The sequence below is a fragment of the Cnephaeus nilssonii genome (genome assembly GCF_951640355.1).
Source record: "Cnephaeus nilssonii genome assembly, chromosome: 7".
Taxonomy (NCBI): Eukaryota; Metazoa; Chordata; class Mammalia; order Chiroptera; family Vespertilionidae; genus Cnephaeus; species Cnephaeus nilssonii.
The window spans coordinates 19,738,081-19,810,169 of record NC_137078.1 but is presented as its reverse complement, the minus strand read 5'-3'; the positions used below and the strand labels follow the sequence as shown (position 1 = coordinate 19,810,169).

The window sequence follows — 72,089 nt, the reverse complement described above, 5'->3', positions numbered from 1 at the left end:
TTTGATGTCAATCAAATATATCAATGACCATTTAGTAAAAAAATAATAATAGTACAATAGGCCTGGTTGCATATGCCAGTTACTTTATGTACAGCCAAGGAAGAGGAGAGGGGGAAGGACAGGGTGGAGAAAACTTTATGTGTAAGATGGAGGGTTGTGTAATCAACTCGTGCTTTTCTAACTGAGGATGGTTTTTGTCTGTGAGCTGGACGTGAAGCAGCACATTTGTGTTCTCATCCTTCATTTCCAACTGTGCATGTAGGTGCATCTGCTTCATTGATTATCTTTCCATCAAATTGGAATTTGATCTGCCTCAGTGACAAACTCTGTCATTCCCATGAGGTTTTTATTCATTCAGGAGTCCTGGATTTCTTTTCATCTTCAATGGAACAACCTGCCCTGCCTCCTTCAAATGAATCTGTTCATTGTCCCCTGGGTTTTGCGTCAGCCATGGCGTGCGCTGGAGAGCCCTCGGTTGTTGAGTCACAAAAGAAGCGCCAGGTCTGCACCCAACACAAGCTGCACAGGAGGGCAGAAGGAGATGGCAGGGGAGGAGAAGGGAGAATGTACGGAGGCTTTTGAGAAGTAATCTGGGGTACACAAGTATCCCTTCATAAAGACCCCCTGAGAAATTTCTCTTCAGTCTCAGACCTAGAAAAGCTAAGCGTTCCTAAACAGCTATTTTGGTTGTTGGAGGTCCCAGGGCTTGGTTCTAGGCCTCCTTCTCTTCTCCAAAGGGATCTTACACAGCACTATCCACCTAATGAGCTAAAGTGGTCGCTCTCCTCAGCAGAGCAAATACTCCCACACTGGCCTCGCTGCTTCCACACTGGCCCATGTACACTGTAATTACCACATAGCAGCCAGGATAACCTTTTAGAAACATAAATCACATTCTGGTACCCGCCCACTCAGTGTCCTCCAGTCCACTTTGCCCTTTGACTGGAACCTTGACTTTTAAAGTCCTTCATAGTCAATCCTGACCCCTGACCTCAGCTCAGACCATGCTCACCCTCCCCTCCCACTTTCCAACCACAGGAGCCTCTTTCCTGTTCTCAAATAAACCAGTCATTCCTCTGCACCGTCCCCTGAGCCTCCCCTCTCAGATGGTCAAGCTCAGGCTTTGTTTGTCACCCAGAGCTCAGCAGTTTTAACCTCTCAATCCAGTGTCACCTCTCACCTTCTAGCACATTCACTTCCCTTAATCGTCTCAGAACCCATATTGCTAGCTCTTATACTTCTTACCTTTATCTCTGTTTACTTCCACCTAAAATATGATCCCACAGGAGTAGAAATCCTCCCTGTCTTGCCCAGTGTTGTATTCTCAGAGCCAAATAGTGCCTGGAATACAACATACGCCAAGAATTTACAGACTTTGGAATCACGAGTGTTTTCTCACAGCTACGATCCCAGTACTTTCAGAGTCAAAGGCAAGGCTCATTTCTACTTGCAACAGATCTTGTGACATGCATTTTAGGGAAACATATGTTCTTATGGTTTTCTCCTTATTTTCCCCTTGCACTGATTTGCTCATCTTAAAAAGTAGTTACAAAGGGCTAAATGCTCTGCTAAGCTATTCTCAATGCTTAATAAAATGTGGTGGCATAAATAAATCACATAGGTGACTTTGCTAAATATTGCATGATAGAGTTCTATTGGTAACAAGAGGAATCAGTGCCCTGTGTCATTCACCTACCACTAGCTGGTAAAAGCAAAACCTGATGTCCACCCCCCTCCCGCCACACTTTCTGAGTCAGTGCTGGGAAAGCTATAGGAAAAGGCAAATCCACTGCAGGAGGCCGGTGTAAATCCTTACGTCATGGCCAAGGTCAGTTCTCAGGTGTCAGGCGAGCAGACACTGGGCTGAGCCGACCCCAGGACCAGCCAAGGTGAACAAGGTGAGAAGAAAGTGTGGGAGGACCTGCTCAGCAGGATCAGATGGGACATTTTTTTCTAAATTATAAATCAAGCTAAGCACCTCCGTTGCTTATAGTATGTCTTTTTTTTTTTTAATTGTGGTTTAAAAAACACATAACATAACATTTACCATCCTATTTTTAGTGATCTGATCAGCACTGTAACATCTCTTCACGTTGTTGTGTAATAGACCCCAGAACGCCTTTATCTTCCCATACTGAAGTTAAACAATTCTCTCTTTTCCCCCCTCCCAGCCCCTGGTAATTGCCATTCCACTTTCTGTTTTTAGTCATTTGACCAATTTTTTTTTTTCCCAGAGAGGAAGGGAGAGGGAGAAAGAGATAGAAACATCAATGATGAAAGAGAATCATTGATTGGCTGCCTCCTGCACAGACCCCCAAGCCCACAACCCAGACATGGGCCCCCACCAGGAATCGAACTGTGACCTCCTGGTTCATAGGTCAATACTCAACCACTGAGCCAAACCGTCTCGAGCATTTGACCACTTCAGATATCTCATATGAGTGGAATCATGTAGTATTTGTCCTTTTTTTGACCAGCTTATTTCACTTTGTATAATGTTCTCGTGGTTCATCCATGTTATAGCCTGTGACAAGATGTTCTTCCTTTTTAAGGCTGAATAATATTCCATTGCAGGTATATACCACTTCTTGTTTATCCATTCATCTGGTGGTGAACAGTTGGGTTACTCCCACCTCTGGCTATTGTCGGATGGGACATTTCTGCATCTATGTGCACTTGCTCTGGTCTAAGGGACACCTGACCAAGCCCAGGCATCAGTCAGCATGTGCCTCTCTCAACTGCTCGGGACAAACATCATATAACCATGCAGACTGTGCCAGTCATGGTCCCCACCTGCAGCTGAACCACACACTGCTTACCAGGCCTCTGCTCAGCTCTCTCACTCATTTTCCATGTGGCTGTCTCAGGCCTTCTCCACTTTCCTCACATCTTCCTGCATGCATTACCACTTGGCTCAAAGTTAGCAGACAACTTCTGTAGATGTGATCTATCTCAGTGAATACGAACATCTACCCAGTTGGTGAAGTTAGATATTCCTACAGGCTATATATTCTACCAGTGACCAAGAGTAATAAGAGTCTGCCTCTAATATGACAGAATCTGACCTCTTTATTTTTCCCATGGCTATTTCCTTAATGCCAGTTGCCATCATTGTCAGCTAGAACACTGCAAGGGCCTCCTAATTGATCGCCCTCTGTGCACCCTGCCCTTGCCCACCCATTCTCCATCCCGAATTTGGCTGACCTTCCTCTAGCTCCAATGTGCTACCCTTCAGGGATACTCTAATGCTTTCAATGGTATAGCATACAAGGCCCTCCTTGGCCAGAGCTTCACCCCTGCCTCCCATTCTACCCACACCTGCTTTAGCGATGCATGAAGCTCCTCTTCACACATGGGCCATTTCACACCTAACCTTGCTCACCGTATTTCTCCTGCTTGGCATACAATTACCATGTTTCTTCACTGAACTCATTCTTCATCATTCGGGAATCACCTCGCACCTCTGCCCATTCTAAGCATAGGCTCTTTCCTCCTGTGCATCCTCCTAATTACTGGAGTTCAAACTCTTCATTCAGTTTTGGAAAGAATTACTTCTTTCCCCAGACTCCCACAGTACATTCTGAGTTCCTTGAACATGTTCTGGGGCATAAGGTCATATTCTCCATCCCCTCATCGCCTTTTTTTCTATGCTAAGAAGATATTTCACACTGTAATAGTACATAGGAACTTCTCGAAAGTCCCAATGTTAAGCTTGAGTAACACACAAACAAATGCACTTGGAGGAATGTTTAAATTGTGAATTATAGGTACAAAAGAAACTATAAACAATTTAAACTAGTGAAGAACTGCCCCCCTGTGTGCCTCTCTTTTATGTAAGTATTCATTCATGCATGAGGACTGAGTCACAGAACAATAAAGAATGGAAGTTCAGTTCTATGGCAGGAACCAAACACACTAAGGTCATAGACAGACATCCATTCTGCGTCCTGTTTTCAGTAGTTCATGAAAAATTAGCCTTTCTGTCTGAGGCTTTCTTTGTGTAAGTTCAAATTTCATTTTGAAAATTCTGAACAAGTTCTCTTTAATTAAAATAAATCACTTTTCCCCATTATAAAAATTTTAAATGTTTCTAAACGAAGTTGATTGAACTTGTAGAACGGTTGGTCCAAAAGGAATGAGAGCTGTCAAATAATATTAATAATAAAAATTTTGTTTAAGTGGGTTGAGGTTTTTAAAGGAAAGATGTTTTAGGAAATGGGAATTTGGATAATCCTAGGCTCAAGTAGGAATAAGAATAAAAACATGGTAGTTCACATTTCTTAATGTTTTCCTAGAAAAATGTCTTTTTAATTTACAAAACTAACTACAACCTTCTTTTCTTGCAGGTCTAACTTCATATTTTCATTTTAACTCTCTCAGATTATCTCCTTGAATAGGATAACATAATTAACATAATGCCATAGTTGAAATTTGGAAATGTTTTTAGTTCTCATGAGAAAGTATCTATTCTCATTCATATTTAAATAAAAACAACATCCCAAAAAAGCAACTGAAAAATAAAGAACTAATTAAATAAACTAATTTTCACTCAAAAACAAGGGGGAAAATTAAAATGAACTGAAATGAATAGATAAAAAGGATTATAGCAATAAAAGCAAGAAGTAGTGAATTAGAAAACAAACAAAAGTAGAATTAATAAGTAAAATCAAGATTTTTGCTTTTAAAACCCCAATAAAAAGAGACGAATCCCTGGCAATTGTGTGCAGAGGGCAAAAAAGCATGAATCTGTAACATTAGAAATGAAAGGAGATACAGTCATAGCATAGAGGAAAGACTACTATATACAATTATGTTAATGTGTTTGAAAATCTGGGTGAATAGGACAGTTCTTAGAAATTTTAAATCATCAGGGAAAAATCAGGAAGAGACATAGACCTGAATGCAAAATAATTCCTAGGGGGAAAATATTGAAAAAGTTTCTAAGAACTACCCCAAAATAAGAAAATAGATTCCTATGGAGGTTAAAGAAAGTTCTATCAAAGTCTTGAGAAAGGTATAAATAATCCTTTCATGAGCTAAACAATTACAGAATACAGAAAAGGATCACATAATCTTGATACCAAAACAAGAAAGAAAAATAAACAAACACACACAGTAGTCCAAAACAGATGCAAAGATTCTAAACATAAAAGATATTAAATTAAATATATAATTTAGATAAAATGTAAATTAAATATGTGGACATGTAAATTAAAAGAATAATACACCTCAGTGCATTAAAAGAATAATGAGTTAGTTCAGTCCAGGCAAGTAAGGCTCATGTAACAGTAGTGAATCTGTCAGTGTAAATCATCACAAAAATAAACTGAGATAAACAAATCCATATGACCATCTCTAAAAATATTAAAAAAATATTCAATATAATTTCACATCCATTTCTAACATACAAAAACTCTTTATATATTAAAATAGAAAGATGCTTCTATAATAAAACCAAAAGCAAACAGCATACAGATTAATGAAACAATAATGCCATTTCCACAAAGGTCTAAAACAAAAGAATGACTTGTCTAACCAGTGTAATACAGTAATAAAGATATTTATTAAATCACTTTAAACACCCCGGGTCCGGGTGAGGCCGTGGGCCCCTGGATACGGGTGAGCCTGGCCCCGGGTCCGGGTGAGGCCGTGGGCCCCTGGATCCGGGTGAGCCTGGGTCCCGGGCCCAGGTGAGGCCGTGGGCCCCTGGATCCGGGTGAGCCTGGGTCCCGGGCCCGGGTGAGGCCGTGGGCCCCTGGATCCGGGTGAGCCTGGGTCCCGGGCCCGGGTGAGGCCGTGGGCCCCTGGACCCTGGTGAGCCTGGCCCCGGGCCCGGGTGAGGCCGTGGGCCCCTGGACCCGGGTGAGCCTGGGTCCCGGGCCCGGGTGAGGCCGTGGGCCCCTGGACCCGGGTGAGCCTGGGTCCCGGGCCCGGGTGAGGCCGTGGGCCCCTGGACCCGGGTGAGGCTGGGTCCCGGGCCCGGGTGAGGCCGTGGGCCCCTGGACCCGGGTGAGGCTGGGTCCCGGGCCCGGGTGAGGCCGTGGGCCCCTGGACCCGGGTGAGGCTGGGTCCCGGGCCCGGGTGAGGCCGTGGGCCCCTGGACCCGGGTGAGCCTGGGTCCCGGGTCCGGGTGAGGCCGTGGGCCCCTGGATCCGGGTGAGCCTGGGTCCCGGGTCCGGGTGAGGCCGTGGGCCCCTGGATCCGGGTGAGCCTGGGTCCCGGGTCCGGGTGAGGCCGTGGGCCCCTGGATCCGGGTGAAGCCGTGCCTCTGGGTCCGGCCGAGACCAAACCAGAGGGAGTCGGACCTGTATTACCACCATTTGTCCACCATCCAGAGCTGAGGGGTCAGTACTGACATGTACTCATAAGGAACTGGTGGACATTGATATTGGGTCTCAAAAGAACTGTTGGTCCAGAAAGAAACTCACTACAGACTGATTCATTTGCCTGTCAGCATAACTATTATTGCTCCTCGCACATTCAATTCCTATAAGTATATCTCTAGTGACACATGATTTCGCTCATCTAGGGGAAATGATGAACAACATAGACTGATGAACAAGAACAGAACCAGAAACAAGGAGGCATCGATCGGACTATCGGGCCTCAGAGGGAGGATAGGGGAGGGTGGGGGGAGGGGGGAGAGATCAACCAAAGGTCTTGTGTGCACGCATATGAGCCTAACCAATGGTTAAGTTCAACAGGGGGTTGGGGCATCCATGGGGAGGGGTGTGGGAGGGGAATGGGGGGATGAGGACAAATATGTGACACCTTAATCAATAAATAAATTTAAAAAAAAATAAATAAATCACTTTAAACAAAAAAAGCTTAATTCAAGGGGAATTTATTGTAAAAATTAAGGAAACCAAAGAATAGAAAACATAGTTGAACCTCACAAGAGACTGGACTTGGACCCAAAAAAAAATTCCAGAATACAGGGTAGCTAGCTATTGTCTTTAAGTCTCTACCTCTGTCTCCCGGGAAGCAGCATGATCCCAAATTTGATTCATTCTGTTTTCTCAGAATATCTACTAACTCACTTTTTTTCATATATGGTCCACCATGCTTCTCTAATGGCAGCCTCAGCCCCTAAGGCTATATGACCTTCCAGCCATTATCTTTTAAAATATTGCTATGGCCCTCACCAATTTGGCTCAGTGTATAGAGCATTGGTCCACAGACTGAAGATTCGTGGGTTCAATTCCAGTCAAGGACACATACCTTGGCTGCAGGCTCGATCCCTGGTGCTGGTCAGGGCTCATACAAGAGGCAACCAATCTACATGTCTCTCTCACATAGATATTTCTTCCTATTTGTCCCCCTCCCTTCTACTCTCTCTAAAAATCAATGGAAAAAATATCCTCAGGTGAGGATTAACAAAAAAATAATTAATTAAATAAATAAATAAATAAAATATTGCTATCACCCATTTTCTCTCTCCCCTCATTCTTGGGCATCAATTAAATGGATGTCAGATCATTCCACTTGATCATATTTGTCTCTTACACTTTGGTATATACTTCTCATCTTCTTGTCTCATCGTGCTTCATTCTTTTGACCTATTGTTCAGTTTGCTAATTCTCTCTTCAGCTGTATCTAAACTGCTATATTAAACTCTTAATTTTAGTGTTTTTATTTTTTTATTTTTCAGTTCTATAATTCCAAGGTGGTTTTCTTGTTAATCTAAACTATAGTTATTTTTTCAGTTCATTATTGAAATTCTTTCATGAGGGTTACAATTATGATTATTTTCTTATTTAAACTTTCCTTCTGTCTTTGTTAGTTATAATTCTCCCATAATGAATACTTTTTCTTCATAAACTATTTTGTTACCCTGAAATGAAATTTGAAAGGAAAAGCAAGACAAATGTTTGATTATTTTCAGAGTAATAGTTGATGCCCGAGCAATCTCCAATAGTAATCAGTCAATATTCACTTACATTTACCCATATATTTATCTTTTCTATTGTTCCTCATCCCTTCCTGCATTTCTATATTTGCATCTGGGACTGGTTTCCTTGTGCCTAACACATTCCCTTTAAAAAAATAATATTGACTTTTGGTTCCATGAATCTTAATGCATGTGTAAAATCATGTAACCACCACCACCATCATGATGCAAACCTTAAAAATTCCATTTAGCCCTAGCTGGTTTTTCTCAGTGGTTAGAAGAGTCTTGGGTTCAATTCTGGTCAAGGGCACATACCCTGGTTGCAGGCTTGATCCCCTGCCCCAGTTGGAGGAGGCAACCAATCAATGTATCTCTCTCACATCCACATTCTCTCTGTCACTCCCAATCCCTTCCACTCCAAAAAATCAATGGAAAAAATATCCTCAGCCCAGCTGACATGGCTCAGTGGTTGAGTGTTGACCTATAAACCAAGATGTCACAGTTTGATTCCCAGTCAGGGCACATGCCCGGGTTGCAGACTCGATCCCCGGTGTGGGGCATGCAGGAAGCAGCCGATTAATGATTCTCTCTCATCATTGATGTTTCTCAAAACAAACAAACAAAAAACACACCACTACATTTACTACTTCTTCTAATATATCTCCTGATGACATATGTGATATACACTCTGTTTTTATTTTTCTGAAAATATCTTTATTTAGCCTTCACTTTAGAAGGATATTTTCACGAGGTATAGAATTCTGGGCTGGTTGTTATTTCCTTGCAGCCTTTTAAAGGTGTTATTCCTTCATGTGGTTTCTATAGTTTGTACTGAGAACTTAGCTTTCAGTCTTATTGTTGCTTATTTGAAAGTAATATATCTTTTTTTCTCTGCTTTTGTAATTTTTTCTTTGTGTTTGATTTTTAGCAGTTTCATTATGATATGCCTATGTATAGTTTTGCTGCCTTAATCCTACTTAGGATTCTTAGTGATTTTTCATTCTGTAACTCAATGTTTTTATCCTTTTTGGAAAATTCTTGGTTATTATCTCTTCAAATACAGCTTCTGCCACATTCTCACTTTCCTCCCTTCTTAAACTCCAATTACATATTAGAATGCTTCCTATGATAGACCATATCTTGTATACCTCTTACACTATTTTCTTTATTTTTCATCCTTTTTCTTTCTGTATTATAGTCAAAATGTTTTCTACTGCCCTATCACCAGCTCACCAGTCTTCTCTTCAGCTGTGTCCAAATGCTGTTAAACCCAATTTATTGAGTCCTAATTTTGATTACTATATTTTTCAGATCTAGAATTTCTATTTGCTTTTTAAAAAAATATATAGATTCAGTTCTCTAGTAAAGTTATATTTTCATTTATTTTCTTGATCACATTAATTACTTTTATTTTAAAATCTCCGTTTGATAACTGCAATAATCTGGGACAGCATGAGTATATTTCTATTGTGTTTTTTTGCTTGGCCTTCTTTCTTGGATCCTAATAATTTTGTCCCTGAAAGAGTATAAAGGCTCTGGATGAAGTTAATTTCCTCCAGAAAGGATTTACTTTATGGCCTGGCAGACAGCTACATTAGGGACAATTTATCACAACCCTATCAGGGACTAAGATGACTCAAAATTGAGTTGTAGTAAGGCTTTATCTACTCTAATCAACCCCCTCTTAAGGGTCCCAACTGAAACCCTAGGACATTTAAGTGCTGTTTCCTAGTCAGTTCCTGATTTCCAATTTTTATCTCCACAACAACATAAGACTGCCAAAAATTCCACTGTGCTTTCCAACTGCTTTTCTTAGCTTCTTAGTCTTTCACTTTACATGACTAAGAATTACCAAAGACTTCAAAGACAAAACCATCAAATGTCAGGCTTACTCCTCTGCACTCCTTTTTTTTTTTTTTTTCTGGAACCTTGTCTTCTTGAATCCTGGCTGATCTCGAAAGCCCACACTCCAAGTTTTATATTCTCAGACCTATGAGACTGCTGAGAGCTGTGCTGCTTCTCTGCCTCTTAGTGTCCACCCTCTCCCAGGTTTCTCAACATATATCTCAGGTTCCAAAAGGAGAAAGGCAGCTTTCAGAATGTTGGGCTCACTTCAATGAGATTCCCTTCTCTGTGGTATCTTGACCCTTCAACTCCAGGCTGTCTCAGTAGCTCTCTGAAAATTGCAAACACATCCATTTTAATTGTATCCATCTTTTTCAGCTGTTTTTAGTGGAACCAGCAGTTTTCTACTCACTACTTTATTGTATCTGGAAATGGGAGTTCTCTCTTTGTTTCTTTTTACAACTGCGTAGTACTTCACTTTGTAGGTATACTATAGTTTAACCAGTTCTCAACTGAGAAACATGTGGGTCATTTCCAGCCTTTGCTACAAAAAACAAGGCCACAATAGATTGCCTTCTGCATATGCGTTTATATGTTTACTGTTGAATATTTGAGTTAGAGTTCTGGAGTAGAAGTATGATTGCCAGATCAAAGAATGAATGCACATGTAATTTTGCTAGTTATGGTCAATTTCACTTCATAGAAATTGTACCATTTTGTGTCACCACCTGCAGTTTATAAAAGTGCCTGTTTGCACATAGCTTTGCCAAAATTTACACTGTCAAACTTAGATTTTTTTTTCCAATCTGATGAGAGAATATCTCAGTAGCTCTAACATGTATTTCTTTTATTGTGACTGAAAGCTATTAGCATACCTTTTCTGTGAACTCTTTATTCATAACTTTGCTTACTTTTAAAATTAGGTTGTGGATTTTTTTTCCTTCTGAATTTTTAGGAAATCTTTGTTATGTTAAGTACATTAATACTTTCTGATATAAGTTGCAAAATTTTTCCCAATTTGTGGTTTTCTTGAGATTTTTCTTATTTTGTTCTTCGTTATCTTGTCAAATTTCTTTTTATTAAGTTCAGATTTTTTATTTTATTTTTTTTAGTCAGTTAGAAATGTCCACTCTTGGGTTATAAAAATAAGATTCACCCATATGCCCTGGCCCAGTGGCTCAGTTGGTTAGAGCATCATCCCATACATCAAAAGGTTGTGGGTTTGATTCCCAGTTAGGGCATATACCTAAGTTGCAGATTCCATCCCCAGTCAGGGTGCATTTGGGAGGACACTGACTGATGTTTCTCTCTCACATCGATGCTTCCCTCTCATTCAATGCTTGTGTTCTCATATGCTAAATTTTCCTTAGTTATATTTCTGGGCATCTATTCTACTCCATTGGTTTATAAGCCTTTTCCTGAGCATCAGTGCTTTAATTTGAAGGATTTTAAAATGTTTTACTATATCCTGATAGGATTAACCATACATTAAATATTCTTTCCAAATACACTGAGTGGCCAGATTATTATGATCTCTGAACGCATAATAATCTGGCCACTCAGTGTATATCCTATATAATAAAAGGCTAATATGCAAATTGTCCCCTCGACCAGGAGTTCAACCAGCAGGCAGGCCGGCCAACCGCCCATGTCTCCTCCCCCTGGCCAGGCTGGCTGGACCGCACCCATGCACGAATTCATGCACCGGGCCTCTAATATATATCTATATATACACTGAGTGGCCAGATTATTATGCGTTCAGAGATCATAATAATCTGGCCACTCAGTGTGTTTTCTGGCTATTCTCCATTTTTTATTCTTTCATGTAAAGTTTACAATTAACTTGCTTAGTTCTGGGGAAATTTTTGAGAAAATTTTTAATAAGATTGTAATAAACTTATACTAATTTGGAGAGAAGTACCATTTTTATGATATTGAGTTTTCCTATTTAAGAATATAGTATTTTTCAATCTGTTTAAAGCTATTTTTATATCTTTCAAGAGTGTTCTCTAGTTTTTCCTTTATTTTGCGTATCTCTTATTAGTTTTATGTCTAGGTATTTAAATGTATTATTGTATGCAGGCTCTTCTCTTCCATTATATCTTCAAACTGCTTGTAGTTTATATATATGAAGGCTAACAATTTTAGGATGCTAATTTTATGTCCTGCTATTTTATTATCTTATGGTTTGTCATACTTTTCCATTGATTCTTTTGTTTTTTTTCAGATATACAAAGATATTATCAACAAAGTTTGCCTCTTCCTTTCCAATGCTTACAGGTCTAATTGTTTTCTCTTGTTTAATTCCATTAGCAAACATTCCAATGTAATGTGAAATAACTGCAGAGGTAAAGGTCATCCTTGTCTTATTCCTGACTTCAGGGGAATGGCTCCCTAAAGTGTCTGAGATTTGACAATCAGAGAAGATGCAGGCTTTGGACTGATACACTCACACACACACACACACACACACACACACACACACACACACATACACACTTTATTAGGTTAAAAAAGCATTTCCATGTTAATGTTTTCATATTACGCTATACATTTGTATTTGAAAAACTATTTGTAGAAATAGAGGCCTGGATGACATATCTTTCTCCAGAGAAGAAGTTTGCTGCTTATGTCATAATCATGGGGACGCTATTAACAACCCAGACTAATCCTACTCTGATATTAAGGTTTTAGATTTTCTAGGCCTTTCAAATTTCTTGAAGAGAGGCTGCAGTTCAGAGGAGGACTCATTTAGTTCTAGACCACTCTTGTGTTTAGGGTTCCAATCCCAAGTTGGGGTGCATCCCAGGCCCCCAACCTTAGCAGGTTTGGACCACAGCTTTCTCTCTCTAGCCTCAGAGATTTTTAAAAGTACAGCTCAATAATCCAGTTCCCCTTTCAAGAACTGCAAATGTTCCCCAGACAAGAGCAGCCCCAAATTCTATTCTCTTATTTCTGTCTTCTCCCAGACCTTGACCAGTAATTTCTCATTACCTTGTTAATTATTTGATGATTTTAAAAACTGAATTTTATGTTTTATCCAGCTTTGCTTTAGATTTATTTTTAGCAAGAGGGTTGGTCTAAATCACCTGGCCTTCTGTTACCAAAAGCAGCATTCCTATTTGATGACAATGGATTAAAGATAAATTTAAAAATCAATAAAGAGAACAAAGAAAAGAAGCAGACTTTTTGAAGTCACATTTTTCAATGTTTGAAGATTTCCAGATGTTTGAACTATCATTCAGAAACAGGTACATCTCCACAAATAGGTAACAGCATAAACTTCTTACGACTAAAAAGTAATAAAAATAATAAAGTTTATTTCCATATGCCCCCGCAAAGTAGCATAATTTTATAGTCACATCTTGACATTTTACCCAGTATATATGGGGAGTCCCCAAAAATTGTGTACACACTTTGAATAATTATGAAGTCAGTGTTTATTAACATACAGTTCATTTTCAAAATTTAAAAGAATCTCCAGAAATGAGTCATTTTTTATCAATGCCATATTCTTCTTTTTAATGTGTTGTTATTGATTTTTAGAGAGAAAGGAAGAGAGAGGGATAGAGAGAAACATCAATGAGAGAGAGAGAGAGAGAGAGAGAGAGAGAGAGAGAGAGAGATGAGAGAGATACATTGATCTGCTGCCTCCTTCATACCTCCCCACTGGGGATCCCAGACCAGAAGATCGAATCAGGGACTTCTTGGTTCATAGGTCAACACTTTTCAAACACTTAGCCAAACAGGCCAGGTATCAATGCCAATTTTCAAACTGTTGACCATTCTGGTCCAGGCACTGCTGATAATGCAAAGCAATGGAATCGAAACATCAAGGATCATTTCATTCAGTATTTGTATGCCCTCAATTCTTCGACTGTTGCCAATTTTGTACTGTGAACTTTGTCTTTTATGTATTCCCATAAAAAAAATCTAGTGGCACTTTAGGATAAATTTTCTTTGTTCAAAGCTTAGTCTGGCTTCACCCATTATTTCAAATGAGTTAAACCTACAGGCAGGCCGGCCAACCGCCCATGTCAAAATTAAGTGAGCTGTCAGCTGTTAAAGTGTGTATACTTTGGGGGGATATTGTATCCCCCCAAAAATGTATACAGAGTTTGAATAATTATAAAGGCAGTGTCTGTACTTCAACTGCGTTTTCAAACTTCCAGTAGCATTTTAGGATGAATTTCCTTTGTTCAAAGCTTAGTCTGGCTGAAAAGAAAGAAACGTCAATTGAGCTATCAACTGTTAGAGTGTGTAGACATGTTTTGGGGACACCCTGTATATTATCTAAACTTTCCTAGGATTTTCTTTATGGCACAGAAAATGTTATTCTCTCCTAGGAAAATGCTAAGTTATATTCCTTGATTCTTACCTGTTGCCTAAGCAATTTTTTCCCAGGGAACTCTCTCCTCACACACACAAGCAAAAACATAAATAAATAAATAAATAAATAAATAAATAAATAAATAAATAAATAACAAAACAAAACTACAAAAGAAATTTTAAAAGCATATGGCACTTCTATTTTTTTACTTAAAGAAAACGCTTGAGGCGTCTTTATCATCCCACCAAACACAATATGATGTGAGAGTTTTGACTGCACCATACACTTTTATGGGACTCTTTCCCAAAGTTATGCAATCTAATTTCTTTCATGCACATGAAGGTCACTCAAAAGCATGCCTCATAGGTTTAACAAGAGTACTTAAGAATTTGAACCAACTACTTTTGTTACGGTTTAAAAAGGAGATTGTGAGTCCCCTGGGCAGGTGTCTGGCTAATATATTTGGAACAGAATGTGAGCTTTAATGGGAATTGGCAATGCTGAAACAGCACCTGAAGGTGGCAACTTTAGAGAATCTCAGGAGTGATGGTGAGTGGGCCCATTCCATGGGGGGCCCAGAAGTGCAGTATTTGATTTCCAATGTTCAAGCACAATACCCATTATTAGGGATCTCTTCCAGCAACACAACAGGCTAAGGTAATGCAGACAGGCCTTCCCTTCAATTGCAAACACATAGAAGAGTTGGATGTAAAGCAGTTTTTCTCATTGCAATATTTTATAATCCAGCTGGAAAAAAAAAAAAAAAGAATGGGAAATGACCAGGGGCCAGGAAGAAAGAGAGAAATAAAAGCTAGAGCAGAAAGAGGGAGCTGAGGCACCACTAGGGTGCAGTGCTGAGGCTGGGCTCTTTCCAATGCGCTGGGGCTGGAGAATGAAGGCCCCTCGCCCCTCGTGGGCAGGAGGCATGGCCTCCACACCGCAGGGGGCAGAGGGACTGGAACCAAGCCCAGGCATGAATCAATGAGCCATGTTTAGAAAGTTCTATGCACTGGCCCAAGAAAGAGACAAGAGATTTGGTTATCTATGCATCTTAGGTAGGGGAGAAAAAATTATCCTTGTGAAATCAAAACCTTAGGCATCTGCCATATGGGAGGATGAAAGAATATAAATCCAGATCACTACCTTATATCACATAAAACATAAAGTCAAATGGATTGAAGAATTAAATATTAAAATAACATCAAAATTCTGCAAGAAAATCTAGGAAATGATGCATTTAGAGTAAGAAGGGGGAACTTTCTTAACCAAGATTGAAAACCTAGAAGCTATGTAGGAAAGATTGATATATTTGCCTCTATAAAGAGTCTTTTTAAAAGATACCATAAACAAAAATTATTCAGAAAAATAGTGTCAATGCAGAGAATAGAGCAAATGTTTGTATATGTAGTGTATAAATACTAGCAGCCCAGTGCACGAATTCATGCACCAGTGGGGTCCCTGGGCCTGGCCTGCAGGATTGGGCCCAAACTGGCTCTCCAACATCCCCCGAGGGGTCCCAGATTGTGAGAGGATGCAGGCCAGGCTGAGGGACCCCACCAGTGCATGACCAGGGCCGGGGAGGTACACGGGAGGTTGGCCAGCCAGGAAGGGATTGTGGGAGGGCTCCAGGGCATGTCCGGCCCATCTCACTCAGACCCAATTGGCCAGATCCAGCAGCAAGCTAACCTACCGGTTGGAGCATCTGCTCCATGGTGGTCAGTGCACATCATAGCGACTGGTGGACCAGTCAACTTTCTGCCCCCTGGTGGTCAGTACACATCATAGCAAGCAGATGAGCGGCCTTAGCATGTCATTAGCATATTATGCTTTGATTGGTTGAACAGATGACCAGATGACCTGACACTTAGCATATTAGGCTTTTATTATATAGGATTCTTTTCACTGACAAGAAGTGAACATAAAATAGGAAATGGACATAATGACATGGAGATAACTCACAGAAGATATAAAATTCAAGTGGCTGACACAAGTCATTACGCTCAATTAATATTTGACAAAGGAGGCAAGAACATAGAATAGAATCAAGACAGTCTCTTCAATAAATGGTGTTTAGGAAAATTGGACAGATACATGTAAAATAATGAAACTAGACCACAAACTTACACCATAAACAAGAACAAACTCAAAATGGATAAAAGACTTAAATGTAAGTTGTGAAACCATAAAATCCTAGAAGAAACCATAGGCAGCAAAATCTCATACATCTCAAGTAGCAATATGTTTGTGGATACATCTCCTAGGGCAAAGGAAACTAAGGAGAAAATAAATAAATGGGACTACATCAAAATAAAAACCTTCTGCATAGCAAAAGAAACCATCAACAAAATAAAAAGGGAGCCCACTGTATAGGAGAATATATTTGGCAGTGATAATCTGATAAGGGGTTAATATCCAAAATATATAAGGAACTCATACAGTTTAACAAAAGGAGGACAAACAATCCAATTAAAAAATGGGCAAAGGACACTTCTCCAAAGTGGACATACAGCTGGCCAAGAGACACATGAAAAAATGCTCAAAGTCACTAATTATCAGAGAGATGCAAATTAAAACGACCATGAGATATCACCTCACACCTGTCAGAATGGCTACCATCAACAAATGACAAGTGCTGGCGAGGATGTGGAGAAAAGGGAACCCAGTACACTGTAGTGGGAATGCAGCCTGGTGCAGCCATTATGGAAAACAATATGGCGTTTCCTCAAAAAATTAAATATGAAACTGCCATTTGACCCAGCAATACCACTTCTAGGAATATATCCTAAGAAATTCAAAACATCAATCAGAAAGAATATATGCACCCCTATGTTCATAGCAGCACAATTTACAATAGCTAAGATCCGGAAACAGTCCATGTGTCCATCAATAGATGAGTGGATAAAAAAGCTGTGGTACATTTACATCATGGAAAACTAAGTGGCAGTAAAAAAGAAGGATCTCTTACTCTTTGAGACAGCATGGAGGGACCTGGAGAGTATCATGCTAAGTGAAATAAGCCAGTCAGAGAAAGACAAGTATCACATGATCGCACTCATATGTGGAATCTAATGAACATGATAAACTGATGAGCAAAATAGATCCAGAGACATAGAAGCATGGAACAGACTGTTGAATCTCAGAGGGAAGATGGGGGTGGATGGGTAGGTGGGATGAGATCAACCAAAGAACATGTATCACAGACAACAGGGTGGTGAAGGCCTCGGGTGGGGGGCAGGGGTGGGCTATAGGGGTCAATGGGAGAAAAAAGGGGACATATTTAATACTTTCAACAATGACGATTTAATTTTTTACAATGCTAAGGAAAAATAACTACATTCTAAAATTCTATAACCAGCTCATCCCACGAGAGCAGGCAAGGAAAAGATATGTTCAGACCAAGACTGAAAGTACACCCAGTGAAAATCTGCACCAAAAGAACTTGCTGGTGTTGCTCAATGGTTAGAGCGTCAGCCTGCACAATGAAGGGTTTCGGGTTTGATTCCTGGTCAAAATCACGTACCTGGGTTGTAGGTTCAACCCCTGGCACGTGAAAAAAGAACTACTAACTTGGTGAAAAAGAAATTGAAGCCAGAAGGAAGAACTGAATCTCAAGAAACAAAGAGAGCAAAAAAATCAGTAAATATGTTGGTATAACTAAAGAAGCATAAACTTCAAATACTATAATAATGATAATGCAGAATAATTAATCTCCTTCGTTAAAATTAAGGTGGGGGAAAAAATCCTCAACTCTAATAAAATAAAAGATGGACAGCATGGAATACTTACTATCTCATGAGGTCCTGGCACTGAGGATGGAACGTTACATTTTGTTGAACGAGCATCTTTGTTTTAAAAAGAAGAAAAAGCAGCCCACCCATGACAAGGAGGCTTTTTAGTAGCTGGCGACAGAAACTAACGCGCTGATTTAAGCAGGAAAGGGCTGGCTTGGTGAGGACAACGCTGCTCACGCAGCTTGCACCGCCCTCATGGGCCATGGCATCAGACAGGCCACCCCAGAACACTTGCCAGAGCTGCCCCGGAATCAGACCCTGCAGCTAGTGCTGTGGAGCCAGAGCAGGGCTCCATGGGCACCCTCCTAAAGCCTCAAAAGGTCACAGGAAGCAGCGAGTTTTTTCACTTTTGCAGAGAGAAGCAGGCTCAGCTTCCCAAAGATGCAAGAGGTAGTAGGGAACACCCCAACGAGTTCATCCACTGGGCCACTACAAAAGTGTACATATGTGCACTAGAACACTAAAAGAATTCAAATAGGAAGTTATACTTCCTGTAGAAGGGAGGGGGAAATAAAGATAACCTCAGACAATAGAAGCAGGAAAGGGGTGGGGGGTCACTAGCTTCCTAGGGCTGCAGTATAAAGTATCACAAACTGAATGGCTTCAGACAACAGAAATGTATTCTCTCACAGCTCTGGGGGCTACAAGTATGAGATCAAGATGTCGGCAGCTCGATTCCTTGTTGGAGGCTCTGAGGGAGAATTTGTTCCAGGCCCTTCTCCCAGCTACTGCTGGCTGCCGGCAATCCTTGGCATCCTACATCTGGTTAGATGCATCGCTCCAGTTTCTGCCTCCACCTTCACATGGTGCTGCCTCTGTATCTCTGTGTGTCTTCTTACAACGGCACCAATTACTGAATTAGGGTCCAACCTCATCTAGTGGGACTTCATTTTAATATGATTACATCTGCAATGACTCTATTTCCAAATAAGGTCTCATTTGCAGGTTCCAGGGGAACATGAATTTTGAATTTTGGAGGGACACTATGCAACCCAGTACAAGGGGTAAAAAAAAAAAAAGGATAGTAATCACCTGGGAGAGAAAACATTAAAAATACAGAGAGACTGTCTTCACTCCATTGTATGTTCTTGCCTCCTTTGTCAAATATTAATTGAGCGTAATGGCTTGGGTCGATTTCTGAGTTCTCTGTTCTGTTCCATTGGTCTATATGCCTATTCTTGTGCCAATACCAGGCTGTTTTGAGAACAGTGGCTTTGTAGTATAGCTTGATACCTGGTATTGTGATCCCTCCAACTTTGTTCTTCTTTCTCAAGTTTGCTGTGGCTCTCCAGTGTCTTTTTTTTGTGAGCACTCCTTTTTCTGACTTTAAATCCACATCAGCAGGAATTAGAAGGACTACAAATAGTATCATCTGGCTCACCTAAGCTTCAGATGAAGGGGAACAACTTCCCCGTGTGGCCAGAACAGCCCTGTTGGCCTGGCCCAATGATGAATAATCTACCCCCACCCTTCACTCTCAAAATAGTCCAGTTTGATCAATGATTGATATGCTCACCCTAGCTGCTCACCTGCTAACTCTTGAAATCTGTCGCCATCTAGTGGTTACGAGCTGCTGTTCTGACAGGATCTCACAGGATCTTTTCATCTTTTCAGACAGAATGGAATAAGGGACACAAAATACACAGAAAGACTGAAGTGCTTGCAAAGTTAAGTATCCCATTAACATACACTTTTGTGTTCACTGATCAAATAAAATGGTAACCATTTTCTGGAGATGCTGATAAGGACTCTGATTTGAGACTCAGATTCTGACTAAAAGGTCAAATATATGTACTAGTAGTTTTGTGGATTAGAATGTTATTTGACATAAATTCTATCTTACATTGAAATATTAATTCAGTATAGTGGGGATGATGGTGCTTGATAAAATAAATCCACCAACAAATGTCTGATTCTTGTCTGGGGATCACACCACTGAAGGAAAGAAGACTGTGAGCAATGTAACAAAGGAACAGCTTGGGAAAGGGGTGGGGTGGGTTCAGAAAAGCTCCCCTGACTTGTGACTTGTGAGCTGAAATCTGATAAGGGGAGGAGGATGGCAAGTGTCCAAGTCAGGGGGAAGAACCAGTGATGGGGAGTGCGGGGTGAGCACCACAGGTTTGTGTGACTGGGGGTGCTCACGTTGCTGGTGTGGGGGTGCTGTGGTATGAATGAGCTGGAGAGGCTGGGAAACAAAATCCTGTGGCATGTCACTGGGCCTGTGAAGGATTTGTTACCTTTTTGTAGTAGCAATGGGAACCCATTCATATGTTATAAGGAGATGACAGGGTCATATTTGAGTTTCAAAAAGATCATTCTGGCAACAATGAGGAGAAAAGACTGGAAGGGGCTCTACCAGATCTGAGATAGTCACTGCTGCAGTCATCCAGGTGAGTGGAATGGTACGGAATGCTCGATATGCTGGGCACTATTCTAAGTGCTGTGCATGTGTGTTCATCTATTTAATCCTTATACAAACGCTATGAGATAGGTACTATTTGACACCTATTTTACAGATGGAAATCGAAGCACCCAGAAGTCTAATTCCAGAGGCCACCCTCATGACCACTATACTACATTGCCTGCAGGTGGTCATTTAAAAATGGAGAAAGTGGATTCAAAAGCTTTTTTGAAGTAAAATTAACAAGATGATGTGTTGAATATGAGACTTTAGCAACCATACAGGGACACTGGAAGAAAATCAGGTTCAGAATGAATTACAAATTTGTCTTTGCAGATGTTGAGTTTGACCGGTGTGTCAAACTCAACCAAGAGGAGAAACTGAGGAGACTATTGTCTTAAGAGATAGGAATGGGGCCCCACTGGTGAAGAGAGAGGGTGGTTAAGTCACAAATAGGATTGCCTCCCTGGAAACTCTGGCATTTAATTGCAGGATAAGCCTGCAAATGAGGTGTGGCCAGACAGACAGGATTAAAACCAGTAAAGCCAGAAGTTAGTATCATTAAATCCAAAGGAAAAGAATGTTTCAAGGAAGGGTTGAGCGATCACGACAAATGCTGTCAGGGGAGAGGCAAAGGTGAGGACAGGGAAATGTCCTTCAAAGTTTGTGTCAGGATCACAGAAATACTTACTTAGAGACGTCTGGTGTGAAGTGAAGAGTTGAGGGCAGCTGAGGTGGCAGAGTAGAAGGAAGTCTTTCTTTCAAGATAGAATATATTTAATGAGATTTTTTTAATGTTGAAGAGAATTATCCAATTGACAGAGTGAATAGACAGGCAGTTGGGCCTGTCCTCTAATGCATCAGCAGGGCAAGTTCTGCAGAAGGGGGAGGGGACTCCGGGCTGGGGCTTCCATTTGCTCTGTGATAAGATGCACAGTACCTGCCTGGGTGGGGAGCATAACCAAGGGCAGAGATTGCTCCCTCCTATGCTCATGTATTTCTGTCCTCACCAAATCACTTGTTTAAATGAAATGGTTCCCAGAATTGCTTATTTTAGTGGTCCCTGATATTATAAATACATAATTAAACATTACAATGAAGTATGAGTATTAAAAAAGGACTGCTGTTTCTATGAAAATTTAGGTTGAAGGTTTTGGGAAAATTTTATAAAAGGCATCAACCCATGAACCAGGAGGTCACGGTTCGATTCCTGGTCAGGGCACATTCCCGGGCTGTGGGCTCAATTCCCAGTAGGGAGTGTATAGGAGGCAGCTGATCAGTGATTCTCATCATTGATGTTTCTATCTCTCTCTCCCTCTCCCTTCCTCTATGAAATCAATAAAAATATTTTTAAAAAAGAAGGAAAGAAGAGAGGGAGATTAATTATGGGTTGCCTACCTATAGTAAGAAATTTGCTATTTGACAGGTATTTTTTAAATTTTACTCCTTATAACAACCCTAGGCGTTATCATTCTCCTTTAGCAGACCAAGAAACAGAGAGGTTAAATAAATTACCAACTACCAAGTTCTAGAACTTGGGTATAAATTCAGTTTTCCTGACATTTATTATCCTCATGTCTAAATTGGCCATTTCCGCTAGTCTTACGTACACTTGGACTTATCCTCAAACATGTTCCACCTCCATGTCCTCCCCCAGCCACCCATCCATGATTCATCCTTGTCCTTCACCTCCCATATCTAATCAATCACCAAATCTGTCGACTTCCATCAATATCTATTCAGTTTGCCCTCACTGCCAGCCTTGCACAGATTCACATCATCTTTTGCATGGACTACTGCAAAGTTCCTGTTGCCACATTTCTTAACCAGTCGGATCTGAGCAGCATCGTTCTTCACTATGTATCAGTTGGACACGTGGCTCCTCCTTCACATTCTTTTTTCATTTGGCTTCCAGTACCTTGCTTCCACGTAAGTCCCTGGTTCTCTTTCTTGTCCTTCTCAATGTCCTTAATAGCCTGTTTTTCTTTTATCAGCCTCTTAAATTTCCATGCTCCTTAGGTCTCTTATTCTAACCTCTCTCAGCAGATCCTATTTTTTGCCGACAGCTTCAACTACATTCACATACTGATGCTCACCAAATCTGCTTTCAACCATGCCCCTCATTAACTTTGCAACCATTCAGTATTTTTACCTAGTGGCCTATAAGCACCTCAAATTCAAGTAGATATGCCCCAAACTGAACTCTCCACCTTCAATCCCCAAGACCAACCTCAAACCTACTTCTTGTCTATGCATTCCTCAATGTTATCAATCTGAAAGTGATGTTAAAATCATCCTTCACCTATCCTTCTCCTTCACAATCCAATCTCAAGTCTTACTGATTCTTCATGTCTTCAAATTTCCCATGGTTGTCACTCATTTCCAGTCTGCCACTAGCTACTTTCTTGCTTGGACTACAGTGAGAGCCTACAAATCAATCCTCTTTGCTGCAGTTAATGTGAGCTTTCTAAGCCATCTGCACCTAGTCCAGATGCCTGCATGAGTAGCCACTCAATACATGTTAAACAAGTGATTCAATGCTCTCCCTCAATTTAAAATATTGCAATGCTCTACATCACACATGGCAAGCACTTCACAGCTTTTGCCATTGTTCATTAGATCTTTCCAGCCTCAAACCATTGTCTCCCATAACATCACTATTCCAGGAATAATCAACTATCTACAGTTCTCCAGACAAGTCACCTTCCTATGTCACTGACTTTGCACATGCTCTTTCTTCCCTCTGGAATCCTCATCTCTACCAGAAAAACTCCTGCTTCTCCCTTTAAGATTTTTAGAGCAACTTTTGCTGTTCTTCCCTCTTTTTCTTCTCCCCCCAACAAAGTTCTCCATAAATAGCATAATTTTATAATTGAAGTACTTATTTGTACCTAACAATCATACCCTGGCCTATAGAGCTGGGGTTGGAGGGCAAGCTGAAAATATTCTCAGAGCTCCCCAACCTTCCTCTTTCATTTTCAGGAAACTATTTTTTTTTCTTTAATCCTCACCTGATGATATTTTTCCATTGATTTTTAGAGAGAGGGGAAGGCAGAGAGAAACACTGATGTGAGAAAAACACATCAATTGGTTGCCTCCTGCACGCACCCTGACCAGGGCCTGGGCCGGAGAGGAGCCTGCAACTGAGGTACGTGCCCTTGACCAAAATCGAACATGGGACCCTTCGGTCCGCAGGCCAACGTTCTATCCACTGAGCCAAAATGACTGTGGCTCTTTCCTCCGTCATCCCAAGACCTTGAGATAAGTCTTCAAGTCCCTAACGTGGTTTCCAGGTCATGGTCATCTTCTCCATCTTAACTTCAGTATCGTATCGGTGGCCAAGCTGACAGTCCACAATGGCTGTAGAGTAAGTGGTTCTCAGATTCCTTTTCTCTGGCTGTAGTGTCAACTATTCAGAACTGCTTCACCTGTAAAATCCTAGTCTGTGCCCCAAACTTCCTTCTATCCATTATACACAAATGTTACACTCATTTTTTCCTTCATCTCTACCCCTTCCCATTCATCCAATTTATCAGTGCCTTAATGATCCGACTTCTCTTACATACAACCCAGCCCAAATCCCAAAGCCACTCTCCAGCAATCTCAAATGACCTGCCCTTTAGACACTCCTACCTTACAAAGACTGATCCTGGCACAATCTGTTTTTCCCCATCCTTCATTCTTGGCAGCTCAGCACTGCTGGAGAAAAAGCAAAAGTTGGCCTCCAGCCACTGCAACTAACGGTTTCTTATCACAAACTAGTTTTCAAAGGTATTCCTCAATCTTTTTTCTTGGTTTTGGTCAGTTTTCTCACTCAGTCTTCCTGGTGGTTAATACTAATAAAAATATAAGGCATGATCTATGATATTCTGAGAAGAAACAAAAAGGCTAATCATGGTAAATGTAATTTAGCTCTAATGCTGTATGTCCTTCAGGTTCTAAGTCAATTACTTTCATGACACTCAGAATACTACTGCTGTCTTAATTCCTAGAGCTTTTTGGAGTTTGAAAAATGGACAACTGGGAATAATGGCTGCTTTCCAATCTCTTTATGTTCAAGGTACCCTTCATACTTATACTTTGTCAATGAAACATACACAACTTTTGTTTGTGTTCATTTTAATTTATTCTGTGCGGTTTAAAGTAACAGTTAAAACATCATACAAACAAACCACAGAGGCTTTAGGTATAGTATTGACCAGTTTTAAAACAAAAACAGTGAATGATCACTCCTCATCTCTAATTTTACATATTATTATACAAAGAACTATTAACACACAATTTTAATTCCTTATAAACCTATTTGTCAAGCAGTGAGATGACAATGCGTCATAGCACAGCACAGAATGTCTCCTTTAAGAAACCACAGGAGCAGTATTTGGTGAGTGGTTATGCATACAACTGACTTGGAGGGTAATATTCAACATTGGCCATAAAACAGGAAGCACATGTACATTAACACATGGAAAATGTAACTTTTATTAAGATAAAATGTTACTCTTTATGCTGTAGAAGCTGCAAGATACTTTAGAAGCAGACAATACAAGGTGCTTTCATTCTAGACTCCATAACAAAATACTATTCCGTTAGCTGCTTGAGTCTATATTATATTAGTATTGTTCATTGGCTTTTTTAAAATATATTTTTATTGATTTCAGAAAGAAAGGAAGAGGGAGAGATAGAAACATCAATGATGAGAATCATTGATCGGCTGTCTCCTGCACGTCCCACACTGAGGATCGAGCCCATAACCCAGGCATGTGCCCTGACCAGGAATGGAACCATGACCTTCTGGGTTTATAGGTCATGCTCAACCACTGGAGCCACACCAATTGGGCTTCACTGGCTTTTTAAGTGAACTACAAATATAAAATTTTACAGTGAAAGTCTAAAGTTACATTGGTTACATGTTACATTAAAATATAACTTCAGAAAAACTGACTTCAAAAAATACTGCATCACTGACTTAAAATAATTTTTTAAATGTTGCTTTTAAAAGTAAAAATTACTACTTTCAAATCATTTAACATGTTTTGGTTTAAAAAGCCATATTTGTGAAACCATTATTTAATATATTCTCAACTTTCAACAAAGTAACAGTTTGAAGCTATTTTAAAACCTAATAATATCTAAAGAAATGGGTCGGCACACCTGTGAATTGGCTATCCTCCAAATAACATATTTATGTTTCCACCATGAAAACACTATAAAATCCACTGAATGCATTCTATTTTTAACTGGGCATAAATATTAAAAACCTCACTTAACAGTGCTACACAAATATTTAGTGTTTTTTGGCATTTAAGTCAGAGTAATGCTACCAATATATTTGATACCTGAAATTTTCACAAGTTTCAGAGGCAAAGAGAAAGACTTGGGAATGGTTAGTTGGGAAGGTAATAAAAACAACTGACGAGTCCTCAATTTTAAAATTACTCCTCAAAAGATGGTATACCTGATCAACATCATTGTTAATGAGTATTTAGACACGACTAACACTTGACCGCATTTTTAATGCTCAGAACTTCTGAACTTTAAAATTAACCACAGGCTAGTCCATCTCCTACTGAGAAACTGAAAATGCCCTTATGAAGTTCCGCTAAGTTCAGCTACAAAAGCTCTAAAACGGGTAAAAAACAGAAACACTACACCACACAAATAATTCTGCTAACAAGTATTTCTCTTGTCTCTTTCAGTGGCCTTAGAAATATGTGCTATAGTGAGAATATTGAGGGCAGAGGAGTACAGAGGAGAAAAAAGGTTTTAAACAAAGGAATTAGTTTGGAGGATTTTCATATTGGCATCAGGGATTTCACTCTCTTGAGAGTTAAAACATGGTAGGGTGTGAGCTGTTAAAATGCTTTTGACTATATTTTCCCCAAAAATAAAGCAGAACATTTCTTACAATTATTTTTAAAAAGACATTTTTGAAGCATAAGTATTAATAAATAATACCAACATATATACCTTTACATGGATTAAATTGTTTAATTTGTGGATGACACTTGTAGGTTTTGAGGGATTACAACGGCCATGTTTTTAATACTGGTAACAGTATGGAAGCTCGGCCAGCTACTTAAAAGCTGTCAGCAATTATTCTCTACACCTAAGATATCTATTTATATAAAAGCCTAAGTGACCAGACGACCGGCTGGTAGCTATGACATGCACGGACCACCAGGGGGAAGACCCTCAACGCAGGAGCTGCCCCCTGGTGGTCAGTGCACTCCCACAGCGGGAGCGCCGCTCAGCTGACAAATGGGTGCCAGATACCAGGCTCACAGCTGGTGAGCGCAGCTGTGGCGGCGTGAGCCTCTCCCGTGGACACTCCCCCTGCACGCCTGAGTGTGGCCACAGTGGTGGGCACAGCAGGGCCAGGATGAGCGGGAGCAACGCAGCGCCCAGCCTGGGCTCAGGCTCCTCCCCTGCTATCTGCCGCTTCTCCCACTACTTCACGCTGTGCGGGATCGATGCAGACAGCGGGCTGGAGCCTAACAAGCTGGCAGGTAAGGCCAGGCTGTGGCGGTGTGGAGGTCCACTGATCCCCGCAGGCCAGGCTGAGGGACCCCACTGGTGTACGAATCCATGCACCAGGCCTCTAGTCCACTATAAAGCAGAATCCACAGTTCAAAATACTAGAGTATGAAAGATCTAATTGAATCCTCCCAGTACCAAGAAGATTTTTAGGCTTTTTTTTCTAACTGATGATCATTTTAATGCAATACTTAGCTAGTAGGAAGCACTAAAATTAATGCATGAAATTTGTGTCATTGTTTTTAATTCCTACAGTCACATAAAAATAGAAAATGGCATCCAATAAAGAAACGAAAATAGAAAGATTATGCCCCACTCTCAGCTGCTGGGGATCTGCCTGTAGCACATATTTAAAATTGAAGTTATGCTCTGTGAATTCCCTTTCCGTATATACAAAGGGCTACAATGACAACAGAAGTGTGCACCAGGAATACCACTTGGGTCAGAGCAAGTGAACTATTAACAAAACTGTCAGCATGAAGTATGAGGTACCAAACATAATTACACACAGTCAGAAAATAGTGGTGACCAGTTCTTTAGAAACGAAGATTAAACATATAAAAAGAACTTGAATTAGTAAAATAAGTTGGCTTTACAATTCACTCTTGTACAAAGCAGGTAACAGTAAACAGAAAGGTTCTTTAATCCATATCTCTTCCCCAGTAAACACTCAGTCCAAAGTTCAATGAGGACAAATATGCAGACCTGGCAAGTCAGTTTACAGCGAAGCAGGCATTTTCACCCACTCTCCATTTTCCCCCAATCCTGTCTCTGGGATCTTGCCACTGAACTGCTATTTGTGAAGAAGTGTTTTCTCCACGACACATGCCTTGAGCATGAAGTCCTTCCATACAAAGGGAGTGACTAATCCTACCTCCCTAAAGTAGAAGACAGTTCTCAGATTCCAAAGCTACTAAAGTCTTGAATAGGTTGCCAAAAAAATGTCTCATAGAGGATAACTATTTTAACATTATAAGAGTTAGAATTAAGTTAGTAATAATTGTTATCCTAGAAAAAAATAAATGTACAAACTATTTCTTATTTAAGCTAAGATACCATCACTTGTCAGATGCACCATATGTATCACTAAGGAAAAAACACAGGCCATCAAATTATGACACAATGCTTTCGTATCACGTAGAATGTTTATTTTATATTTACTGAAACAGAACCTTTTGAATTAAACAGACTTTTATCACAGTCTTGTGCATATGTAAGTGTTATGAAATAAACTGGTTAAGTTATACTATAACTTCATACTCTGAGTGCAACTTTTATGAATCACTTCTTACATCAGTCACCGATACCTGCCTTTCCTCACAACGGCCCCGTGGCGTCATCAGAAGCATTTCTGGAAAGGGTGCTCTACCACTGTCTTCTGCTTAATGACAGTGGGAAGCTTTGGGCAAACATGTTTGACACCTTAATGACGACGGTCCTGCCTGACAGGAATCGATCGAACCAGCCTCTCGCTGCTTTGAGTTGTGTTTCATCTATTCCAAGGTTTTGGCAATTTCTCCACCTTCACTGCATCACTTAGCGTGTGACAGGAAATCCTTCTGCATGTGTCTCAGTGACAAAATGTAGTACAACTTTACTTGTGGTCATCTTCCCTTCTTAGGGCCTGGAAAGCATTTTGTTGCTTTACAAGAAAATATGGAATTGCAGTCATTTCTCCAGCGACGGATATTTTCTTCGCTACTATCAAATGTATGCCCCACTGCTCTGCTTCCGTACTTGTCTGCATACACAACTTCATTTCAGTGCTGAATCATAGTGAAATCTTTCAGGAGACATTTTTAAATGCCAATTAAATCTGACACATTTGATAGCAATGACACAGTGATGACACTATGACAAGCTGTGAACTCTCTCTCACACACACACACACACACACACACACACACACACACACACACAGGCTATTTATCAGCTATTGCCTGGTTGACAGGAATAGTGAGTGAGATGCATCCCAAGTTCAGAAAAGTTAAAATGTGTGTGTGGGGAGGGGAAAGAGTACATTATAGAACTAATAAAATACAGTGTTCAAGCCTGTAATGTTTAACAGATTCACATAAGTGCAAAAACAATAAGCCCAAGAGCCAAGGAATAAGTATATAAGTAAAAGCTAATAAAGCAAAAGATTATCTTTAACATAAAATTTGTAATGGTCCAATTTGGTTTAAATTCCCTTTATGTTCATATGGCTTACATGTAAATCTTTTTTTTGAATGGGACTTGAAGTCCAACCACAAATGCTCTTCAATATTTTAGCAACTGCAAAGACCGAGGATCGCTGCCTTCCATCAGCCGCTCCCACAGGGTGACGGTGGGTCAGTGGCCTTCCTCAGCAGGCACCCTCCTGTGGCGAGCAGATCTGATCCTGTGTGGAGAGGAGGAAGCGTCCTCTTCGGTTTCAGACCCTGAAGGTTCATGATCTCCCTCCTGGGATCCTGTGTCTCCCACCAGTTCCCGCAGAAACTTGAATTTCGATAGAAAAAGATGCCACACAAAATACCAACCTAAAGAGAGACAAAAACATTAAGAATAATTATTATATGTTATTAATTTACAACATTCCAGTTAATTGTGGGGCGCATATTACAAAACATTATTATCCATAAGTGATTACAAATATACACTTATAAAACAAGTATTTTCTAAGCATTTACTATGGACAAGGTATACAGATCAACTCTGAATTTATAAAGGGATGGCAGAAACAGTTTCTACCTTAACAGAATTTAGAATCCAAGCTTAGTCCATCTACATTAAAATTATAATGAGCTTTGATACCTAAGTAAAAGTGTTTATTATATTAAAATAAAATATTTGAGAGCATTTTTCTTGGGAATAAATAATACACTTTGCTATTCACTTGGAAATTCATATCTCAATGCTAATATTGACTAAAAGTAAGTTTTCTTCAATGAGAATACAAAAGAAACAGCCCTTGGCCAGTGTGGCTCAGTTGGGGTATCGTCCCAAACACCAAAAGGATTTGGGTTCCATTCCCAGGCAGGGCACGTACAGGAGGAAACCGATCGGTGTTTCTTTCTCATGACAACAAAGGACTTAGAATATCACATGAACTTAGTTGACAAAGCAGCAGCATGTCTGAGAGCACTGACTCCAATTTTGAAGTGAATTCTATTGTGGGTAAAATGCTATCAAACAGCATCACACTCTAGAGAAATCGCACATGAGAGGAAGAGTCAATTGATGTGGCAAACTCCATTGTTACCTTAGGAAACTGCCACAGCCACCCAACCTTCAGCAACCTCTGCTGTGATCAGTTAGCAGCTATCACCATCGAGGAAAGACCTTCCAGCAGTAAAAGATTATGGCTTGCTGAAGGCTCAAATGATGGTTAGCATTTCTTAGCAATAAAGTATTTTACAATTAAGGTATGTACATTGTTTTATTAGATATAATGCTATTGCGCACATAAGAGACTACAGTATACTGTAAACTAACTTTCATATGCACTGGAAAACCAAAATTGTGTGTCACTCGCTTTAATACAGTATTCACTTTATTGCGGTGGTCTGGAACCAAACCCGCAATATCTCTGATGTATGCCTATACATGGAACTACAATGTTTTCTTTTGTGTCTGGCTTCTTTCACTCAGAATAGATCGTCAAGGTTCTTCAACCATGTTATTGCTTGCATTACTTCATTCATTTTTATTGCTGAATATTATTCCGTTGTATGGATAAATCACTTTTTTTATTATTCATTCACCAATTAATGAACGTAAGGCTAGTTTCTAGTTGGGGGTTTTATAAAAAACAAAGTTTCCACCTTTTGGCTGCAATAACAATTTGTGTACAAGTTTTCACAGGGACATGTTTTCATTTCTTTCAGGTATATATCTATGAGAACTGCTGGGTCATATAGTAACTTTATGCTTAACCATTTGTGAAACTGTTTTTCAAAACAGCTGCATCATTTTACATTCCCACCAGCAAAATGTGAAGTTCCAATTTCTCTACATCCTCACCAAGACTTTTATTGTCCACCATTTTATATTAGCCATCCTGCTGGATGTGAATTGTTTATCCTTGTGGCTTTTATTTGCATTTCCTTAATGACTAGGGATTTGAACATTTTTTTCATGTTTATTGGTTATTTATTTTCTTAGAGAGAGAAATGTCTATTTAATTCCTTTGCACATTTTTTTAAAATTGGGTTGTTTTTCTTTTATAATTAAGTTGTAAGGGTTCTTTATACATTCTTGACACTAGACCCTTAACAAATGTATGATTTTGCAAATATTTTCTGTCATTCTGTGGGCTGTCTTTTCATTGTCTTGATAATGTCCTTGGAACTACAAAAGATTTTAATTATGATAAAGCATAATTTATCAGTTCTTTTTTGATGAAATCCAATTTATCTATTTTTTTCTTTGGTTGCTTGTGCCATATGTAGGGAACCACTGACTAAACCTAGGTCATGAATACCTATGTATTCTAATTGTTTCAGCTCTTACATTTAGGTCTCTGATCTATTTTAGTTAACATTGAGAGAGAGTTCCAAATTCATTATTTTGCATGTGGGTATTGCCGGGGCTGACCAGCAGACCCTGAGCGACGGATGAATGATTATTCTAACACACGTTTCTGTGACAGAGAGGGCTGAGGCACTACTTGGCTATCGCCTCCAAGTAGCCCTGTTCGCCTGTCTTCTTTGGCTTTTATTGTCATAACAGCTTGAACTAAAATTAATCTTTAGATATAATTAGCAGGATAAACATCCTTGAGAAAGTATATGCTTTTACAAGGTCAGGTCTTTAAAGACTAAACACTGAAATTCTAGAGAAACAGCCCGGGGGATCAGACTTGTTGGGAAAAGTCAAGGTAGGGGCTGCTGCCTTCGGCAAGGTCTCCTCAGAGACCCCCGACCTTTCAGAGAATTCTCCTTACAAACATTCCAACCAAGTCCCGTGCTTCCCCACAGATATCAAGTCGTTCCCAAATGATTTGCTGAAAACACTGTTCTTCCTCCCAACCCCATTAAATTCTCTTAGAAACTTTGTCAGAAATCAAATGACAATAAATGTTACAGTTTATTTCTGGACTCTCAATTCTACTCCATTGATCTGAATGTCTATCCTTATTACCAGTATCACACCATCTTGATTACAGTAGCTTTGTGTTAAGTTTTGAAATCTAGTATAAGCCCACCAACTTTGTTCTTTTCTACACTATTTTGACTAATCTGAGTCCCTTGCATTTCAATGTGAATTTCAGAATTATGTTGTCAATTTCTGCAAAAAAAAAAAAAAAAAAGCAGCAAGAATTCTAAAGGGAATTGCACTGAATCTGTAGATCAATGTAGGGATCTACACTTTTTTTTAATACTTCTCTGTACTTACCAAATTTTTCCACAATGGACACATGTGGTTTTGATAATCAGGAAAATCAGGAGAAATTGATAACTAAATAATAAATACTCTGTAGGCTTATAATATGTTTTAAATAGCCCAAAGCCATTAAGTGGCTTAAATTAATAAAGCCAATTAATATCAACATATACTAAGGAAAACCCTTAACTCTTAGGTTAGTTTTGAGAACCCAATCTAAAAGTTAAAAGAACTCATTTACCCAAGGTGCTGTGCTATACATAGAGATCATGAAAGTGAATTTACCATGAAGGAAATTATAGTCAAGTTCAAAGATGAGAGTCTTAACCTCATAAAGATGAAAGATTGCAAAAGTGGCTACAAGGCATAAAATGACCACAAAGAAAAGTAAGGGAGGTTACTAAAGGTCTTTTGACTAAAAAGAAACTATGGTGAAGGGCTGTCACCACGGAGTTCCCACCATAAAATACCGTAGTGCCCTTGGGATGATTATGAGAAAGCAAAGTCTCCCAGCATGGAAATCTATAAAAACAAGGAACTGAGGATAGCTGTAGGAGTCAGTTTAGGGAGACATAAGAGCATTCAACTAGATCACAAACTCTCTTTCCCAATTTTTTAAATCACTGTAACAACCAAACAATAAAGGGATTCAATTGTAAAGTCAAAATTGAGAACATGATGGCCAGTGAGAGAAACTCCTGTGTAGAGCAGCATGTTAAGACCACTCCCTCCACACTTACCACTGCCCTCCACACCAGTTACACCGCTCGACTCCACATCTCTTTCTTTTTTACCCCCAAATATGGGGCTAAGCAACCCTGAAAAGTATGCTTATTTTCCCCTGTTCTCCCTGGGCATAAGGTGGGCAAGGGTAGGGTGGGGGGTGGGGGGAGCATGTGGATAGTGACACCGTTTCCCACACACAAAAAATCATCATAGAGAATTCCCCTAATATACATATGAAGTTCATCTGCTGGGCAGCCACAAAGAACAAATACCCACTGTGCTTGGTTTGTACAACGGCTACTGTAATGACAGGCTGGGAGGGCAACGTTAAGGGATAAATTGTAGTGTTGATAAGAACTGCTGTAGTGTTCACTACATTAAGGGAAGTTCAACAAGTTGTCCTCTAAGTAAAATGACTAAGTTCTTACATAGCTGTAATTTGGGGAGAGAGGTGGGAGGAAGATGTGGGGGAGGGGGATTTCCATATCACAGTATCCAGATTTAGTAAAATCTAATGCTTCTACAACAGATTCTTTATCAGTGTTAAGAGTCTGAACTAGGAACAATACTAAAAATGCCAGGCAGTTTGAATGGAAGAAACACACACTACATATGTACAGGGTGGGTCAAAAGTAGGTTTACAGTTGTAAGTATGTGAAACTATTTATTCTTATATTTTACTTATTAATTCTTGTATTATTTTCCATATGAACAACTTTAACCTACTTTTGCCCCACCCTGTATTTTGGAAAAAGTACCATTTCTAAAACTCCAGTGGGTATATACCAGGAAAAGCATGACTTAGAAAAAAAAACACAAAGGATATAGTACAGCACCAGATAAAACTACTAATAAAAGATTCACAGGCTATGTTAATTAGACATGGAAATATAATAATAGCTAACTTTGGGACAGGTACTGTGAGGAAATTTTTTGTACATACCATTTAATGACCAAATTGTAATTTAACTAACATCCCTTCACATATGCCTGGTATGTCACACTCCCTTTGTCTAATTAGTAGGGCCTTGGCTTATTCACCGACAGTATTTTATTGTTCTGATCCTATCTAATAAAGAGGAAATATGCTAATATGCTAATTGACTGTCACACCCTCAAAGATGGCAGCGCCCACAGCCACAAGATGGCGGTACACAGTCCCCTCAGCCCCCCAGTCGCCCAGGGCCAGCCTGAGGTGCAAGCAAGCCTCAGATGGCGACTGCCCAGCCGCCCAGGGCTGGCCCGAGGGACAACCAAATGACTGAACAGCAGGCTGCATGGAGCGACCAGGCTGGCAGGGGGGTTAGTGAGGGATGACCAAACGAATGAACAGCAGGCTGCATGGGGCAACCAGGCTGGCAGGGGGGTTAGTGAGGGATGACCAAACGACTGAACAGCAGGCTGCATGGGGCAACCAGGCTGGCAGGGGAGCCATGAGGGGCAAACAGGCTGGTGGGGGTGGGGCAGTAAGAGGCGACCAAGCCAGTGGGGGAGGGGGCAGTTGGGGATGACCAGGCCAGCGGGGGGGGAGGTGTGTGCAGTTGGGGGCAACCAGGTCGGCAGGGGGGGCAGTAAGAGGCGACCAGGCCGGCAGGGGGGGGGGGGGCAATTGAGGGTGACCAGGCCAGCAGAGGGGGGTAGTTGGGGGCAACCAGGCCAGCGGGTGGGGCAGTTAGGGGTGACCAGGCCAGTGGTGGGGGCAGTTAGCAGCAACCAGGCAGGCAGGGAGAGGGCAGCTGGGGGCGACCTGGTGGGCAGTGGGGGGCAGTTAGGAGAGACCAGGCTGGCAGGGGGGGGGCAGTTAGAGGCAATCAGGCTGGCACACAGAGGCAGTGAGGAGCGATCAGGCCGGCAGGCAGGTGAGCGATTAGGAGCCAGCAGTCCAGGATTGTGAGAGGGATGTCCCGGATTGGAGAGGGTGCATGCTGGGCTGAGGGGACCACCCCCCACCCCATGCACAAATTTCATGCACCGGGCCTCTAGTCTTATGATAAACACAAAGCAGAACATTGCAGACATAGTCCATCTCCTGTTACTTTAATAAAACAGCTTTTAGTTCAAGTAACAGAAACCCTGTCTTAGCTTAACCAAAAAGGGCAAAACTATTATAGCTTACAGAAGTGTCTCATAGAACACATGGAAGGAAGCACTTGTACTAGGCCATTGTGAACTGACACCATTCTCTCAGCATTGTGTGTTTCTCTACAAGCTTGCTTCATTTTCTACTAGGCTTCTCTTGCACATAGCTGCTTTCTCCCAGCTCTATATGACTTTTCAGTTCATATCCTCAAAAAAGCAACCTGGAATCTCTGTCCCAACTTGGGTCAAGTGTAAGCCCCAAGACCAATGTGCATTACCTGGGTTAGGTATTGTGAACATGGCTGTAGGGCCTACCCCTAAAAGTTCAAGTGATTTTAGAGATTGGAGAGGAGTGGATAGAAAAAACTCAAGTAAAATGTCTCCTCTACTTTTATTAGGTAACAGGTTCCTGAAGGATGGTCTCCACTAAGGGACTCACACCCCAAAATCCCTGAGCGGGCAGGCAATTCTTTTATTGGATAAAATGTAACCCAAACCTTCAATTTTCTTGGGATCTGCCTCAATTCCTTTAAAATCTCAACACATATGTGACCTTTGATGAATATTCACACGGCAAGAGGTCCTCAACCTCTGTAGCAGAAGAACTACTTAGGGTAGAGGTGGAGATGGCATCAGATGAGAGTCACATGTCCCTTTTAGAGAAAAGGGCACATGTAAATGCAAAGAAAGTTCAAAAGCATTTAATATCCAGCAAAATGACCCCAGTTGGAGACAATGTGGTTACCACATTACAGTCACTCACAAGAAGAATCACTCAGACTGGGTACTCATCTTATTCTACTACAGAGCTTTGAAAAACTACAGATTCCCAGCAACTTCTTCTTGAATTCCCAAATTAATCTCCAGAGATTGTACTTACTCATTTTTTAGTTCCCTAGATGATTCTGATGCACACACAGGTTTGGAAAAGACAAATGGAGTGAAGAAGATACCTGAGTACTTTTGCAGATCAATTACGCGAAGGTTGGCCAAGGAAAAGGACGAAAGGATTAGCAATGGAGCACCAGTGGGGAAGAGATGAAACAACAATTGACCAGATCAACTATTTGAGAAGATTCTACTTCACAAAGGCAGGAAAAGCCACGTTAGTATTAGTAACTGGACAGAGTATATAAAGGGGAGCTGTAAAGACACTGCCCAGATATTGCTGATGGGTGGGGCAATGCTGCAAGAAGATAATGGATGTGCGATGAATGATGCAATAGATGGTCAGAAGTTGGACATAAAGAATATCTTTGTTCCACCCTAACTAGTTTTGCTCAGTGGATAGAGCATTGGCCTGCGGACTAAAGGGTCCTGGGTTCAATTCCAGTCAAGGGCACATGCCCAGATTGCAGGCTCAATCCCCAGTAGAGGGTGTGCAGGAGGCAGCCGATCAATGATTCTCTCTCATTATTGATGTTTCTATCTCTCTCTCCCTCTCCCTTCCTCTCTGAAATCAATGAAAATATATTTTTTTTTAAAAAAAGAAAATCTTTGTTCCAAGTAAAATTGTATTGTCTGGTTAAACAGAATGGTTTATTATAACATTTATGTAGTCAGAGTTCATTCTTTTGTATACTATGAATATAAGAGAAAACAAGTGGAAAGTTACATAATAGAAAATGAAGCATCACATTCTATCTACATGTTATTGGTTATAAGAGATCATTAGCCGAAACCGGTTCGGCTCAGTGGATAGAGCGGCAGCCTGTGGACTGAAAGGTCCCAGGTTCGATTCCAGTCAAGGGCATGTACATTGGTTGCGGGCACATCCTCAGTGGGGGGTGTGCAGGAGGCAGCTGATCGATGTTTCTCTCTCATCGATGTTTCTAACTCTCTATCTCTCTCCCTTCCTCTCTGTAAAAAATCAATAAAATATATTTAAAAAAAAGAGATCATCAAATTAAGGACAGAGGAATATGCAGTGGAGTTTGGGAGGGGGAGAGGCACCACAGACCCAAGGGATAGAATCACCAGTTCGCTCTTACTTTAACGTAAGAATAGACCAACCTAACTTGGACTCTGGGCTTTAATGACTAACTTCTCCCAGGTGTGTATATGCGTCTTTAGGGGACAGCAGGATAGGAGAAATAATACCACTAAATTAAACGCGGGCTACTAAAAGGGACCTGCCTAGTGTACCCTACATGCCTATAGCAGAGAGAACCTCTTATCGAAGTATGGCTCATAAAATTCCTCCCACCCAAACCTAATATGCAGACCAGAAACTCCTTACTTATCCTTATTCTATGAGGCATGTGTCTTATAGCTTGTCTTGGGATTTAGTACGAAAACATGGCAAGAGAGGGAAAAAAAGGAGAAGTGTGGAGGTGTGAGGAAGGACTGTCCACAATTAATCAGAAATTTATGCTGACTGTTAAAATAAGTATTGCAGTTTTTTTATAGTTTAAATTAAGGCAAGTCTGTGCCTTGCTCCAGTCTCAGACCGAATAAGTACTGTATATCAGAAAAATTGGCTTGTAACAGAGGGTATGTATTCTGGGATAAGCAAAGGAGCATTCACTTGTGTATGCCAATAACTAAGAGTTGGCTCAAAAAATGAATTACACTATACGTTGTTTTTCTAGGCAAGATAAATGGGCTGGCAGCAGGAGGGTAGTAATGAACTTGAGTGATGAATCCTCACCATCAACACACCACAAACAGAGGAATAGTTCTAACAGAGTTCATAGTTCACAAAGTGCTCTTACTGGTACATTCAACATTCCATTTAAGCCTCTGAATAAATAGGACTCAGAATCATCCCCAATTTCTAGATAAAATGAAGGCTCAAAAGTGACTCATAACCACTGAAGAAGGCCAGCCAGGCAAAATAAAGCAATCAATTTTAAAATTGTATCCAATTTCTTAGATTTTCATGGTGAAAGTAAGGTAATTAGGGAATGAGAATTTGATTTCATTACTCAAGATTTTTTTAGGTCAAAAGCCTAGATGCAGAATAATCACAAATTCTTATCTTTGTGGAATCATCCCAATGGAGTTTTACATAATCCCACCTTCATGATGGTATCTAAATGGTTAACTAACTGGCACACTATCAATCTCAATTTGTATAAAGCTCTTTCCCATTTTCAATCCTATTACCTTATTTTCATTTTACTCTAAAGGCAGCTAAGGTTCACTTCTAAGACAATATAAGCTAAGTAAAAATAGAGCCATGCTCTTCCAATTCCTACCACAACGCTCCCTCTATTGCTCCCTCTACTGTCCGCTCTTGATGACACACTGGGCAACACCAGAAGATAAGCCTCTGGAGATACCATTACTGAATCCACACAATGTGGAACCATAATACCTCCACATCCAAAACTCTTTTATCCAAAACCTGTAAGACATTTTTAAAGTTGCCTTTTAAAACCTCTCCTCTTCTCAATTTTCTCTTCCCTTTGGTGGTCACAATACTCCCATGGATCCAAATATAACCTCTATTACAAATAACAACCAAATTTTTCATCCATACCTTCTAGCTCCTTCTTTTGATTTTGTATTTATGTACTAGGGACTGTATCCTCTCCCCATCTCTCTAGTGGGCACATTGCCCCTCCCCCTCAGTGCTACAGATTCCACCTTAATAAACCATCTCCCATCTGTTTCCTTCAGTACGTTCCTAGTGTCTTTCTCTATCCTAGATCAAATCCTTATTATCTGTCAACTAGATTATCACCATAACCTTTTACATCTCAGAAGCATGTTGGAACCACACTGCTTGGCCATGAATCCTAACTCAACAACTTACTTGCAATTTGGGAAGGTTAACATCTATGTGTCTCAGTTTCTTCTTCTATCAGAGATAACAGTACCCATGTTCAAAGAGTCAATATGTTAACAAAAAAATTAATACATGTAACACGCTAAAAAGAATGCCTGGCACATAGTAAACACTCATCAAATGTTAGTCACAGTTATTATCTCCTCGGCTCCAGACATGAGGCTACTAACGCTGTTACTGAAAACTAGAGGCCCCTCTGGCTCCAAGAGGACACTCACTTTCCCTTCCTATCAAAGACTGAAGATTACTTTCCTAATATCTGCGGAGCAGAGTGGGCAGGGCAAAGTGGGGCAGACCAGACCTGAGCAAGTGGAGCAGAGCAGAGCTGTCTAGCCAGAGAGGGACCTAACTCCAGGGCCACCTCACAGCCATGCTGTCCTCACAACCATGCTGAATCACAATTGAGTTATTTACAATGAATAATAAAGTTTTCTTCTTACACCATACCCAAAATTGGGGGTTCCTATTGGCACTGAATTGGTGCTAAGAACCATCAGTTGAAAACCCTTTCTTTCAAAACTGTACTGGAGGTGCAATGAGGCAAAATTAAAAGACATACAAATTAAAAACAATAGGTACAACAATCTTCATTTACAGTTCACATGACTCTGGGTTAAAAATCCTGTGGAATTAAAAAAAAATAAATAAAGGAATTCTCTCTGCTTCTTCTCCCCTCCCCAAATCTTACAGAACAGTGAAATTTGACAAGATTGCAGGATATAAAGGCAATACGCAAATACATGAATGCATGACAATGATTTGAATGAATTTAGCAGTTTTGCAGAATACATTGTCAATATACAAAAATCATTTGTTTCTACATATTAGAAAACATTAAAAGAATACCATTTACAATAGCATCAAGAATATGAAACCTTTATAGTTAAATTAGACAAAATTAGTGCAAGAACTAGACTACATATCAAACTGCAAAATGTTGCTAAGATAAATTATTAAAGTCCTTTAAGAAATGGAGATATAATATGGTCATGGACCTCAACATTAAAGGTCAATTCTCTCCAACTTGACCTATAGAGTCAATATATCAATTTTGACAAGCTGATTCTGAAGTTTATAAGGAAATGCAAAGAACCTAAAATAGCCCAAACATTTTGAAATTAGTAACACTATATAATCTACACAGTTGACATAAAAATAGACATATACAGGTCAATGGAACAGAATAGTCCAGAAATAAACCTATACATATAGAGTGAATTGATTTGCAACAATTGCCTTTTCAATAAAAACAGTTGGATATAATTATGTAAAATTAAGAACCCCAATCCTTAACTCAAACCAAACACAAAAATGATCTCAAAGTAGATCGCTGACCTATAGGTAAACCTAAAATATAAAACTCCTTGAAAAAAATTGTAGGAGAAAAATCTTTGTGACCTTGAGATAAATAATTATTTCTTAGATAGGACTCAAAAAAACATTAAATACAAAACAAAACAAAATTGACAAATAAGACTTACAAAACTGGGGAAACATATAAACGAAACTGCTTATTTCAGAGAGTGCCAAGAGCTCTGAAAACTAAGGTTAAATGAGATAGAGTGACTGGCTGGACTACCTATGTGGTCAGTTGATGTGAAAACCTGAACGATGAGAGGAACTGGCCATGTGAAGAGCCAATGGAGAACCCAGGAAAAGTACAAGGTCGGCCTGTTGGTGGACTGTTGAGAGTAATGGGAAGAAGAAAAGATGCATGGAGCAAAGGGCTGCATCACACAGATCCTTGAAGGCCACAGTAAGAAATTTAAGCTGTACTGTATTTAGAGCAGTGGTTCTCAACCTTCCTAATGCCGCCACCCTTTAATACATTTCCTCATGTTGTGGTGACCCCCAACCATAAAATTATTTTCGTTGCTACTTCCTAACTGTAATTTTGCTACTGTTATGAATCGTAATGTAAATATCTGTGTTTTCCGATGGTCTTAGGCGACCCTGCTAGCGGTTCTCAACCTGTGGGTCGCGACAGGAAAACACAGATATTTACATTACGATTCATTAACAGTAGCAAAATTACAGTTAGGAAGTAGCAACGAAAATAATTTTATGGTTGGGGGTCACCACAACATGAGGAACTGTATTAAAGGGTCGCGGCATTAGAAAGGTTGAGAACCACTGATTTAGAGAGAAATGAGAAACCATTGGAGAATAGATTTTAAGCAAGGAGTTGAGGCAGAACAATAAAAAGCTAAGAATATTCCTTGGCAAATGGAATGGGAAAACTGAGACAGACAGTTAAATGGCTAAGCAGTTTACAGCCATCTAGTAAATCGAAAATCCTATCTTCCATAACCAAGGACACTTAAGAGTAAATGATTTACACTTCTCCTCCACAACCAGAGGAGGAGCTGCTGCCCATTAGAGGGTAAAATAGCTTAATCACCCTACTCAGAGAGATACATAGTAGAAATCTAATAATGTCATTTGCCAACCACACCCAAGGACAGATAAAGTTAAAGGAATAAATCTCATTTTGGTACATCAACATAAAGCTGATGAATATTCTATTGAGATCCTCCCCTAAGACCTCCCCTGAACCCCCAGCCTTTAACACCCTCAAGACAAAGGACACAGAATGCTTCCCAAGAGAACAAAGGTACTTTCCCTTCCCCCGTCTTCTTCGCCTTAGGCACCAATCTCTTAAACTCTAAGGGACCTCATGAGACTTGCAACCAAGGGAGCAATGGCAGCAGCTCCTCCAGGCCCCCTTTTCTGACTTTCCACTGAGTTGACAGCAGTCCCACCTTTGCTCACTTCTTTCCCACAACATTTCTAAAGAGCCAAAGCAGTCCCACCTAGTCTCTCCCCTGTTGCTTCTGTGTCCTTAGCCCTCCCTTGTTTCCCTGTCCCCAGCCAGTGTACTCTCAAAATTACCTGGGTTCCTGTTGTGAAATCTTTCCTCCACAAAGTCAAGAACCCACACACTTCAGGCCGGCCCAAGGGAGACGGGCTCCGGGCCCAGGCCCTGTCCATTAACAGGGTGATATTTTTAAGAGTGGCAACTGATCCATCAAAGCAAAAGAAAGAAAACTCTAGATGGCAGGAAAGGAGGAGACTAATTGGAACCAAAATTCTATAAGGACCCATAGAAAAGACCTGAGATGGGAAGAGGGGAGGGGAGGGAAGAAAAAAAGGATGAGTTTAAAGTCCACTTACAGAACTATCTTGCAGGCAGCCCAGTTTACAACACCCAAGAGGGAAATAAGAAAACGCCTCTCTGGAGAGATGGAATATCCAGAGAATAGACCTCCAGACACTTACAATTGGAGATTCCTCTAAAGAAGAAACCCTATCATCCTTCAGTGAGCCTGAAGCAGACACTGAGAATTTATCACTATCTTTTACTACTTTATCCTTAAACATGAACAGAAAACAGATCACTAGACATTTGCAGAAAACCTCCAATCACAAAAAGAATCCAAAGTGAACAAGCAAAAAGAAATATATGATAAAAACAAGAGCAATACAAGGAAGAGAAAAATACTTTATTAAAAACAACAAAACAATTATAACTAATATGTTTATGGAGATAAGATATTACATACATGAAGCAAGAACAGCTGCCATAAAAGGAGTAATCAGAAAACAAGAAAGCTCTAAAATTAAAAATTCGGTAGCTAAAACAAAAAATTAAGAGGTAGAAAATAAAAGCCCAAATATCTTCCAAAAGAAAGGGAGAGGAAGAAGGTAAGGTAGAAAATAAAAGCTTTAGATAAAATTAAACAATCAGCCCAAGAAACCCAACATCCAACCAATGGAAGTTTCAGAAAGGATAAAGAAAACGAAGGGAGAAAATTATCAAAAATATAACAGAAAAATTTTTCAGAAATGCAGAATAAACCTGAATCAAAGGAACCAGAAAAATGAAAAAACATACCTAAGCATATCATTATGATGTTTCAGAATAGCAATAAGGACAAAGGAACAGAAGGTATTACATTTCTCAAAATCAGACCTAGGAAGCTAGAAATCAATGGAGTAATATTTTAAAATTCTGGATGAAATTATTTGCATCATAAGATCTATTCAAATTATTAATCAAGTATAAAGGTAGAAAATAAAATAAATAAAGAGACATTTTCAGGCAGACATTAGCTCAACAATTATTTTCCATGAATTCTTTGTTAGAAAGCTACTGAAAAATGTGCTCCAGCAAAACAAGAGTGTAAACTGAGAAAGATGGTGACATGAGATCTGAAAGCAGTTTCCAGCAGAGAGGGTAAGGGTGAGCAGAGAATAAAAGTTGTTGAGAAGGAAGAAGGGCTTTGGGACTGGGTGGGAGAGTTGGAGGTAGGAACAGGGGAGGAAAGGAACAATTTCTTTGAACATATGGCAAATATTACTAATGGATGTGTGTAAGATTATGGAACCTAGGGGAGGGGGACAAATAATGTGTATATACAAAACAGTAATACAAGGTAAATTAAAAATTCAATTATTAACTTCAAGAAAAATGGAGAATCACGTGCTCTCCCTCTCTTTGCTGGAGCACACCTGGGCCTCTCCTCCCTCTTTCATCCCTCAAGGGATGTATCTCTATCCCTCTTTCTCCTAAGCTCCAAGCGCCCGTCTACTACCTCTGCAATCTTCTAAATAAACTTTCCCTTATAATTGGAGTTCCTGAGAGAGAGAGAGAACCATATAAGAAAGGAAGTGTAGTCAAACTATACTATTTGACCAGCAGGGACAATTTACACAGTCAAAATACAAATTTTGACTATCAAGTTAGCCCAAAATTATCATTATTAATGGGATGCAGGAAAAGAAATTGGGTCTTACCATGGTTAGTAATGTCTAAAACTGCAAAAATCAAGAAATAACTATGAATAAATTATTCAGGAATATGAAAGTAATTAACTAGGGGAAACTGAAACTGAGAATTGAAGGGAACTGCATTTTCCCTAGTACTATTGAGACAGGCCAGTAAGCCAGGACAAGCCAAATAGGGAAACTGAAACAGTTAAACAGCTGTCTGCAGCCATCTAGAAAATCTACATGCCAAGCAGTTTGCAGCCATCTAGCAAATCATGTCTTCCCTAACCAAGGACACTTAAGAGTAAATGATTTGCACTTCTCCCCAACCAGAGGTAAATAGCTTAAATCACCCTACTCAGGGAGACAGAGAGCAGAAATCCAATTAGTGCCATTTGTCAACCACACCCAAGGACAGATGAAGTTAAGAGAATAAACCTCATTTTGGTACATCAGCCTAAATCTGATGAATATTCTATTGAGATCCTCCCCTAAGCGCCCAGCCTTTAAAAACCTCCAGAACGAAGGTCCTAGCACATGCTCTCCCTTCCAGGTGCATGCCAGCATCTTTCCCCACAGGCATGCCTTTCCTAAACTCTAAGGGACCCCATGAGGCTTGCAACCAGGGCAACAATGGGCAGTGGCAGTTCATCCCAGGCAAACCCCTGACTGTCCCCAAGGCCCCCTTTTCTCTGACTTCTTAGTGAGTCAAAGCACCCCAGCCTAGGCTCATTTCCCCAGTCCCCCTTGTTTCATTGTCCCGGCTTTAATAAACGTCCTCTAAAACAGCAGTTACCAACCTTTCGGACCTCATGGACTACCAGTGGTCCGCAGACCACCAGTTGGCGACCGCTGCTCTAAAATTCACCTGGACTCATGTGAAATTTTTCCTGCGTGAACTCAAGAACCCCACACTACCTGCTGGCCCTAGGCAGACCCACTCAGGGCCAGTTCCCCTCTCCAGTAACACTACTGACTTTTTAACTTGATTTCTTTTGTTCAAACCTTTTTAAAAATACATATATATTTATTTATTTCAGAGAAGGGAGAGGGAGAGATAGAAACATCAATGATGAGAGAATCATTCGTTGGCTTCCTCCTGCATGCCCACCACTGGGGATAGAGCCCACAACCTGGGCAGGGCATGTGTCCTGTCTGGGAATCGAACTGTGGCCTCCTGGTTCATAGGTCAATGCTCAACCACTGAGCCACGCCAGCGGGCTTGTTCAAAACTTTTGAGAAAATGTTTTCTGAATAAAAATATCTGACCAGCATGTGAAAAGTAGGTTATATAGAAAAGAGGGAGTGGAAAAACACTAGTTAGGAAACCAAGACAAGCCAAAAATTAAGGTGGTGGTGATGGTAGACATGGAGAAGAAAACATATCAGATTTTTTTTAATCTATTACACTTTTGATTGACAATGATACTAGCTTAACTTTTACCTGTAACTCCCCTCCAAACAGAGAGACTTCTTTTAAGAGGAAGGAGTTCCTTACACAAAATGCTTTGTGTTCACATAAATCTGTACTATTCAGAACAAAACCTGTTTTGCTGGCAGAGATTGTGGGTTCGCAGGGTCATTTAAGCTTTCATTAAACTAGAAAGCAGAGTCTTTATGTCTACAAATTAATTGTTCCACAAATTCGGCAAAGTTCATGATGACATCTAGGATATTTTCACCAAATCGTAGACATAAATATGGAAATCATCATCAAACTTGATTAAATAGACAGATGGTTTGGCTTCTACTTGATGAAATGACCACGCCAGTCCTTTTAGAGCCATCTTCTTTGGCATATTCCACTTGTTTGCCTACAAGGCTGTCCACAACTTCTCCTGGTTCCCTTTCTGCTGAAGGTGAATCATTAGAATCAGGCATAATGCGAAGGTCACCTTCTTTATAATCATCTAAGAGCTGGTACATGTACAAGACAGGGTCTTTCTCACAGGTGATGTAAAACCATGTGTTCATTATAGGGGCACGTGCTAAGATCATTCCCCTCCATTCGTCTTTAGAGCCATCCTTGGTCTCAAACATGTGCTCTACAGCTTTGCCAATCATTGTGTCAGCTAAGTGTACATCACTGACTCGAGATGTTGCCACTCTATCAGCGAGGACATCCAGTGCAGAAACTCATCTTTATTAAGTTCTAGTCCATAAACACAGTCAAATCCATCTTATTTTATAAGATACAGAAGGGTTTGTAGGTCCAAAACAGTTCCTTTCCACGGGGTGACAGGGCCACTGCCCTCCTTCCACCCATGCTGAATCCTGCAGCCTACGATGTTCTGCCGAGGCTGGGACATGGGCTTACTCGGCCCCGCGCTGCTCCAGTGTTTTTTGTGGGACGTCCTTTTCTTCATCTTGCTTGCAGATACACCAGCATGGCCTGCATCAGCTCTGGACCGCTGGCCAGGTGTCTTCCCGAATGGGGTCTTCATTCATCTGCATTTAAGTGAGCAGCAAAGCTGCTGAACTAGGGTGGAAATTCAATATGCTCCAATCTGAAACTGTGCATAGAATTTCAATGTTCTTGTTAATCCATCATCGACGTGCCCCTTTTACAAATTCAGCAAAAATACACGAAATCAGAAGCACTCTGTTGGCCACTGAGGCTGCTGTTCTCAGCCCGCGGGCCCCGCCGTCCTGCACCGTGCTCCTGACCCATATCAGATTTTTTAAAAAGATAAAATTGGACTACCAGATGGAGTGGCTGTTTGTAAGGGAAGATGGATAGAAAGTAAGTAAATAAAAGGTAAAACCTAGATTTACACCCAAATCCTTGGCTGCCGGTAACATCTGAGATGGACAGGAGGGACAGGTGGTATAAATCAAGAGTTCTGTTTTAGATATACAGATGCTCCTCGACTTACAATGGGGTTATGCAAACACACACACATACACACACAAACATCACAAGTTGAAAATGCATTTAATAAACTAAACCTACCAAACATCATAGCTTAGCCTAGCCTACCTTAAATGTGATCAAGGGTAATTGCCTTCCTATTCTCACCAGTAACAGGAGACACAAATGGGCGTTTTGTAGAAATGACGGGATGTCAAAACACAATATCCAAAAAACGCAACACAGTACACTTGTAGAGTACCAGTGGTGTTTACCCTTGTGATCAGCTTTTACACTCATGCTCTTGTGGCTGACTGGGAGCTTCAGCTCACTGTGCTGCCCAACTTTACAAGAGTATACAACTGCATATTGCTAGCCCAGGAAGAGATCAAAATTCAAAATCTAAAATACAGTCTCTACTGAATGCATATGGCTTTTGCACCACTGTAAATGCAAAAAGTCAAAAAATCCTAAATTGAACCATCATTGTAAGTTAGGGACCACCTGTATTACATTTGAGATGCTTATTAGATCTCCAAGTGGGGATATTAAAAAAATAAAAAACATTTTCCTGGACAGGCAGCTCAGTTGATCAGACCATGATCCTGATATGCCAAGGCTGTGGGTTTGATTCCCGGTCAGGGCACATACTAGAAGCAACCAATGAATACATAAATAAGCAGAACAATAAATCAATTTTCTCTCTCTCTCTTAAAGGAAAAAAAAGAAAAAAGTTTAATGCACATGCCTGGGATGGAGGAGAGAAGTGAAAGCTGAAGTTATTAATTTTAGTCATTAGTTAGAGTTAGTTTATATTTAAGTCTCTAGGACTAGATAATCGATAATAATAATAACATAATATGCAAATCGACCGCATGGCCGAACAGCGAAACAATTTTCTGGACAAAACCAGGGCTGCAAGGGCCGAGGCAGCCGGGGCTACAAAGGCCTACTCTTGCACAAATTTTATGCATAGGGCCTCTAGTATATTATATAGATAGAGAACGAAAGGAAAGAAATTGGAAACAGAAATATGTTTGCATTACAACATAGTATATTATAGAAATATAATACAAAATACCATGCATCTCATGGAGAAAGGGCAATAAATTTTTATTTCATAGAGAGATGACAGGTAGATAGATGTATATATAAATTGATGGATATATATACATACATATATATAATTTACATACTTATGAATGTACTGGGAATAACATAAAATGTATTTCCTATCGTAAGTTGTGATAAAGAAAAAATTAAAAATTCTACAGGATGAGAAGCCAGGAAAAGACAAATAATTAGCCACAAAGGTAGAAAGAACACCATGAAAGTATATGTACAAAGCCAAGAGAAATGTTTCATGGAAAGAATGCTCACTTGTGTAAAAGGTTGAGTACAATTGGGACTAATAAGCGACCACAGACTTGGCAATATGGAAGCCATTTGTTACTGACCTTGACAAAGGCACTCCAGTGAATGGTGAGAGTGCAAAACATTTTAGAATGAATGAGAGACTGACAAAGTAGACACAATCAATAGAGACAGAAGGAAAACCTCCCCAGGAATTTGAAATTTGAAAATCAATTCACTAGGTAAAAGAGACCAATCAGAGTTCTAAAATAAACTTGCTATGATTTCCATGGGGCAGACCTGTGTCACAGATGCCTAACCCCCAAAGTCAACGGTATTTCTGTATTTGGAGATAGAGCCTTTATAGAGTTAATTAAGGTGAAATAAATTAATAAGGATGGGACCCTAATCCAATATAACTGTTGTCCTTATTAGAGAAGATTAGGACACAGACACACAGAGAAAAGACCATGTGAGGACACAGGGAGGAGGCAGCCATCTATAAGCCAAGGAGAGAGGCCTCAGAAGAAACTAACCCTACTGACGCCTTGATCTCAGATTTCTGGCCTCTAGAACTGTGAGAAAATAAATTTCTGTTGTTTAATCTCTGTGGTATTTTGTTATGGCAGCCCTAGCAAACTAATACAAGGCCTTAGTTTCTCCCTCAAGTCTGGGTGGATCCTCCCCTCCTCTCCACAAGCCCCAGGCCCACCCTAGTCAAAACACAAAGCTACCGCATTGTGGTAGGCAGTTAGATAAACATGAGCAGAGCAAGGATGATGGGCCAGGTACAGAAGGTCAGCGGGACGGAAAGCCCTGGGTGCCTAGCAATGGACAATTGTAAGGTGGTATCTCCCCTCCCCAAACCCCCAGAGTGGCCTTTCCTCCCCTAGCATATCACTGGTCATGCAGTTTGGACCCTCTGACCTTTGCACCCTAGAGATAACATCTAGACCTCAGTTGTATTTCAGCTTGAGGCCCAGATAAGCAACAAAACCAGCCAGAGCTATACTCAGGACCAGCTGCATTGAATAATGACCCCCTCCCCTAATGCCAGCCAATTAATCAATGGAGACCACAACCCTAAAAGGACAACCTAGAAAACTGCTGAATATTCTATTGAGATATTCTCCTGGGGCCTCCCCTAAAATTTCCACCCTTAAAACCCTTAGGAGGGAGGACCTAGCTTGCTCTCCCTCCTGGGAGCCAGCCTGGCCTTTCCCTTTCCTTTTCCCCTCCCTCACCTCCCCCCACATAGACACACAAGGCGACCATCAGCTTCCTCACTCCCAAGCTCCAAGGGCCCTTCCTTTACCTCTATAACCACCTCTGTGATTTTATAAATAAATGTTCTATTACAGTTTGAGTCTTGGCTCTGAATTCTTTCCTAGCCAGAACTCAAGTACTGAGATTGCTGAACCCAGGTCCAGTCTGACCCCATGGGTCTAACATCCAGTGCTATTTCTGCCACCTACACCACCATCATTAGTTCTTCCAACAGAAAATCTTGGATTACTTCTCCAAAGTCAAATAGCTACTGAGAGCTGAGAGTGTTACCAGGAAGAGGACCTGGCCCTGAGTGGGTCTGCCTAGGGCCAGCTGGGAGTGTGTGGGTTCTGGACTTTGTGCAGGAAAAAATTCACAATACAAGTCCAGGTGAATTTTAGAGAATGTTTATTATAACTGGGGACAATGAAACAAGGAAGGGCTGGGGAAATGAGACTGCTTTGGCTCACTTAAGAAGTCAGAGAAAAGGGGATCTGAGACAGAGTCAGGGGGTTTGCCCAGGATGAACTGCCACTGCCCATTGATGCCCTGGTTGCAAGCCTTAGAGTTTAGGAGGTGCATGCCTGTGTAGCAAGAGGAGGGGGAGGGGAGGCAAAATGCAAGGGATTCTCGTGGAGGGAGAGAATGCACTGGACCTTCATTTTGAGGGGTTTTAAAAAGGCTGGGTGTTTTGGGCCAAGGAGACCACAGACTGTGACCCAGAGCAACCTGCGCCCACTCCACACTGGGGAGGGGCAACCTGGAACAACACAGCTCACGCTTCACTCTGCCCACAGGAAAGCAAGGACTGTGTGACCCAGAGCAACCCATGCACGATCCACCCTGGGCCCAGGGACTTGCTGCTTGGGCTACCCGGAGCAACCTAGCACACGTCCCACTCCGGGCCACAGGAGAGCGCTGCCAGGGCAGTCCAGAGCAACAGTGTGCCCAGCCAGGGGCAACAGGACCATGCTGCAAGCATGCTGCCAGAGGGACTTAGGGCGCCACCCTGCCACAAGTGCTGGGCTACACAGCAAATTGCATGCCAGAGGGCTCTGGGTCCTCACAGAGAGTCGCATATGAGAGGAACTGTGCACGCGCTCCCACCACCCCGAGCATCTGAAGCAGACAACTGAGGGACCAGATCCATGGGAGAAAGAGATACAACTCAGAGCAGAGACAATAAAGCCTCTGGGCTAACGATTTCTGGACCATTGGCCAGACAGGGTCTTCAACCTCTCAAACCTCAAGCAGGGTGCCCAGGGCCAGAAAGAGACAGCAAAAATGAGGAGACAAAAAAACAACAACAATCCCCCAAGGAAAGAAAAGGAGGAATCACCAGAAAGGGAACTAAATGAAAATGGAGGCAAGCAATATGTCAGAGAAAGTATTCACAGTAAGGGTCATAAAGTTCCTAAACTGGCTGGATGAGAAAATCAACCACATATGTAAAAATCAAGAGGAAATGAAGAATGATATAGTGGCAATAAAAAACACAATGGAAGGTTACAACAGTAGACTAGAAGAAGCAGAGGACCAAATCAGCGAGTTAGAAGACAGGGCAGAAAAACACACTCAATGTGAACAGCAAATAGGAAAAAAAAAAAAAAATTAAAAGCAGGAGGAAAGTTTAAGGGAGATTTGGGACAACATGAAACGAAGCAACATATGCATAATAGGTGTGCCAGAAGGTAAAAAAGAGGAGCAAGGAATAGAAAACCTATTTGAATAAATAATGACAGAAAATTTACCTGACTTGGGGAAGAAAAGTCACACAAGCACAGAGAGCCCCAAACAAGATGAACCCAAAGGACCCACACCAAGACACGATATTACAATGGCAAATGTTAATGGCAAAGAAAGAATCTTAAGGGCTGCAAGAGACAGAAAGTTACCTACAAGGGATCTCCCATTACACTATCAAATGATTTCTCAACAGAAGCACATGAGGTCAGAAGGGGATGGAATGAAGTATACAAAGTAATACAAAGCAAGGGACTGAATCCAAGAATACTCTATATCCAGCAAGGCTATGAATCAAAATTGAAGATGAAATCAGGAGCTTCGCACACAAATAAAGTCTAAGGGAATTTATTACCACCAACCCAGCAATGCAAGAAATGCTAAAGAGACTGTTGTAAAAAGAAGAAATAGAAAGGGAAGAAGGAACACAGGTTTGAAGAATAAAAATGGGAACAAACAAGTACCTATCAATAATAACCTTAAATGTAAATGGATTAAAAACTCCAATCAAAAGACAAAAGATGGTTGAATAGATAAGATAAAAAGGGATCATTCCTCAGCACAATAAAAGCCTTATATGACAAACTATAGCCAACATCATACTCAACAGGCAAATACTAAAACCATTTCCCCTAAGAACAGGAACAAACAGGGATGCCCACTTTCACCACTCCTGTTCTACATAGTACTGGAAGTGCTAGCCATAGCAATCAGATAAGAAGAAGAAACAAAAGGTATCCAAATTGGAAAAGAAGACCTAAAACTGTCATTATTCTCAGGTGACATGATATTGTACATAAAAAAAAAAAAACCCTAAAGACTCCATCAAAAAACTACTAGATTAAATAAATGAATTCGGCAACATAGGAGGATACAAAATTAACACCCAGAAATCTATGGCATTTTTATATACCAATAATGAACTCACAGAAAGAGAAACTAAAAAAATAATCCCATTTACCATTGCACCAAAAAAATTAAGATACCTAGGAATAAACTTAACTAAGAAGGTAAAACACCTGTACTCTGAAAACTACAGGACACTGAAAAAAGAGAGGAAGATATAAACAAGTTGAAGAATATACCATGTTCATGGATTGGTAGAATCAACATCATTAAAATGTCCACACTACCCAAAGCAATCTATAGATTCAATGCAATTCCCATTAAAATACCAATGGCATATTTCACAGACCTAGAACAAACTCTCCGAAAATTCATCTGGAATAAAAAAAGATAGCTGCACCAATCTTAAGAAAGAAAAACAAAGTTGGAGGGATAACAATACCAGATATCAAGCTACATTACAAAGCCACTGCTCAAAACTGCCTGGTACTGACAAAAGAACAGACATATAGACCAATGGACCAGAACAGAGAAACCAGAAATTGACCCAAGCCATTATGCTCAATTAATATTTGACAAAGGAGGCAAGAGCATACAATGGAGTCAAGACAGTCTCTTCAATAAATGGTGTTGGGAAAATTGAACAGATACATGCAAAAAAATGAAACTAGACCATCAACTTACACCATACACAAAAGTAAACTCAAAATGGATAAAAGATTTAAAGGTAAGACGGAAAACCATTAAAGTCTTAGAAGAATCCATAGGCAGCAAAATATCAAACATATGTTGTAGCAATTTCTTTACCACTACAGCTCCAAGGACAATGGAAACTAAGGAGAAAATAAACAAATAGGACTACATAAAAATAAAAAGCTTCCGCACTATAAAAGAAACCATCAACAAAACAACAAGAGAGCCCACTGCATGGGAAAACATATTGCCAAAGTTATATCTGATAAGGGTTTAATCTCCAAAATTTATAGGGAACTCCTACATCTTAACAAAAGTAAGATAAACAACCCAATCAAAAAATGGGCAAAGGACCTAAACAGACACTTTTCGAAAAAGGTCATACAGAAGTCCAAGGGACATATGAAAACCTGCACAAAGTCACTAATCATACAAGAGATACAAATCAAAACGACAATGTGATACCATCTCACACCTGTCAGAATGGCTATCATCAACAAATCAACAAACGACAAGTGCTGGTGAGGATGTGGAGAAAAAGGAGCCCTTGTGCACTGCTGGTGGAAATGCAGACTGGTGCAGCCACTGTTGTAAACAGTATGGAGTTTCCTCAAAAAATTAAAAAAGGAACTCTCATTTGACCCAATAATCCCACTTCTAGGAATACATCCCAAAAAATCAGAAACACCAATCAGAAAGAATATTTACACCATTATGTTCATAGCAGCACAATTTACAATAGCTAAGATTTGGAAACAGCCTAAGTGCCCATCAGCAGATGAGTGGATTAAAAAACTGTGGTACTGCCCTGGCTGGTTTGGCTCAAAGGGTCCCAGGTTCAATTCTTGCCAAGGGCACATGCTGGGTTGCATGCTCGATCCCCGGTAGGGGTCGTGCAGGAGGCAGCCAGTCAATGATTCTCTCTCATCATTGATGTTGCTTATCTCTCTCTCCCTCTCCCTTCCTCTCTAAAATCAATAAAATATATATATTTTTAAAAAACTATGGTACATCTATACAATGGAATACTACGCTGCTATAAAAAAGGACCGTTTACCATTTGCAATAGCATGGATGGAACTGGAGAGCATTATGCTAAGCGAAATAAGCCAGTCAGAGAAAAATAAATATCACGTGATGGAACTCATTTGTGGAATATAATGAACAACATAAACTGATTAACAAAAACAAATAGATCCAGAGACAAAGAAGCATCGAATAGACCTTTGAACTTCAGAAGGGAGGTGGGGAAGAGGGAGAGGAGGTGTAAGAGATCAACCAAAGGACTTGTATGCATGCATATAAGCATAACCCTTGGACACAGAGAGTAAGGGGGTGAGGGCATGTGTTGGGGGGTGGGAACAGCCGGGGAGAGGTCAATGTGGGGAAAAGGAGACATATGTAATACTTTAAACAATAAATAATTTTTAAAAATAAAATAAAAAATAATTTAAATTAAAAAAAGAAAAAGCTGGGTGTTTAGGGACAATCTTAGGGGAGGGTCTCAATAGAATATTCATCAGATTAATGCTGATGTACCAAAATGAGGTTTATTCTCTTAACTTCATCTGTCCTTGGGTGTGGTTGGCAAATAGCACTAATTGGATTTCCACTATCTGTCTCCCTGAGTAGGGTGATTTAAGCTATTTACCCTCTGTTTGGGGAATAGAAGTGCAAACTACTCTTAAGTGTCCTTGGTTTAGGGAAGACATGATCTGCTAGATGTCTACATACTGCTTGGCATCAAGATTTTTTAACTATCTGTCTCAGTTTCCCTATTTCACTTGTCCTGGGCTTACTAGTCTGTCTCAAGAGAAAGTCTGATATTTGTAGCAATTAGGAATTTTAATGTCCCAAAGGCAAGTTTGGCAAATATTCTACCAAGGGTGTTGTCACGTATCACACAGTCTATACGTTTCACTGCCATCTCCAGGTAGCCTGCATCTTCAAATTAGAAAAGAAAGTATATGCTTTCTTCCTTCTTCATATCCAAATAACAAAGGTCTGGTTTTCCTTACTTCAAGTATCCTAAACACCTCCAACTAGCCCAAAATCTTGACTTCAAAAGCAGGAAATTAAGAAAGTCTTTTCAATTGTTTTATCATCAGAAAAGAAAGGCTGTAAGTTAGAAACTTTACTCTGGTGCCTTAGTAAAGCAAGAAAATTAAAAATTATACATACAAGTATGCACAAACACATCCATATCCTCTCCAAACCCAACTCAGTTAGTACATTTTTCATGTAATGAATACACCCTATAGTATTTATTTTGAATTCTGACCAATTACTGCATTAATCTGAACCCATACTTCAATGCAATTATGAAAAAATAAACTCGATGACATTGAAATACTTCCCAAATTTTCACAGTTGTCGAGCCACTCTGCTAAGATATTTGTGGTTATCAATTACTGTGTATAAAAAAAACACTCAAAAAGATCTAAAACTGAGCTAACAGTACCTTGAGAAGAAAGTTTTATGTCCAAGTCCTTCCAAGAAGGAAAAAAACTCAACAGCAAACAAAATAGCACCATTATTACAGAACTAAGAGTTGGGTTACCCGACCCTGGGAGTTTAATATAGCCAGTGTTTTTAAGTTCTGCCTAGTCTCAACATTTCTGTTTGGAATTTAGTTTAAGCCTGCACTCCGAGTAAACAAACAATTTCTCCTGTGCTTCAAAGCCAACTCTGATCCTATTCCTGATTGAATGTAGGTAGTGGAACCTCTCTTAATCTTTAGGGTCAGAATCTGTTAAAAAAAAAAAAGAAAAAGAAAGAAAGAAAGAAAAAGGAGTAACCAATCACTTCACCTTCGAATACAGGCCAAGGTTAAAATCTGGGCAGAGTGTGGTAAGAATGGCAATCAAGAGCCGACGCTGCCGGTGAAGCAATATCTGGTTTAACCCCGAGTGAAGATGCCCAGACCGGGGTCCGGTTCTCTCCCTCTCCAGGATGCCAGCGGCTGTCCTAGGTCAGGGGCACATCTCCGCGGAGCTCACTCCTGAGAGGTAATCGGACAACACATGATTTTCAGACACTTGTTCATTCACGCCTTAATTTTTTAATTTTTTTTTTAAACCGGACAGAACAAGCCAGTCAGCCACACGAGGAGAGCTGGCGTGTGTACCGCAGCGTGCAACTGCCCCACGGCGGACGCCCCACTCACCGCACACCATCAGCAGCAGGACGATCAGCAGCGTGGCCACGAACACCAGCAGGGTCAGCCCGACGTTGTGCCACATCTTGGGGGTGGAGGGGCGTCCGGCTCCGAGCGGCGGGGCGGTGGGCGCGCGCGGCCGGCGGGCGGGCGGGCGGGTCCCCGGCTTCAGCGGCGGGCTCCGGGCGCAGCGCGGCGCCGGGGCGGCATGGGAGGCGGGCGCCCCCAGGGGGCGGGGCGGCGCGGGGCAGACACCGCGGCCGGCGGGCCAACCCGGCCGACCCTTCTTCACGCCGCGGCGGGCGGAGCGCGGGCAGAGGCGTGTCGAGGAATGCCTCTACCCCCTCACCGCTCCCGAGAGCCTGGGACGCGGTGCCGGGAGACCCCGGCGGCGACCGGATGCGCTTCCATGGCGGACACCACGCGCCTGTGGAAGGAGAGCACAGGCACGGGGACGCGCGGCGACCGCACGGCCCTCGTCGCCGCCCTCCCGAGGGTTTCCTCGGCCCTAACGAACGGCAGATAACGTCTCCGGGCAGCCGCTAACAGCTGCTGCTCAGCCCCTGGCCCCCTCCCCCTGCGGCAGCTCAACCCCCGTAGTCCCCACCCCTGGCCTCCTCCGTGGCGCGGGGGCGGCTGGGAGATGAAGTCCAGAGCCCGGTGGAGGCTGGAGAAAGTTGTCCCACATGGACTACAACTCCCAGGATACACCACCGATTCAGCAGCTTTGCTTCTCCCTCCCTCTTTCCCCCTCTCTGCCTTTGGTTTTTCTCAAGCCACAGCCTCTGTCTTCAGACTGCGGGTTTTGTATTCCCAAGACCCGCGCAGTTGTCTGTGCCAAAGCGCCAGCGTTAGTTGAGCCATTACTCCACATACAAAGCCGTTTTGTTTAAAACCATGACTGACGAAGCACGGAGAGGAAAGAAAGGGGTGGCAGCTGCCTGGAAAACTGGTTGCCTGTGAACCGAGCTGTGTAGCTGGGGGTGCTGGTTGTCTACTTGGGACTTTGGAGCAAGTACTCACATCCCTGCGGAGACACCGGCCTGAGGCTCGGAATCTTCCTTTTCTCCCTGTAACAAATGTATGTTTCCAAAGATAATGTATTTTAGAAATGGTCCGCGGTGGACTTAAGGACATCTGCTTTGCCCTTAATGCACCTCAGTTGTCAGTTTAATCCATGCTGCTCCCTGGAGACCAAGCGACAGATGACCCACAACTGAAGATTTTGCCGCACTGGCTTGAACAAACCACTATGAAACAGGACACTCTCATAATCTCAAGTTTTCTCTCTCCACCTGAAATTAAAAAGGCTTCAATTCCGCCAGATTACATTCATTCATTAAGGAGGTGCCCCCAAAAGGGAGAATAAATGTGTAGTCCACTTTTAGAAAGAACAGGATAGAGCCTTCATGTTTGCCTATGACTCTCTTGCTCCCTGCAGTACCTTTCCATTCTACAAATTCCTTTACCCTCTCCTCTCTCTCTCTCTCAAAAAAAAAAAGGCAAACAGAATCTATGCACCAATCTCTGGATTTATTAAATATATCCTCACCATGTCAGGATATATTTGAAAATGTTTGTGAATTCCCTACACAACAACAGTATTATGAACAAATCCATACTATATATGAAAATATTAAGGGATAATGACTTTGCAGAAGATTTAATACAATTTTCTATGAGGAGAGAATGAGCCCTGTGCAACTAAGATGTATTTTTTAATCAACTGATGCCTTTTTAATAAACGGTTCAATTCTATTGCATAAATAAAACACATTTTATTAAAATCTAGTTGAAGAGTTGAAGAAACAGAACTGGAAGAAATTATTTTAAAGGCTTTTCTCTCTATTCTTCACATATGTTGAATACCTAACAGATGCCAAGCACTGTTGTAAGTGCCAGGGGTACAGCAGTCAGTAAGACAAGCAAAGGTGTTTATGCTCAAGATTATTATTATAGTTGGAAGATACAGACAATAAGTGTAAATAAGGAAATCTCAGGAACTGCTAATTCCTATATTGAAAACAAGCAAGACGATGTGATAACGACAGGGGTGTTGTTTTAGATTAGAGGATCAAGGAAAGCTACCTGACAAAGTGACATTTAATCTGAGACCTAAATGACGGGAAGGATTCAGCCATGGAAAGACCTAAGAGGAAGAGTACACCAGGTAATGGGAGCAGCTAGTGCAAAAGTCACGAGGAGCAAACAAACTTAGCCTTGATAGTGTTTCTCAACCCTGGATGCCCATTTGGAGTCACCCACAGAGATTTAAAAATTACAAATGGCCAGCCCTCATCCCCATACCAAATAAATCAGAATCAGTAGAGGTCAGGCGCAAGCTCAGTTGTTTTTAAAAGATCAGGCGATTCTGTTGTGAATCATGGTTGAGAACCATTGCTCTAAAGCAGTGCTTCTCAAAGAATGGTCTCCCGACCAACAGAATCAGCAGCATCTGAGAACTTGTTAGAAACATAAGTTCTCAGCCCTACTCTGGAGCAATCCAGGTAAAAGGTGTCTTGGATTGGGGTCATAGTCAATGAGGTGAACAGTGAACAAAGTTAGGGATATGTTTTTTGAAAGGAAAATTATCAGGATTAGTTGATGGATTAGTGGGGACTGGTTCTCACCAGAAATAAAAAAATGACTGTCAGGTTTTTTAGCCAAAGCTTCTAAATGAATGGCAGTGCCGTTTCCTGAAATGGGGAAGACGGCAACCATCTCCCCAGACTGCTTTAGGAACTCCTATCTTTACAAATGAGTCTTAACTATCTTAACTATGAAGACGTTGTGTTTGGGACAAATTCACACAACCAGGAAACAAGTCTCCTAACTCTCACAAGTCCAAGATCTTTTCTATTAAACTGTGTTGCTATATGTCTTATCAGTTGTTATATTAGCATAGATCATTTTTCTAAAGATAAATTTTGTAAGCGTTTTCAAGAATAAGATTTGAGGTAACTTGAGCCACAGTTATTTCTGGAATCCTTCTACTTACTGTTCTCACCCCTGCATAAAATCTCTGCCCCTTCCTTTCTGACTACCTCAGTTCTTCTCCTGCAATGTCTGTCCAACTTCCTCATTAAGAAAACCTCTCAATTCCTGTTCATTTGTCTGTCTAGCTCATCTAAGGCAATGGCTTTCAGCCTTACATGTACACTTGGATTACCCAGGCAGCTTAAAACACAGATCACAGGTTTCATGCTGGGCATACTAAAGGTGGGGAAGAGGGAATAAATGGTCTGTTTTATTTAATGTCCTCCGGGTGTTTTGTTTTGTTGTTTTTTAAATATATATATATATTAATTTAATTTAATATATAATAAAATAATTTTTAAAATATAATAATAATCCTACCTAATAATAGACAAATATGCAAATTGACCGCACCTTCGCCATGCCCACCAGCCAATCAGGACGAGTATGCAAATTACCCCAACAAAGATGGTGGCTAATTTGCATATCAAGACCGCGTAGAAAGAAGCCAAGAGCTGCAGAAGGGAGCAAAGCTGTGGAGAAGCAAGCAAGCCGGGGGGAGGAGAAGGGAGGAGCGGAGGCGGGGCCGGGGGAGAAGGGAAAAGCAGGCGGGCAGGGGGAGAAGGAAGAAGAGCCCGGGCGGGCTGGCGGAGAAGGGAGAAAAGCAGTGGGGCTGGCGGAGAAGGCGGGGCGGGGGACAAGGGAGGAGAGCAGGCAGGGCGGGGTAGAGTGCAGCAGGAAACCCTATTGCAGGATTTTTCCTGCAATGGGAACGCTAGTTTAATATATATTAGAGGCCCAGTGGACGAAATTTGTGCACTGGAGGGGGGTTCCCTCAGCCCGGCCTGTGCCCTCTCACAGTCCAGGAGCCCTTGGGGGTTGTCCCCACGGGGGCGGGCCTAACCCAGCAGTCGTACATTGTTAGTGCTGCCCCGGAGGTGGAAGAGGTTTCAGCCACCACCGCTGCGCTCACCAGCCTTGAGCCCAGCTTCTGGCTGAGCGGCGCTCCCCCTGTGGGAGCACACTGACCACCAGGGGGCAACTCCTGTGTTGAGCATCTGCCCCCTGGTGGTCAGTGCATGTCATAGCAACCAGTCGTTCCACTGTTTGGTCGATTTGCATATTAGCCCTTTATTATATAGGATCCTATCTATTAAAGACAGAATATGCAAATCGATCATAACTCCGCGACAAAGATGGCAGCGCCCACAGCCAATAAGGAGGGAATATGCAAATTGACACGACAAGGCGAGAGGCAGAAGGCAGCTCTGGCCGGAGCAAAGGCCAAAAGGCGGCTCCAGCTAGAGCGAAAGTGGTGCCGAAGGCCTATTCTCGCACAAATCTTCGTGCATCAGGCCTCTAGTGTGTATATATATAATGGGAGCAGCTAGTGCAAAAGTCACGAGGAGCAAACAAACTTAGCCTTGGTATTGTTTCTCAACCCTGGATGCCCATTTGGAGTCACCCACAGAGATTTAAAAATTACAAATGGCCAGCATGACATTTGTAATTTTTATATATGTGTATATATATGTGTGTATATATATGTGTGTGTGTGTGTGTATATATATATATATATATATATTTAAACTCGTCCCTGTCCCCCTGAGCTCGCTTCATACTGTCTGCAACATCCAGGACCTGCAGGACTGTCGATACACAAATACACACACACTCAGAATGTGTACACTCACACACCCCGACACACTTTATATGTATTTTTTATTGTTGATAGTGTCCTCCAGGTTTTGATAAACAGTCAGACTTGAGAAACACTAGTGCCAAATATATTTAAAAATTAATTAGGTATCCACCTTTGATATTCCTTGGGTTGTTTTATATTATGTAGTAATTTATATATACATATACATACATATATATTATTTAGCATTTCACCTATATATGTCATTTTCAAAATATGATTTTTTAAAGGGAACATCTACTCCTCTGCTATTTCCTTCCATTAAGGAGGAAGCTTAATTGGTAATAATATATCTAGTCTCTCTATGCTTTTACTCCCTCTGTCACTGATCAGGGGAGGAGTGACTTATCTAATTAGTACATTTAGAAAAAACAAACTAGGTTTACTGAGCTCCTTTCCTCCCACATTCTTCTTGGGCATTAGGGAGGGCCACCCCACTTCAGCAATGCCTCAAATTAAGGGTTAATTAACAGGCCTGACTGGCTCTCACATTATTATGTGTTCTCTGACTTAGTCTTCATTATTAATAAAGGTGATATTATGGCCTCCATATGTCTTATTCATTTTTTAAATTTCTCAGTTGGGCAACATGTATTCTTTGTTTCCCCTCAATGATCCCACACTGCTTTTAAGATAATTAAGGGAAGGAGCCAGGAATTTGGCATTTACATATTGCCACATAGTAGGTGCTTGTCACATATTGATTGATCCAAATGTTTGATCTCTAAAGCCTGGAAATAGGCCTGAATTTTAGTCATTTGTTCTCTAAATATTGTGGGGAGAATTATACTAAATGTGGGATACATACAAGGTAACTAAGACAAGACTCCTGTCCTCAAGAAAACCCAGTTCTATGGCAAGTATTTACCAAATGCCTACTCTGTGCCAAAACTAATAAAAAAAATAAACAAAATATGCCTCCTTACATAAAAGAATCCAAACTGGCTCAGCATTTTTTCAATGTTGACCCATCTGTGCTTCATGAAATCAATTTAGTGAGTCATGACCAGCCACTAATGGAATAGAACCTATAATAATAAAAGGGTAATATGCTAATTAGACCAGACGTCCTTCCTGACGAAGCCAGGGCAGAGGGAATCTTGCCCGGGTCCCGGGTGCCTGCTGGTGGCCAGAGGAGGGAAGCCTGGGTCCCAGGAGCCGAGGGAAGCCAGAGCCAGCAGCTGAGGGAAGGAAGGCCTACTCTTGCACGAATTATTGCACATCGGGCCTCTAGTGGAATAGAATAGAATAGAATAGAATAGAATAGAATAGAATAGAATAGAATAGAATAGAATAGATCACTGTGTAGTACAAGTAGTAAAGGCAAGCAGTACTCATGAAACTTGTTTCAGTTATCTGTGTGTGTATGTGTGTGTGTAAATTCAGTTGCAATGCAAAATATATTCTTAGTGTGGGTTATAGTTTTTAAAAGTTGAAAATCCATACTCCAGCAGGGGGATCCAGGTATGTACATAAGTGACAATATTAAATCTTATTTTACACATATATCATAGAAATTTTATATATGAGATCGAGGATTAGGGAATCTAAAAAAGTTGGTAGTAGGTAATGGATAGATATGACATTCAAACCCTGGTCAGTTTGGCTGGAAATTTTGTCTCTGTTTTACCACAAGACTGGCTATGACATTAGGAAAGTTCTTAAGAAAAGGGGAAGATTAAGGGAAAAGTCTTAAAGTCATGAAAATGCATTTTGTGTATGTATGTGGAGAAAGGGTGAGCGTCCTTAAGAGTCCATGGAAAAGACAATTTCTTTCAGTTCTAATGAATTTGGAGTACAGGTGGTTGAGAACTCCTGTTCTATAATTAGACTGTGGCTGTGACTTCTGACTTGATTGAATTACTAAGCCTCTGTGACATTTGTAAACATTTGTAAAATAGGTATAATACTAGTATCTTCTTCAGAGGATTGTTTTGAGAATTTAATAAGATGCTATAAAAAGCTTACTTAACAAGCGCCCTGCACCTAGGAGGTCTTCAATAAATGTTAGCTACAAATCTCAATAACCTAATATATTCTAATATACAATGGAGGAACTGGGTAGCAGGATTGGTGTTATTCAATTCATTTTTACTTCATTTGGAATACAGGCTGTTAGGGTTTGATCAGAGAAGCAGAACCACCATGTGCACATGGAATAAGGTAATAGGGGAATTGTTGTAAAAATCAAAGGCAATTGTGTGAATTAAAATCAATTATTATAAGAATTAACAGCAATTATTATTATAAGAATAAAGGCAGGGCAGTCCATGCAGGCAGTTGCCTCCAGGTCTAGTGCCGAGCCTATAGTGGCTATACTGGAATTGGGGAAGGAAAGTTGGATGTGGACAAGGGCAAGGGTGAACTAGGACCAAGGAGACAACTATTACCTACTAACTGGAACCCACGTCTGCCTCGCCTCACCTCCATCCTTGATGCTTTGGGTGACGATGCTGGATCCCTTCACCATGGAGCTGCTCACACGAGGTGGGCTAGCTGCAGATCAGAGACAATGTGCCTGGCACCTTCCACCAGCCATTAAAACATTAAAAAAATAATTAGCAGTTGCTTCATTTCTATCTCCCAAATAGCATCCAAAATGTCTCTAATGGGCTAACTGATCCAGAACCACACAGGATAAGTTGACATAGTAAAAGCCACCACACAGTGAGAGTCACTAAGACTTTTTTATTTCTTTTCTTTTCTTTCTTTTTTTTTTTTAACAAGGAAATGACTTGATGGAAATGTTTTTAAAACATAGATCTGTCAGCAGAGTAGAGGTAAGATTGGGGGTGAGGAAAGATTGGAGACATAAAGAGATCATTGGCATAGTCCAGAAGAGTGGTCTCTGGACCGTTTTTTATTGTGCTTTTGGTAAAGGTAGAGTAGATAAGTGGGGCCAAGCCTCTGGCTGAATACAACTTAAAAATCTAAATTTAAAAAATCTTTCTAGCCTGGCCAGCATAGCTCAGTGGTTGAGCGTTAACCTACGAACCAGGAGGTCAAGGTTTGATTCCCGATCAGGACACATGCCTGGGTTTCGGGCTCAATCCCAAGTGTGCAGCATCTGGAGGCAGCCAATCAATGATTCTCTCTCATCATTGATATTTCTATCTCTCTCTCCTTCTCCCTTCTCTCTGAAATCAATACAAATGTATTTAAATATATATACTAGTGGCCAGGTGCACGGAATTTGTGCACATTAAAAGGGGATTAGAGGAAATATTTTAATATTGCTATTTGCCCTTTCTCTATAATAGAAGTATCAGAGATAAAAGAAAATTAGTAAAATGTATATGAAAATACTCCTCCTGTCAGAGTCTGAGGCGTACCACAGGACCCAGAGTCAAGTTCCCACCCAACAATGTATACCTCAAAATCGTGGGAGACCCAGACCTGACTTCCCCTCCCCCCATTGGGCTAGATCCAGACCTGGCCGGCCCACCCTTGTCAAGCCCTGCCGGGCGGGGAGTGTAGCCTCAGGTCCCCTGGCCCAGCACTGGGGCGGGGGCGCGCCCTGAGGTCCACAGTCAAGCCCTGCTGGGTGGGAGATGCGACCTCAGGTCCCCTGGCCCAGTGCTGGGGCGGGGGGCACGGCCTGAGGTCCCCCAGCCTGGCGCCGGGGTGGGGGGCGTGGCCTGAGGTCCCCCAGTCTGGCACTAGGGCAGGGTGCATGGCCTGAGGTCCCCCGGCCTGGCGCCGGGGTGGGGGGCACAGCCTGAGGTCCCCCATCAAGCCCTGCCAGGTGGGGGGCATGGCCTAAGGTGCCCGCCTTGAGCCAGGGCGGGGGGGGGGGTGCGGTCTGAGGACCCTGTCAAGTCCCATGGGGGCAGTGAGGGTCCACAGCCTTAGGTCCCTGCTGGTTGCTCGTTAAGGCTCATTACGGGAATTTGGCTTCCGCTGTGGGTGCAGCCAACTTGTGTTATGGAAACCACCCCCCTCCGCTGTGGGCACAGCCATCTTTGTGGTGGAGTGATGGTCAATTTGCATATTCCCTCTTTATTACATAGGATAATAAAATAAATCTTTCTAAGTGTCAAATAACTAATCCTATCTAATAAAAGAGTAATATGCAAATTAGCCATCACTCCACTACACCCGCAAGCCACGCCCATCAGCCAATCAGGAGCGAGTATGCAAATTAACCCAACCAAGATGGCTGCGGCCTCATAGAGAGCAGGAGGCTTGGGTTTCTCCTGCAATGGAGGAAGCCAAGCTTTCCGCACACCCTGGCGGGCCCAGGCATTCACTCAAGGCTACAAAGTTTCAATTATAAAAGGTAAATAAATCCCAGACCCCAGGGCCTCTGCTTGGGTCGCCGGGGGGTGTGGCCGGCCTGCAAACCACCACAGGCCCCTTGCCCAGGCCACCCCACACCCCAAGGGAACCCCCACCCTGATCTGGGACACCCTTCAGGGCAAACCAGCCGGCCCCCACCCGTACACCAGGCCTTTATCCTATCTAATAAAAGAGTAATATGCAAATTGACTGTCACTCCAACACACAAGATGGCTGCCCCTATGTGGTCAAAGATCCTGCCCCCATGTAGACACAAGATGGCCACCACAAGATGGCCAGCAGGGGAGGGCAGTTGGGAGGGACCAGGCCTGCAAGGGAGGGCAGTTGTGGACGATCAGGCCAGCAGGGGAGGCTCTAAAGCAGCTGTTCTCAACCTGTGGGTCGTGACCCACAGGTTGAGAACCGCTACCAGGGTCGCCTAAAACCATCGGAAAACACAGATATTTACATTACGATTCATAACAGTAGCAAAATTACAGTTATGAAGTAGCAACGAAAATAATTTTATGGTTGGGGGACACCACAACATGAGGAACTATATTAAAGGGTCGTGGCATTAGAAAGGTTGAGATCCATTGGGTTAGGGGCAATCAGGAAGGCAGTTGGGAGCCAGCAGTCCTGGATTGTGAGAGGGATGTCTGACTGCCCGTTTGGGATCGGGCCTAAACAGGCAGTCGGACATCCCTTGAGGGGTCCTATATTGGAGAGGGTGCAGGCGGGGCTGAGGGACACCCCCCCCATGCACGAATTTCATGCACCGAGCCTCTAGTAAAATAATAAGTGATAACTGGGCCAAGATTGGGGAATAGGCAGAAATGGAAATCCAGCGATGTTAGTGAGCTGGCATTTGAGGGCTCATTTACCCAGGGGAGCACTGGAAGGTCCTGAAGAGAAGGCTGAGCAGTGCTTTCCAGCATGCTGGGGATTTTGGTGAAGCTGGCCCAGGCTTGGGTGCCTGGAGACACCAGAGGGCTGCACCGCAGGAGGAAGGAGGAACCAAAAATAAACCTGCAACCTGGTCAGCTTTGCCTGATCTACCTGACCCCTAAAAGTTCAAATCCTGAAATTGGATTAAGGGAATCCTGGATTACTACAGCTCCAAGGCTTGGCTGAAACAAATGAAAAAGCTCAACATCCTAGGCCTCAAATTGTTACTACAAATAACCTTTCAAAAGTAATTTTCAGCACAAATGCAAACAGTTTTTTATTGCTTGCCATTCTTGTTAAAATGTTTTTATGAGCACACACATTAATACATGCTTTTTTTGCTTACAAAAAAAGAGCTAGAAATGAAATAAAGTATTTAAGTTTTTATTTTTAATGATAGGCAACAATATTAATACTCATGTTTAGTTTGCCAATATTAATACTCATGTTTAGTACCACACACTGGGTAACTTAAAATGGCAGAAATGTATTCTCTCACAGTTCTGGGGGCTGGAAGTACGAGATCAAAGTGATGGCAGGGCCATGCCGTCTCTAAAGCTTCTAGGGGCGGATCTGCCCTTGGCTCTTTTAGTTTCTGGATACTACCCCCCCCCCCCAACCCCAACATGCCCTGACCTTTGGCAGCATACACCCAATCTTTGCCTCCTCTTCTCCTGGCTATTTTCCCTCTTTGCCACTGCCTTCTCTTTTTATAAGATCAACAGTCGTTAATTTAACTAATTCCAGGTTTCCCCCACTATCTGAAATTAGAATGTTCCCATGACACCTTTCATAAACAAACAAAAAAAAAAAAACGAAGAAGCAATACTAGTACTTTATATGGAAAAATTTGTATTGTTCCCAGACCCCAAAGATAACGGACCAAATTATACCAAATACCCTTAATTACGCCCGTTTTACACTAAGCATAACACCTTGTGAGCTCTGGTACCTTAGGACACATCTTGCTAACAGATAGATGCACAGTGTAAATTGAGATAAAGCGCAGGTGGTCACAGATACAGTCCACAGCCCTGGCGAGTTTGCTGAAAGGTTGAGTTTGGTTCGCGGGGAAGGAGCTTGAAGGGGCCACCCTCGCTGCTCGGGGTGTGGGCTGCCCCGAGCTGCCCCTGAGAGGGCTTGCTGCAAAACACACACTGAATGCTATTTTCGTTTTTCCCCTTTATTTGTAAAAGCAAAAAACTCTTTGGATTTCTTCCAAATAGTGAAAGCAGGCACTAATGTAGGTCTTTTGTGGGGTAAGGCAAAATTTTGAAAAGGGGGCAATACCTGTATGATTGCAACAACCCTATTTCCAAGTCACTCATCTTGGAGAATTGAAGGTGAGGATTTCCACTGATCAACCCATAACAATCACAAAATAGTGTCCATTACTTAAAAAAATCTTTTGAAGATGATTAATACTTTGAAATTCAGCAGCTCAATGATCTAAGTTTGGTTTATCTTAATGTTTAATTTTAATGTTTGTCAGGATTGTAAAAAAATTACTCAAAATATCCAGGGATGCAAATTAAAGCAGGGCATTCGTGACCACCTTTCTACATTGTGATACAAGTTGTTTCAATCCCAATCCACTTACTACACAAAGGTTTTTGTTGATATTTAGCTAGTAAATTTCCATCTCTCCTGTGTTAATTGTTCTCAAACACTAATTGGAAGATGACCATTTTTATTACTTTTGTAAATAGGTTAAAAATCCATGGGAGCCCTGGCTGTGTAGCTCACTTGGTTAGAGCATCATCGTGGTACACCAAGGGTTTGGGATGGATCCCAGGTCAGGGCACATACAAGAAGTAACCAATGAATGCATAAATGGAACAACAAATGTTCTCTCTTTCTCCCTTTCCCTTTCCCTTCCTCTCTCTCTAAAATAAAATAAAATAAATCCATGGGAACTGTTTCTTTGGAAAATTTTTAAACAAGTGAAAAAAATCTGGCTCCAAGTGTGTGTGCAGATAGGCACATAAGTGTGTACTTTTTGACAATTAAGTCATAAAATAATGGAAGTGTTTTCAAAATAGTCTCTCAATAGGCTTCATTTCTTTCAAAAGCAACTACTTTCTCATTTATTGTTAAGCCATCCTCTTTATCTTGAGGAAACAGATCAAATGTGTTTTTTCCCTCAGAACTGCCTGCTATGTAGTATGCTTTAAAGAGCCGCTCTATCATTTTGTTGCAGAAAAGGCCAGCAAACCTTGTATAGTTCTCTTCTTGGGTGGGCCATCCTTATGTGCCCCCCACCCCCTCAGTGTCAGAGTGTGGCTCTACCTGTAGGGAGTGCTGGTGGCACTTCAGGGATTGCCTCACCCACACCCCGTCCTGTGGCGGCCTACACCAGGATTGATCCATGCATGGAAAGAAAGATCTGGCCGGCTCAGCCTAAGCACAACTTGGAAGGTCAATCTAGCCCCCGAGCTCCCGTGGGGTCAGCCAAGGGGCCTTTGGCCTGCAATGCAGCTTGTCTTTTCCCTCTTCTCAGTCCTGCTTCCTTCTTCTCCTTCCTTTTACTCATGTTGAAACAAGGGCATGCCTTCATAATCATCTTGCAGGCTGTGTCTCAGAATTTCCTTCTCAGAAACCCAACCTGCAACACCATCTTTTAAGAGAAAAAAAAAAAATGTAACTTGTCTGTACTAGTACCTGCTTTGCCAAGAAAAAAACAAAACAGAAAACTCCTGTGTGGTACAAAAGGACTGCCTGGCCAGTCTAGAAATGACTTACTATGTTTACTATGTTAAGGTCTTGCTTTTACAAAATTAAGCCCATTGGAATCAACTCATAACAAGGAAACAGCAATGCATTGTGATACATCGAAAGTGGAACTCGTACTATGCCCTCAGGATACTTCCTATTATTCTATTTCACATATGACCATATATCACATGGACCAAGTGAGAGCCACAGGGTCAATCCCTATAGTAAATGTTAGGCAAGCTTGTTCTCTTACCTTTTAAAACAAAAATGTACATTTTTTCCTCATATTTCCTTGTTATGTTCATATGAAAATTAATAAACAGAAACCACATTTAAAATGGAGCAGAGGACTCTCATGCACATGACACTCAATATACTACTCACCCCAACAGGAAAAAGCAATTATTTTCTCATTTATTGTTAAGACATCCTCTAAAAGAAGTGATACTCAGCAGGAATAAGAAATGATCCCTCCTCATACAGTAACAGCTTAGCCAACAGGAGATTGCCATAACTCAGCCAATGAAAAGTCACTATACATGCTTCAAACTTGGTTTCCTACAATGAACTCTTTGTTTACAATAGCGCTCCCCACCCCAACTTCATAAAAAAACATTCATCTTCTTTGTTTCTTTGGACTTTTGAGAGGTTCACCATTAGACCATGCATCCTGAATTGCAAATTTTTGTTGTTCTTAAATAAACCTATTTTTGCTAGCTAGATATATTATTATCTCTTTGTTAAAGGCCAACATTCTCAATGCATGATATTGCACATTCTATTCATCTGGGCAAAAAGACACAAGACCTAAACACTGAGTGTGGCAAAGGAAGGGCAGAGGGAACAACACTATGAAGACAGGACCAATGAGTTGTCTGTTCTACTGAGGCCACAGAGAGAGCCAATGATAACTTCCAGATTGTTAGCCCCAGTGACTGATTGAAAGTCCTTGTACTGAACAGAAAGCTTTGAGTTAGGGAATAGGTAATATTGCCGTGAGTTAGGGAATAGGTAATATTGCCATGTTAGATTTGGATCATGATGGTGGGACATCTGGATAAAGATGTTCAGCAGAAAGATCTTAGTGGGTGTCTGGAAGTTGTTCAACAGAGCAGTCAGGATTCAAGTAGCCATCTGCATATTTGGGAGTGTTAAAGTTAAAGGAGTGATGAAGTGTAAGAATAGAACAAGATTGAAATAGTGTTTAAAAAAGATTAGGCCTAGCTTGGTTTCATTCCCCATCAGGGCACATATCTAGGTTGCAAGTTAGATCCCTTGTTGGGGTGTGTGTGTGAGGCAACTGATCGATGTTCTCTCTCTCTCTCTCTCTCTCTCTCTCTCTCTCTCTCTCTCTCTCTCTCTCTCTTTTTTCTTTCCCTTCCTCTCCATAAAATAATAATAATAATAATAATAATCAATGAAACATATCCTTGGTGAAGATTTTAAAAAGATTAGGCCTAAAAAGACATCTTGGAATAACAAAAACACAAAACAAAACAAAAAGAACACACCAAAACACACACAAAATATTAGGCCTAGCAGTGGAGATGAGGATATGTTGGGAAAATCTTAGGTCTTATAGGGGTTCTGAGCATGTTACCTCAAAATATGCCACTTAGGCATATTGATGAAAAGTAGTATATGCAAGAAGGACACTCTGACCTCCCTTTTCTTCCTGAAAGCGGGAGATAAAAACTGCCACGTGAAAGGTGCCTCCTGTGCCAGGAGGAAGGAAGACATTCCTATCACCACAGATGGGGAATCGAGGCCAAGAGAAAACGGTACAAACCAGCCTTCTTACATTAACCCTTATCTTCCCAGCCACGTCTCCATGATTAACTGCCTTAGTCCAAACCCCTTTGTCTTGTCACATTTTCACAATTTACTATTTCTTGTTCAACCTATAATATAAGCTTGGACCCTAACTGCTTCTTTAGGTCTTCATTTTTCTTGTGAAGCCTCCCATGTGCATGTAAAAATTACTAAGTAAAGTGTGTATGCTTTTCTCCTGTTAAACTGTCTTATGTCAGTTTAACTCTTAGGCCCAGCTGGAGAGTAGAGGAGAATTGTACAGTCTCTCGGGGATGTTAAGGAGGCCACAGGGGTGCAGATGCAGGCTAACAAAGTCCTAGGCAAGGGCACAGGGAGGGCAGAGGGATGGAAGGGAGAGAGATATCCCTAAGAAAGGTGAGCTTTCTGCCTAACAGGAGTGAGAAACCAGGGAGAAGAGTTCAATTTTCCTTTTAGACCTTATTTGGAAAAATATTTTTATTTCAAATACACAACTATCCTCTACTCTCATCTTAAACTTAAGGAAATCCACAAAAATATGGCTTACGTCTTGGAAGTGGTTTGATTAAATTACAGTTAAGCACTGAACACACACCATTTTCCCAATAGCAACTTAAACAAATAACTGTATCAATAGATTTTTATCTACACAGATAGCAACAACTGTCGTGAGCAAGAAAGCACATACAGCTGCTACTCATTTCCCTTCTTGGGCTAACCATTCCCATAGCAGGTAGAATATTTAATTGCAGACCATATGTATGAAAGTTTTTTATTGTAGCTGTTTAGGTTAGTTTGTTAGTTTTATAAGGAAAAGCTAAACTAATTAAGAATTTTAAGAGATAACTATATTATTATTTTCACAATAGGTTGAACATTTATAATGGATATTGTCTTTGCCAGTTGCAGCTGCTACAACAAAAATGCCATAAATTGTGCGGCTTAAATAACAAACATTTATTTCTCACAGTTCTGAAGGCTGGAAGTCCAAGATGAAGGCACCAGCAGATTCAGTGTCTGGTGAGAAACACTTCCTGGTTTATAGAAGGCCATGTTCTCATTGTGTCCTCACATGGCAGAAAAAAAAGAGAGAGAGTGTTTTTTGGGGTTCTTTTTACAAGGGCACTAATCCCATTTATGAGGGCTCTACCCTCATGTCCTAAATATTTCCAAAGGCCTCACCTCCTAATACCATCATATTGAGGGTTAGGATTTCAACATATGAACTTGGGGGAGGCAAACATTTGGTCTATAACATAATCATATTTATTTCCTTTAGCAGCTCAACCTATCTTATTTCTAAAGTACCATAGCAACCTCTGACTCACAAAAAAAAAAAAATAATAATAAGTAACAATGGGGGAAGGGAGGCACTAATCAAAAATAAAAAATTATTAAATCATGTCATATTTTCCTTGGTGATACACAGAATGGAATCTGCCTCCCTCCTTTTGAACAATAAAACCCTCTTACATTTCCAAGGAAATGTGATGCTTCACTGGATTTTTATTTTCTAGTACAAAAATTTTAATTTCTTTTTTCCCCAGTTTAGTTTTAGGAAGTTAATCAGTTCAGTAACTAAGTTATTGCATATCCATTTGAATCAGGACTGCGGAAAACTTGCATTTGGGGAATTATCAGAAACTTTAATTGTATTTAATATTGCAGTTCAAGCCACTATTTTCAGGCCACTGCTTAGAAAGTACTTATCAATAGAGTATCTTTCCTCCTTATCATGAAAATGTAAAGTTAAGCTCAAAGTTTACATTGTAACTTAATTAAAGTCTGGCTAACAGTGGCTAATAACATTCCTGTAGTACAACTTGTCTACTGTGTTAGCTCATTTAATTGTCATCTTGATTCTATTAGGTAGGAATTATTATTATTCCCATTTTAGCAGTTTTTAAAAATATGTTTTTATTGATGTAGAGAGAGAGGGAAGGAGAGAGAGAGAGAGAGAGAGAGAGAGAGAGAGAGAGAGAGAGAGATAACGATTGGTTGCCTCCCCCACGTACCCCAACTGATGATCAAACCTACAACCCAGGCATGTGCCTTTACCAGGAATTGAACTGGCAGCTTTTCGGTGCGCGGGAGGATGCCCAACTAACGGACCCACTCCAGTCAGGGCTATTATTTCCATTTTATAGATGAGGAAGCTGAAGCACAAGAGGTTAAATGACTAACCCAAATTTACATAGCTAAAAAAAGGGAGTGGAGATTCAGATCCAGAGAGTCAGCCTCGA

The 72,089-nt window shown here is 41.1% G+C and overlaps 1 protein-coding gene and 1 pseudogene across 2 annotated transcripts; both read right to left on the bottom strand.

The window, feature by feature from the left end:
* Window positions 1–24,360: 24,360 nt before the first annotated feature.
* On the bottom strand, window positions 24,361–56,004 carry SMIM13 (small integral membrane protein 13). Its single transcript, XM_079777673.1, has 2 exons — window positions 55,446–56,004; window positions 24,361–29,314 (listed from the first exon to the last, which is right to left on the bottom strand). The coding sequence occupies exons 1-2, from the start codon at window positions 55,519–55,521 to the stop codon at window positions 29,127–29,129; spliced, it is 264 nt and encodes an 87-aa protein (XP_079633799.1). The 5' UTR covers window positions 55,522–56,004; the 3' UTR covers window positions 24,361–29,126.
* Window positions 44,839–47,322, bottom strand: LOC307103883 (spindlin-1-like; annotated as a pseudogene). Its single transcript has one exon. The product of its transcript is annotated as a spindlin-1-like (transcript).
* Window positions 56,005–72,089: the final 16,085 nt, after the last annotated feature.

Excerpts from the sequence above, each read along its gene's own strand:
- SMIM13 (XM_079777673.1), bottom strand. The coding sequence starts at position 55,521 with ATGTGGCACAACGTCGGGCTGACCCTGCTGGTGTTCGTGGCCACGCTG. Across the intron at positions 29,315-55,445 it reads CCTGCTGCTGATGGTGTGCG|GTTGGTATTTTGTGTGGCAT; the intron begins GTGAGTGGGGCG and ends GTCTCTCTTTAG.